Source organism: Kogia breviceps, chromosome 11 (assembly GCF_026419965.1).
Source record: "Kogia breviceps isolate mKogBre1 chromosome 11, mKogBre1 haplotype 1, whole genome shotgun sequence".
Lineage (NCBI taxonomy): Eukaryota > Metazoa > Chordata > Mammalia > Artiodactyla > Physeteridae > Kogia > Kogia breviceps.
The window spans coordinates 3571051-3643139 of record NC_081320.1 but is presented as its reverse complement, the minus strand read 5'-3'; the positions used below and the strand labels follow the sequence as shown (position 1 = coordinate 3643139).

The following is a 72089-nucleotide window of genomic DNA, read 5'->3' as shown; positions in this document are numbered from 1 at the left end:
CTTTTGATGAGTCTGCCTAAAGGTTTATCCATTTTGTTTATCTTTTCAAAGAACCAGCTTTTAGTTTCATTGATCTTTTGTATTGTTTTCTTCATCTCTATTTAATTTATTTCTGCTCTGATCATTATGATTTTTTCCTTCTACTAACTTTGAGTTTTGTTTGTTCTTCTTTCTCTAGTTGCTTTAGTTGTAAGGTTAAGTTGTTTACATGAGATTTTTTCTTCATTCCTGAGGCAGGATTGTATTGCTATTAACTCCCCTCTTAGAACTGCTTTTGCTGCATCCCAGAGGTTTTGGGTGGTCGTGTTTTCGTTGTCATTTGTCTCTAGGTATTTTTTTGATTTCCTCTTCAGTTTCTTCAGTGATCCACTACTTATATAGTCTTGCTGCTTTATTTCTTCATGATTTCAGTGACATTTCCTTTAGGATAAAGTCCAAACTCCTTAGTGTGTCCTAAAACACCTTTGTTCCTCCTCAGTGTCTTCAATCCCACCTTGAGCTTTTTGCTGTGTTTACCCACCACCTCCCCAGCCTTTGAATAGCCCATGCTCTCTCTCCAGGCCTTTTCATGTGCCTGCCTATCACCCATTCAACCTTCAGGTCTAGACTTTGACGTTAGTTCTTCTGAAAGCAGCCTCCACTATCTGAGACTGGTTTAAGCTATGTGCTCACAAAAGCTCTAAATTATTCTGTCAGTCTTTATTTTCTCTGTGGTAGTTGATGGTTGAATTGCCTGTCTAGTCTTCTAGATTGGATGCTTTGAGGTGACAGAGCCTCTGTCACTCTTGATCACTATTGTATTTCCATCACCTAGTAGGTACTTGACAACATAGTAGGTTTATAAGGAGATGAATGGCCAGAAATTTGAGACTGGAAATAAATGTTGAGGATTAGCTGTGAAGAAATCTGTATGCCAGGCTGCTGGCTTGTCCACAAAGCTTTTAAAAAGGAAAGTAACATAATGAGAACTTACATTTTCAAAATGGCCACAATGTCAGATCTAAACAGCACTTATCCATTTTTTTCATCTCTCTTCAGCCGTTTTTGCTGGATTACATATTATAAAGTGCCTTTTACTTTTATTCCTTTAGTTACAGAGATTCCAGTTACAGTCCCTGCACATATGCTTTCCTTTGGCAGGATTTATGTAGGAATAGCTTATATTAGTCTTTGCATTAATAACTGGAGCTTTATCTTACATCAGAGTTTACAAAGCACTTTCACTTGAAAATTTCATTACATAATTGAGGCAGTTCTGTGAATACCCATTTTGTGGGTGAAGGAAGCAAGGATCAGAGAGTTTAGAGGCATGCTAGCCATAGCAAAAATGCTAATGGAAATGAATCTTGTTCACACTTTATTAAGTTGACCTGAATGAAAACGGTTGAATGTTGACAATTCCATATGGTTCAGCCTAATACATCTTGAAATAGTTAAGTGACAACACAAGACAGGATACACACAATCAATTGTCAAACTGAGTGACAAATATAATAAATGCTATGGACTGACAATAATTACATCAAGTCAGGATGAGTATAGAAAAGACTGAGTTATCAATCTGTCCTCCATGACTATCTCCTTTATCTACTTTCTCTCTCAGGGCAGTGCCAACATTTCCCTCATGTCAGGTGTATGTCTCCACTTGACAATGCTGTGGTAATCCCGAGACTTGACACAATATATGGAAGCCTGTATCTCTCCATCCATACCTTTACCATGGTCTTTCTCCCATTGTCCCCATATTAGCAGCTCTACATTTCTCTGGACCACATCTTTCTCTTTCTTTTCCTGGGCCAGCTGTGAGACCAAGACCGATGGAAGCTCCCTTGAAGTCACTAATGCATCAGTTACCCTTTTGAAAATGCCTACAACTTTTATAATTCAAGCATAACATAGCAATCAGCAGTAGAATCTTGGTGTATATATATATATATATATATATATATATATATATATATATATATATATATATATATATATATACCCCTTCGTTGTAGTACAATGCATTGAGAAATGCACGCAGTATAAATCTACAACTCAATAAATTTCACAAAGTTGGCATACGCCTGTAAACATACTCAGAGAAGGAAACAAAATATGGGCAATAATCCAGAAGTTCCTTCATGCCTCCTCCCAGCCATCCTACCTGAGAGAGACCTGTCACCTCATGGAATTGTGCCTTTTTTGGACCTTATATAGATGGGATCATACGGTATGTACTCTATTGTGCAGGATTTTTTTTTCTTAACAATTTGTTTGTGAGATTTATTCTCCCTATTATGCATTACAGTGGTTCACTCGTTTTTGTTGTTTTAGGGTATTCCATTAAATAAAACAACTGGGTTGTTTTCAGTTTACGGCTGTTAGGAATCTTGATGTTGTTAATATCCTTGTACATGTATTCTGCTGCACAAAGTGTGTGCATTTCTGTTGGGTGTATAACCAGCAGTGGTGGGCATAATTTCTGCTTCAACAGTTAATGCCAACAATTCTTCCAAAGCATCTAAAATAATTTATATTCTTCTTCTCCAACAGTTAGTATTGCTGTCTTATTAATATATTAATAAGATTATTAATATATTATATATAAATTATATATAATTATATAATATATTATAATTATAATATATTATAATATATTAATTTCTCTATTAATATAGAGAAATTCCCATGAAAGTGTAATACTATCTCATTGTGGTTTTAGTTTGTAATCTGCTAACATGAGCAACTTCAAATGTTTATTAGCTATTTTGATATCATCTTTCACAAATTCCAACTCAAGCCTTTTCTTTTAACAAAAATATCTTTTTCCTGTCAATTTGTAGGAGTCACATATTCTGAACACAAGTCCTTTGTCAGATATATGTATTGTTAGTGTTTTCAGTCACTCTATATTTTTTCACTCTCTTATTGGTATATTTTGAAGAATTGAATTTATTATTTTTAATATAGCCTGACTTACCCAGCTTTTCCTTATGGTTAGTAGTAATTGTATCTTGCATAGGAAATTTTTGTCTATCCTCAAGACTTTCTCATGTTATTTTCTATAAGCTTTAAAAATTTTTAACTTTCATAATTAGATCCATGTCCATTTAGAGTTAATTTGTGTATGTGGTGTGAGACAAGGTCAGTATTCATTTTTCCTGCATGAATAGCAAATGGACTTACTAACATTTATTGAGAAGACTGTCAGAGCTTTACCCACTATTCTGGAAAGTCAAATTTTCATAAAATGTATGTCCATATACATTGCTAGATATGTTTCTGAATCTTTATTCTATTCTATTGGTCTATTTATATATATTTACACTAATATCATACTGTCTTAACTATCGCTTATTTATATATGGAAGTGAAATCTTTCAACTTTGTTCTTTCTCATGACTGCCTTAGTTATTCTTGGCCATGTGCATGTCCATATAAATTTTAAAACCATCTTTAGCAAAAAAACCCACTAAAACCCTTGCTAGGATTTCCATTGGGATTTTACTAAACCAAATGACTATGGAGAGAATTAACATTTTTATAATATTGACGCTTTCAATCCATGCACAATAATTTTCTCAATATTCTATAGGATTTTTGTGCCATACTTAAATTTTGATAGATTCATTTTTAGACATTTGGTGTTTCTTGGTATTAAGGTAAATAGCATCATTTAAAAAAATATTTCGACTGGCTGATTTCTGGTACAGAGAAATACAACTGATTTTTGTACACTGGCCATGTACCCAGTGACTTTACCAAATGCACATGATAAGACATATGGGTCGTAGATTTTAAAATTTTCTGTAAACATGATCATGCCATCTGCAAATATTCATTTTTATTTTATTTTTCAAATCTATGCCTTTCTCTTGCCAATTGCTCTGCATAGAACCTCCAACACAATGTTGAATAGAGGTGGTGATAATGATCATTTCTGTCTCTTCTCCAACTTAATTTGGGGAAATCAGCTAATATTGTAACATTAAGTGTAATATTTGTATTTTCACATACCCTGTATGGGATTAGGTTTTCCCTCTTTCAGTTTTGTTACATTGTCAGTTTTGTTAAATTGTAATTTTCTAAGAATATGTCTAGTTCATGTGCAAAATCAAACATACTGGCATATGGTTGTTGATGATATTTTATATTATCACTTTAATACCTGCAAGATCTTTAGTGATAGCCTTTTTTCATTCTGATATTGGTAGTTTGTACCCTCTATTTTTAAAATTTAATAATCTCAATACGATTTTGTCAACTTATTAATTTTCAAAACACTAAGTGTGGCTCTATTAAGTTTCCTGAATACTATTTTAGAATTTCTCCATTTGTACTCTTAACTTATTTTTCCTTCTAAATTCTTTGCATTCAATTTATCATTCTTTGGCTAATTTCTTAAGATGACTATTCATATAATTGATTTTTACCTTCTTTTCTAGCATACGAATTTAGGATAAACATTTTTCCTGTAGGTATGACTTTATTTGCATCTCACAAGTTTAATATGTTTCTCCTCCTCTTTCTTTTTCTACTCCCCCCTTCTTCTTCTTCCTCTTCTTCTTATTGTTGTTATTATTATCCAGTTAAAAGTGTCTACAAATTTTCATTTTGATTATTTCCTAGACCTATGTTCTATTTAAAAGTTGCCAAATATTTTTAGAATCCTTTACATAGTTTTATTTTTCTGTTGAGTTCTAGTTAATTCTACTATTGTCAGAGAATATACCACCATATAATTTTAATCCTTTTGTATTTATCGAGTCTTTGCTTATGGTCAATTATAGAAAAAATTCTATGTTCAATTGCAAACATGATGTCTCTAGAAGTTGTTATTCTCAGTGTTCTAAGTATGTTGATTAGGTGCATTTCATCAATCATATTATTTATGTCCTGTCCTCCATTTCCTTACCAAATTGCGTCAGTGGTTCTGCCAGTTAATGAGAATAGTGTGTAAAAACTTTCCACAATATTATAGATGATATATTTGTCCTTTTAGCTCTTTCATTTCTTCTTTCGTATATTTTAAGCCCTCATTATCAGTGCATACAAAGTTAGAATTACTATTTCCTGGTGAATTGAACCATGAGTCAGGAGTAATATTTCTAACGTCTAATGAATCTCATGTCAGTACATCTAATTAGTCTCATATCAGGCTTTTTATGGATAACGGTTTCAGAGTACGTATTTTTGTACATTTAAAGTGTAAATCTTGCAAGCAGCATTTAGTTGCTTTTAATCCAGTTTGGCAATATTTAATTTTAATTTTGAATTGTTTAGTTTAGTTATGCTTAATTTAATTATTTACATATTCCAGTGTAAGTCTATTATTCTCTGTTAGTTTTTTATTTGTCCCATCTGTTCTGTTCTGTTTTCTCTATTTCCTCCTTTTAAAAAAATTAGTCATGCATTTATTTATTTATTTCAATATACTTTATTTTTTTGAACAGTTTTAGGTTCAGAGCAAAATTGAGAGGAATGTACAGAGTCCCCCATATACCCTCTGCCCCCCACATGCATCACCTCCCCCTTTATCAACACCCCTCCAGAGTGGTGCATGTGTTACAATTAATAAACTACGTTGACAAAGCATTACCACCCAAAGACTACCGTTTACATTGGGGTTCACTCTTGGTGGTGTACATTCTATGGGTTCGGACACGTATCCACTATTATTGTTTTATGCAGAATAGTTCATGGCCCTAAAAATCCTCTGTTCCCTGCATACTCAACCCCCATTCCCCACTAACTGTCAGCAGCCACTGATCTTTTTATCGTCTCCATAGCTACCTCTTCCAGAATTTCATGTAGGTCGAATCATGCAGTACTTACCCCTTCCACATTGTCTTCTTTCACTTAGTGAAAATGTCCTTAAATTTCCTTTATGTCTTCTTATGACTTGATATTCATTTCTTTTTAGCACTGAATAATATTTCATTGTCTAGATGTACAAATGTTTATTTATTCGTTCACCTACTGAAGAACATCTTGGTTCCTTCCAAGTTTTAGCATTTATGAATAAAGTCACTATAAACATCAGTATGCAGGGCTTTTCAACTCATTTGGCTAACTATCAAGGAGGAGGACTGCTGGATCATATGGAGAGAGTGTGTTATTTTTGTTAGAAACTGCCAAACAATCTTCCAAAGTAGGTGTACCATTTTGTAGTCTCTCCATCAGTGAATGAGAATTCCTTTTGCTCTACATTCTCAGCAACATTTGTTGTTCTCAGTGTTTTTGATTACGGCCATTCTACTAGGTATATTGTGGTATCTAATTATTGTTTGAATTTGCAATCCCCTAATGACTTATGATGTTAAATGTCTTTTCATACATTACTTGCCATCTCTATATGTTCTTCAGTGAGGTGTCTGTTATGCCTTTGGCCCATTTTTTAAATTGAGTTCTTCATTTTCTTATTCTTGAATTTTACGAATTCTTTGAATATTTTCAATAACAATCCTTTATGAGATTTGTCGTTTGCAAATATTTTCCCCTAGTCTGCTGCTTTTCTTCTTTCTTTTGTCCTTCACAGAGCTGAAGTCTTTAATATTAATGAAGTCCAATTTGTAAATTATTTCTTTCATGAATTATACCTTTTGTATTGTATCTAAAAAATCATCACTATACCCAAAGTCCTCCAAGTTTTATTCTCTAGAAGTTTTATAGTTATATATTTTACATTAGGTCTGTTATTCATTTTGAGTTAACTTTGGTAAGGGTGTCAAGTCTGTGTCTAGATTCTTTTTTTCTTTTCTTTTCTTTTTTCTTTTTTTTGCATGTGGACCTTTAGTTATTCCACACCCTTTGCTGAAAAGAAATATTGCAGTCTACGTTGAATTAGAGTTTTTCCAACTTAAGATAGTGCAGGCTTTCCACATGTTAATGCAATTTATCCCTTCCTGCCATTTGTGTTTTCTAAATAATTTATTATAATTGTATCTGTATATTAAACCAGAGAAACTGTTATTGTTATTGTTCACAGAAAATATTTATTTAGACTTACCATAAGTTTTACCTTTAATTTCTTCTTGTATTTCCATGTCTCCATCTGAGATTGTTTTTGTTCTGCATAAAGACTTCTTTTTTAATTAATTTTTTTTGAGTGTAGTTGCTTTACAATATTGTGCTAGTTGTTACTGTACAGCAAAATGAATCAGCTATACATATACATATATTCCCCTCTATTTTTGGATTTCCTTCCCATTTAGGTCACCACAGTGCATTATGTAGAGTTCCCTGCGCTATAAAATATGTTCTCATTAGTTATCTATTTTATACATAGTATCAATAGTGTATATGTGTCAATCCCAATCTCCCAATTCCTCCCACCCCACCCCTTTCCCCCTTGGTATCCATACATTTGTTCTCTACATCTGTGTTTCTGTGCTTTGACAATAAGATCATCTATACCATTTTTCTAGTTTCCACATATATGCATTAATATATGATATTTGTTTTTCTCTTTCTGACTTATTTCACTCAGTATGACAGTCTCTAGATCCATCCATGTCTCTACAAATGACGCAATTTTGTTCCTTTTTATAACTGAGAAATATTCCATTGTATATATGTACCACATCTTCTTTATCCATTCCTCTTCTGATGGACATTTAGGTTGCTTCCATATCCTGGCTATTGTAAATAGTGCTGCAGTGAACTTTGGGGTGCATGTGTCTTTTTGAATTATGGTTTTCTCTGGATATATGCCCAGTAGTGGGATTGCTGGGTCATATGGTAGCTCTATTTTTAGTTGTTGTTGTTTTTTTTTTTTTCAGTACGTGGGTCTCTCACTATTGTGGCCTCTCCTCTTGTGGAGCACAGGCTCCGGACGCGCAGGCTCAGCGGCCATGGCTCACGGGCCCAGCCGCTCCACGGCATGTGGGATCCTCCCGGACCGGGTCACGAACCCGCGTCCCCCGCGTCAGCAGGCGGACTCTCAACCACTGCGCCACCAGGGAAGCCCTATTTTTAGTTTTTTAAGGAACTTCCATACTGTTTTCCATAGTGACTGCATCAGTTTACATTCCCATCAATAGTGCAAGAGGGTTCCCTTTTCTCCACACCCTCTCCAGCATTCATGGTTTGTAGATTTTTTGATGATGGCCATTCTGACTGGTGTGAGGTGATACTGTAGTTTTGACTTGCATTTCTCTAATTAGTGATGTTGAGCATCTTTTCATGTGCTTGTTGGCCATCTGTATGTCTTCTTTGAAGAAATGTCTACCTAAGTCTTCCACCGTTTTTTTTTGTGTGTGTGTGTGGTACGCGGGCCTCTCACTGTTGTGGCCTCTCCCGTTGCGGAGCACAGGCTCCGGACGCGCCGGCTCAGTGGCCATGGCTCACGGGCCCAGCCGCTCCGCGGTATGTGGGATCTTCCCGGACCGGGGCTCAAACCCGTGTCCCCTGCATCGGCAGGCGGACTCTCAACCACTGCGCCACCAGGGAAGCCCTTTCCACCCATTTTTTCATTAGGTTGTTTGTTTTTTTGATATTGAGCTGCATGAGCTGTTCGTATATTTTGGAGATTAATCCTTTGTCAGTTGCTTTGTTTGCAAATATTTTCTCCCATTCTGCGGGTTGTCTTTTCATCTTATCTATGGTTTCCTTTGCTATGCAAAAGTTTTAAGTTTAATTAGGTCCCATTTGTTTATTTTTGTTTTTATTTTCATTACTCTAGAAGGTGGGTCATAAAAGATCATAAAGATTTTTTTAAACATTTTTTGTCGTTATGTCCAGATCTACTGGTTTAAAAAAATCTGTTTTTCTTTTTCTGAAAATGGTTTAATTTCAGCTTTATTATTGAAGTAGATTTTGTCCTGTTATAGAATTTTAGATTAAATTGTATTTTTAAAATTTTTGAAAAGTATCATTTAATTGTCTTCTAGATTTAGCCTTTAAGTTGAGAAGCTAGCTTTTAGTTTTATTGTTTCTCTTTTGAAGCTTACCTTTCTTTTCCTTCATTTGGATGCTTTTAAAGTTTATTTGGCTCTCAACAGCTTTACTATGATTTGTATTTTTTTTAAATAATCTGGTTTAGGATTTGTACTGCTTTTATATTCTATTCTTAAATCATTTAATTGATTTTTAAAATTTCCCCCAAATCATCCCTTAAATGTTACTCTGTCAAATTTTGTCTCTCCTTTTTTCTGGGACTCCAATTACATAAGTATTTTCATGTTCCTTAAATTTCTTATCCTCATTTTAATATTTCCATAGGCTTTCTTCTCACTTGTCTTATAGTCCAATATTCTCTACTAACCTATTTCAGTTAATTAATCTTCATTTCAGGAGTGTTTTGTCTGTTATTAAAATCAGTTCTTAAGTTTTAATTTCATTCTTTCTTTTTTCTAGAGTTTACTTTTGATTCTTTGTATAGGTCCCATTTTCCTTTTGAAATTTTCCATCTAGCCATGCATTTTTATTATATTAAGTATAGTATTTTATCATCTGTGTCTAATAACACCAATATCTAGATTATCTGTGCATTTTTTCTTTATTTTGGCCTCATCTCTTCTTAGTCCAATAATTTCTGAAGAAATTTGTTGGAGAACTTGATATTAAATATGGCATAGTCTTGGAATGAATGTTCTTTCCCCAGAGAACATTTGTTTTTTCTTTGGGAGTCTGTTAGCATAGAAACATTCTACTTTAGTCCAGTTTGGGTTTGATTGGATTTGACCCTGAAGTTAGTCTTTGTGAGTCCTGGTTCATTTTCAAGCCAGTCCTACATCTAAGTGTAGTCCTTCAATGGTTCCAATAAAAGTCTGGTTTGCTTTTTAGTACCCTCCCCTTGGCAGCCCCTGAACTCCAATTTTTGTCTCCCCAGCACTGTGAGACTACCAAAACCTGTGATCACTTTCTTGTCATGTGGCCATCACTTGTAAACAGGTAAATGTTTTGAAAAAAAAAAAAGCAGTATGGAATGTTGCATCCATGCCTCCTTGGAATCCTGACTTCTCAATCTTGACTACAATGATTCATTTGAAATATGCTATTTTCTCAGCTCCATGGGACTACTTGAAACTTTGCTCAGTGCCTGAGCTTCTTAGCTGCTACTTTATCCTGAATGCTCCATCTGTCACCTCATTTTGTCTAAGAAGCAGATGCCTCCAGAGAAAAGGCAGAGCCAAGGTTGACTCACTTGACTGGACTTCCCTTTCCAAGATTTCAGCCCCTCAAGTCTTGGCTGCCTGGTAGCTCTCTGAGTCCACATTTTATCCAGATTTTCTAGTTATTCTTGGCAGTAGGGTTAATCCGATCTTAGCCAGGATCTAGCACATCTTTGCCAGAAGTGGTTTCTAAATCTTAGAGGCACAAGAGAGCTTAGATATCATCACCTTCTGTACCCTTCATGAACTTCTAACCTATATCTTTTCAATACCTACCAGCCTTGGAATGAATATTTTATGATAGCAAGCATACCTAGCTTCAAACACTGGCTCATCATTTCTTAACTATGTGACCTGTTACATGTTACCTAAATTAAATCTTTAAGTTAGAGATGATAATACAAAGGGAGTACCACAGAGTTCTGTTTTAAAATTAAATCTGATAATGTACATGAATTGATTTTAAACTTCTCTCAATAAGCTTTCTGATATGAACTTCTATTCTCAGCTTTTCGAATTTTGTTTGGGTATTACAGAGTTGGAAATGTCATAAAAGTCATCAGTATATTTTAATATATAATAATCAGGTAATATTTGAGATATACTCACCAAAATTATTTTTATATAAAATTCGAGTTTAAATGAGCATCTTATATTTTATCTGGCCAACTTATACTAATTTAGACTGGAATTGACTTTTTCATTTCCATATTTGTGTCTAACCCCAACCCCTGCCCATCTTCCCAAGTTTCTACTGAAATCTTTCTTTTCTTGTGATTCCTTCCCAACTTTCTAAATTTTATGTAATGGCGTATTAATTGTTACTATCTAATTAACATTTTGTCCCTGATCTTAACTACTGTCCAAACTGCCTATCTAACTGTATTGTGAACTTTTGTATATAGACACCAAAACATATTTCTCTTTCACTTCCCATGATCTTTCTGGGACAGTGTAGATGCTTAATTTATGTTTGATTTTTAGCCAAATTTAGCTTTTTAAACTTTTCATGTCAGTCTTTTACCCGTACTAAACACACACACACACACACACACACACACACACACACACACACACACACACACACAGGCTCCTTGGTGGTCCAAAAGGTGAAATTAAAAATCCTTGGTAAGAAAGAGTAGCCTTTCAAAATCAATACTTCCTGTTGAGCCTCAAATTAAGCTTCGCTCTCACCTGCTCTCTTGCCTCTGTCTAGAAATATGTTGTCTAATACAGTAGCCGCTGGTCACCTGTGGCTATTGAGCACTTGAGACACAGCTAGTCTGAACTGAGATGTATGTAAGTGTAGAATACACATGGGATTTCAAAGACTTTGTATCATCCTCCCCCCAAAAAGATGTAAAAAGTTCATTAATATTGTTTTATATGGATTACATCCCAAAATAATGAAATTAGTTTCAGCTCTGGTTTTTATATGACTACATAAAAATACACCATTACACACATGGCTTACATTGTCTTTCTATCAGTGGTGTTGGGATGATCTTTGGCTCTTTCTCATAGACCGTAGAGCATAAATTCACTGCCAGCTCATCTCCTGCCCATTTATGGATACAAAGATGAAAGTGGTGTGTCTCTGAAGCAGTCCCTGAAACCCCGTGGAGGATTATTGTCTCCCACTCTGTGTTCCTGGAGAATGTTATAAAGAAGTCTAACAAACAGAGTGTTATAGGCGAGGAAGTCGTGGGTACATATTTGTTTACACAGCTAGGCTGAGGTTTTCGGTAGATGAATAAATGGTTTAATAATTCTGATTGATTAATTAATTGTTACTTAGTTGTTTGTTACTGCTTTTTAAAAAAATTTATATTGGAGTAGAGTTGATTCACAATGTTGTGTTAGTTTCAGGTGTACAACAAAGTGATTCAGTTTTATATATATATATATATATATATATATATATATATATATATATATATATATATATATATTCTTTTTTCAGATTCTTTTCTCACACAGGTTATTACAGAATATTGAGTGGAGTTCTATGTGCTATACAGTGCATCCTTTTTGATTATCTATTTACATATATATAGTAGTGTGTATATGTTAATCCCAAACTCTTAATTTATCCGCCCAACCTTTCCCCTTTGGTAACCACAAATTTGTTTTCTATGTCTGTGAGTCTAATTCTATTTTGTAAATCAGTTCATTTGTATCTTTTTTATTAGATTCCACATATAAGTGGTATATGATACTTGTCTTTGTCTGGCTTACTTCACTTAGTATGATCATCTCTAGGTCCATCCATGTTGCTGCAAATGGCATTATTTCATTCTTTTATATGGCTGAGTAATAATATTCCATTGTGTGTGTGTGTGTGTGTGTGTGTGTGTGTGTGTGTGTGTGTACATATATATCACATCTTCTTTATCCATTCCTCTGTTGATGGGTATTTAGGTTGCTTCCATGTCTTGGCTATTGTAAATAGTATTGAAACAGTTCCCTGCTGTGTTCCCCTTCCCTAGAATTAGTGTACTTTGCTTTCAGTGTTAGCTTCTTCACTTTATGTTGGCTTCCAGCCTGAACTATGAAGGATGTTTTTCTGCGCCTGTGCCTAAAACCCTGTGACACACCCCATAGCCTCTGCTCAATCAAGTTCCTCAGTATAAAATACTCCATTGCATGTAGCCCCCTCCTAACACTTAGATGGTCTAAATTACAAGGACAGCACTTGTTGCCCTTCTATATTAGTATCTCCTGCGCTGCAGCTCCTGGGCCAGATTCTTTCATTCTCCATGCTTCTAACTTCTCCATCAATGCATTTATCCCCTCCTCCCTCACACACAGACATACACATATTACGTTCCAATCTATGAGACACAGCCATATTAATGATCGACTACAGGGTCATTCAACTTTCAATTATTTCATAGAAAATTTTAACTTGGTTCTTTGGAAATTTAACCTATTTATTTAGTTAGTTAGTTGTTTGTTTGTTTATTTATTTTCTCTTACTCTGGACACTTGTCTAATAGAGGTGCTTTAAAAATCAAATGAAATAATAAATAATGCATTTTTATTAGTGAAGCAAATGAATAAGTATTGTGAGAAATCAACTTGTAAATAAAGCATTCAAAATTTCAACTATTTGTTTATATGTACATTAACGATTTGTTTTGTTTTTCATATTGAAATGAGCTTATTTCATGTCCTCACTATATAGGTCCAGGGAAGGAATAAGGATGCAAATACATGTAAAATGAGACTTAGCCCTTGATTTCTGTCAGGTAAAGATTAATTGTAAAGATTATGATTTAGCTGGGGAGAGAGGGCAGTGACACATGAAAAAATAAATGTCAGTAGCTGGAATGGACTGGGTGTTCCAGAAAAAAGTGCTCAGAGCACAAACAGGGTAGAAGAGGAAACCTCTTCCAGCCGGAATTTTTCCTAAAGGCTTGGTGAAGGATTGGGGTTTGAGTGGGGTGTTAATGTACAATTGAAGAAGGCATCCTAGGGAGGGGAGAGGTAAGCAAAAGAGGCGTGGAAGCGGAAGATGACCAAAGACATCCAGTTAAGAGCACAGTATGACTGGGACGGGATGCATGTGCAGAGATGCAAAAGGACTTAGGGATGGAGGGATCCGATTATGAACTTCCTTGGAATGTAAGATTTAGGAGTTGAATCACTCTGTGGGCAGGCAATGGAGAACGACTGAACAATGTTGATCAAGAATGTGATATAAAGGAGAGAATGGGTAGGATGGATTGACAGGAGCAAGGCAGGGGTTGTAGGAAGCTGTTAGACCTGGAGGTCAGCTGGTTCTGTCCAGTGTGGCAGGAGAAACAGGGAATGTAGACAGTGAGCCCAGGATTGCATCTGCTTCCTTTCAAGATTCATTGTGTCAATATTTGTGGAACAGACACAAATTGAATTAATAGTCAGTAAAAAATCTTTGAAAAATCAACAGTTGAATGAAGAATATTCAAGCAGGATATTCTGTGGGTAGCAGAAACTCCCAAACTGCTTTAAGAACAAATGAATGAAAGAATGCCTGAGTGGCTCTCCAGGAATCTTCAGTGTCTGAAACCTCAAGAATGATTTTGTACGAAGACAATTTCAGTATACAGAGTCGTTCTGATTTGAGGGCATTTTTCTTCCCCCGCCCCGGGTGCAAATTGAAGGTGGCCAGATCTGTAGGCATAAACGGGGTGTTTTATCCAGGGAGACTGCATACATACGTATAACCTTTCTATTGCAAATGAAAGTATGTAGAGAATCGAATCTTTAAAGAATTCCTGATTTGTAAATACAGTCTGCTGATTTCACAAGTTTCAAAAAATCAATGGGACCAAAGGGCTCCTGTCCGGATCAAAACTCAAGTCAGTTCCAGCTTCCCTGGAAACCACAGACAGGGATGTTCTCCTGCCTGTTTGGTATTCCACACGTGCTAATCAACCAAGAAGCAGTTAGAGGTGCTGTCCACCAGCTTACAGTGAGTATGGATATTTTATCACCCTTTTGGACCTTTCTTCCCACTGTGAAAAAGGCATATGGAATTTCATTATGGTAATGGAGCCACAAATAAAGCACTTGGATTATACTGGATACCTGTGAGAAGAGAATATTTTTAAATATCGGTAGGTGGTTCCCTAACATAGGTAATTGAGTATCAACATATTTCTCCTTTGAGCCTTTCCATGGAGTGCTCTGTCATACAGTTAAGGAAGGTGGGGCGTAAGTGAAACCTTTTAAGGAAGTATTGTCTGCCTGAGCTTGATCCTTTAAAAAGGTACTTTCTTAACTTGATTAATGCTCCCTTTTATAGCAATCTTTTTTTAAACTCAAAAAGAAGCAAACCCCATTTTTAGAGAAAGAGCGAAGTTGTTAATGCTCCCACTTAAAGTAAGTGACATAGATATTTCACAAAAGAGCATAGGACTTGTTCAAGGTGGTGTTCACAGGGATGACATGGGCGTCCGTCCGTCCGTGTGCACTAGGAGGACAAATCGCTCTCTTGGTAATTCTAAACAGGTGTCAGTTATAACCTCTCTCCTGAAAAAGGGTCTGCCTCCCTCTCTTTATTGTAATCATATGCCTTTCAGTGCAGGCTTACTTTACCTTTCATCTACATTAAGAATAGTTGGTGCTAAGGGATGCATTTGAAATGGGGGATATTTTTTTTCCTCTTGCTTTCCCTGAGTTAGTAAATCTGTAGATGAAGTTCTAAAAAAGAGTAGAATATGGGACGATGGGCCCCAGGCACTACCACAGCCTCTTGTTTTGATTTTCTAGCACTTGTTTTCTCTCAGACCTCCCAGTGATCAGGGGAGCTGCCAAAGGTGAGCCCCAAATGGTACTAATGCACCAGCAGACATTGTTTATTTTACCATAGCATGGGATTACACGTGAGGCCAGGTGCATTCTTTTTTCTAAGCTTGATGGAGATATGATTGCCATATAACCCTGTGCAAGTTTAAGGCGTACAACGTGGTGATCTGATGTACTCATATATTGCAAGATGGTTCCTAGGATCCGTTCTTGACCTATCTCGTTCAGGGAGCTAAAGAAATACCGAGAGTTTGTAACAGTAGTTGTAGAGCTAGAAAGGACATCAGTTCAGTTCCTGCCAATGACGACATCCAAGCCCTGAGGGCTCGCCTGAGTCTCCAAAGGCCGGACAGCTTGTTCAGAACAGGCAGAGATGAGAATGTGGCTCTAGGCTCGGCCACGCGGTCTGTAGCACCCGGGTCTCTGTGCCCCTTTGCTGGGTCTCACGGTGGACATCCATTTCACCGACTCAGAAGACAGCAGTCAGCCTCCTACACCAGGCTGTCCAAGTTCAACAAGGGAAGCATTTTCCCAAGTGGGCAAAGGGCTCATTTCCATTCAAGGTTTAACAACAGTAGTGCCCTAGGAAACATGCTTAAAAATACGCACTGTACTCTGTACATTTGGAAGCAAATAATTCTATTTGGCCCAAAGTGTTTGGAAGGACATCTTTTCAATAAATTCATGGCAAGATGTTCCATGTACTTCCATGGGGTGGCAAGGAGGTATTTTAAATAATCCAGTCCTTCATTCATTTATTAATGTATTTATTCATTTATCCATTCAATCAATAAATGTTTACAGAGTCCTTGTAATGTGGAGAGAATAATAAAAGTCAGAAATCCCTGCATTCGTGAACTCATATTGCAGTGAAGACAGACAATAAATTAAAAAAAAAAAAACGGGAATTATAGAGCATATTGAAGGGTGAAAAATATTCTAAAGAAAGAAAAGCAGGGAAGGGGAAGAGAACCTGTCTTAAGAGTGAGGGTGGGGCTTAGGCAATGAAGATGTCGTAATTTCACCAAAGACGTAAATGGGATAATACTGCCAGTCATTGTAAGAAGCACTGTATATATTTTATCTCAATTACACTTCCCCAAACCTAGGAAGTAGGTTCTATTTTACCTCATTTTAGGGCTATGAGGTTCAGAGAGGTTTGGTGATTTGCTCAAGGTCACACAGCTAAAATATAAAGGCACCAGAAATTTGCACCCAGGTTGGATCACTAGGCAGCCTTCTTGTTAACACAGAACCATGATTTTCTATTCAGCAAGACATTGTTTATTACCAGACAATATGTTGTGTGTATGTGTGTGTGTCTAAGAGTTTGAGGTAGAATTAGAAATTCACTCTACTATGTTAAGAAAAGAAAGGTATAAGAGATCATTCAAAGATATTTTAATAAGAAAAAGAAAATAAGCTAAATTTGCTTTATCTGATTCCTATGAGAAATAGTATCAAAGGTAAGGCTGCCGTTGTCTCTTGCCACTGAGACATTAAGTAATCAAGCAAGGAGCACGCACACTCCTGTTCAGCATCTCGGCATGTGGAAAATCACCATGTTTCATCCGTCTAAAACAGAAGGTAGCAGCCAGGATGTCTGTGCAAGGGATGCAAGGAACAAAAAGACATCTGCTGGAGAGCAACACAATGAGGAAATAGTTCAAGAGCTACTCTACTATCTTTTGCGTCGTGAGGAACGTTCACATAAAATCGCTTGCCAGGTAGTTCGCAAAAAAAAAAAAAAAAAAAAAAAAAAAAAATTCTTAAGTCCCGATGGGTGAATATCAATTCTGTGTGACTGAGTTTGGGGAATCCTATCCTTCTACATTCCATATGCTGAAAAATCACACTTGCATGAAGACTACATCAGAGAAAATAGTGCACTTTGGGATCTTTGAGGCGGCAACATCCAATTTCTACACGAACCATCTTTCCTCACTTAAACTTGCCTCTCTCACTGTGATTATTTCATATGTACATACTCTCAATTAGATCATGAAAGGCATTCATCTATTCTTTAATCTGTGTATGTTTGACTGCTTGGCTTTTTTTTTTTTTTTTTTTCCAAAAAAACCAACCAAGCTCAAAGCTAGGGTCTGCATCCCAAATGCAAATTAAGTGTCCTGGAGGAGACATTGCAGTCAGATGTCGATGAAGGTAGAGGGTTTGATTGCATGTGTCTGGGTAGCAGGGTTTATGATGCACAGTGAGGGATGGTCTTCTGCAAGCTGATTGTGCTTCAGACCCTGGGTTGAGACGGCAGCTGTGCTGGGCCCTCTGTGGGGATGCCAGTGACCCCCCAGCACACACTGAGGGTGCTGCTGCATCTGCTGTCACTATTCAAGTCACTTCCTACAACATTTGGCAGGCAGCGCCCGGGCAGCGGGGAATGACGGAGGTGGGGGGAACGACCCCGTCGGCCATGGTGCAATTGACATCTGATTGATGAATGCAGCACATTGTGGAAACGACACATTAGTAGTGGAGCTCGGACAGTGAAAGAGTTGAGAAGCACTTGTCTGTGAATAAAAAGCTTGGAAACACTTCTGCTTTTTAAGAGGAGGAGAAAACTATTTTCTATGGATTTCTCTGTTAAAAATAAAAATGCAAAGACAATATTTTCATATCGAGAAAACTAAACAAAAGGAAAACAGCTTTAAATTATTCAGAGGGGAAATGAATTGAGAGTTCCCAATTAGACTGAAATATTTAAAGCATTAGCATTATTGGTCCTTACTTCTTCATGCACAGTAAAATAAAATTAAATAAAAATTGCTATGAGATCAAGGCTGACTTAGAAAAAGAACAAATTCTTTTAGTTGGAATGTTAAATAAACGTAATTATTTTTCACCTGGAGAAAGGTTGTTTTTTTAAAATCCGAGGTTAAAAAATCATCACAGTAATTTTGACTTGTGTTTATTTTTATTCCTTATTTAAATATAGTAATGAATATCCCCTTACCACATGGTCTTACACCCTCACTTATTCCTTTTTTTTTTTTTTTTTTGGCTGATATTGAATCAAACAATTGAAATCTTCCAAATTTGCTTTACCCATAGAATGTGTGTTATCATTCACTGCTGGAAAGGAGAATCCATTCTGATACTGATTATGTTGTGTTAGATTTTAGATTTTTCTATAAATGTGTAAAGGCTGTAAACACCAGGAATTCCCAATGGTTTAACAGAATCATTCCTCCTCTGACCACATAATTGCTAAATTGTGCATGTCAAATGGCTTCAGGATATTCTGTCCCCTTTCCAGCAGGTTATCAAGGAAAAGTTGCTGGAGAATGGTGTTGTTTGTGTGTCCTTTAAGTCAGGAACTCAAAGGTCAATAGTTGCCAAAAGCATTTTCACTGAGTAACTGCTTCTTTTCCCAAGCTCGGTAACATACTGTCTCACCAGTGATCCTTATCAGTTATTTCTAAATGTGTGCATTTGGTTTCTAAGCCAAAGCCAACTTTTACACCCAAGCTTTATTACACTTCATCATACGATTGTTTATATCATACATGTGGATTACATGCCGATATGCCAAACTGACGTGAAACTATTGGGTTGTTTTTCTCGTGATTATCTTTGAAGACATTTAAAAAATCAATGTGTTTTTTCCCAATGATTTGAATTCCAGTACAAGCAATAATTAACTATGTGGTGGACAATAGTGTTCAGTAGGGTCTCAGCGCCCTTGTTTGCAGTGGGATAGAAAGTTCTCTTCTGAATGAGCGTGTTTTTGTCTGATTTCAGTGCTAACTTAGGAGTAAAATGATTCTATTAATACTTTGTGAGTAATGCTAGAACCGAGCCATTAGATCCATGCAGCGCTCAGTTCAGGATCTCTGCTCTTCCTGAGTGTTTTCTATGAGTCATATGCCTGAGCAGTTGTCATTGGTTGTTATACCGGTTGAACTGCTATTGCAGGATTAATCTTTAGTTTTGACAGTTAAAACAGTTGCAGCAATTAATTACTAGGGAATAATTTCCCATCCCCAAAGTACAGACGATAAAAACATGTTCATAAATATGCTACAGTTCTTCGCTGTTTTCCTCAAAGTATAGCCGAAGACATCTTTGCAACGACAATTCCTAAAACTCACAAATTGCACATTCCTATAAGTAAAATAATTGGGGGTGGGGAGGGCAATTTGATTTTTTTTTTCTTCCAGCGGGATGTGAAAACATATTTGACATTCACTTTTGATCAGACGTCCGTGATCCCATTGTATAGGTAAACCTCACTACAATCTCAATAAAGTCTTTTTTTTCCTTCTTCTTTGCTTAATTGTGGTGATATCATTTCAAGAAATATAGTTTATGAATGTAAAAGCTGAAAGAACAAAAGAAAACAGTGATGAACATGACAGGCCACTATATTCAAAATACAGACAAAGAATTTAAGCATCAGATGAAATCTCACACAGCATCTGAAACAAATGAAAGGAAAACAGCTTGTCATCAAATCTTCATTTTTTTTTTCAAAAGTTTGATACATATTTCTTTGGGGAATAGTTTGCAAATGATACATAGAATATGTGAAATACAATTGTAAACAGACATGCAATTTACCTAGGTTACAATCTGTTCCATGATCTTTGTTCATTCTTAAGAAAAAAGACAGGGTACACTGCTGGGAACAGGACTGTACCAAAAGAAAGCTGAGATTGAATTATTAGAACTGACATTATTAATATTTTTTTAATATTCCATGGCTTTCTCATGATTCTTTGCATGCCACATCTTTAGCAAACTGCAGTGCCTTAATCATTTTAAGATTTGCTGTGCTCTCAAGAGCTGTTTGCTGGTATGCAAGCATCGCCTCTTTGAATGGCAATAAATGTGCACTGCTCAAAAGAAAACCGGAGTCGGAAAAACGTCTGTCTAAAGTATTAACTGCTAGATTCAGTGTTTCTTACACTCTTGTGCGCTGAACACATGTTGCCCTCGGGTCTGAAACTGAGCTGGCCTTGGCCTTTTGTGGCACTTTGGTCTCTTTCTTGCACCAAAGGCAGGGCGCGGTGGGAGAGAGGGGAGGGGGAGGGGCAGGGGCCGAAAGGGCAGGAGGGGATGGTGGATGCGCAGGACCCAGGAGAAGCTGGACGCGGGCCGCTGGTCCTCGGAGCCTGGGAAAACCCAAGGCAGCGCCCCAGCCTGCGTCCTTCCACCCCATTTCATCCACACACCTCCCAGAACGGCCGCTGACCAGGGCCTGGGCGCGTTTTCTTTCACCCTTTGAGGCTGCACAAGTGCCAGAGCGCTGACTGACACCGCATTTTGAAACTGATTGCACGACATTGTCCTGCACAAGCCATGCAGAAACCGCAGCCCGCTGGCTGTGCACGGGGCCAGGGTCCCAGCAGAGAACATTTCTTTCTAGGTGGTCAGCCGTGGAGCACAGATTCTGACCATTGTTATTGTGTGTGTATCTTGCTACAGAATCGCTGCAGTAGAAATGCAGGATGCGAGGTATGCAGAGGAATGAAAAGGCAAAAGATCAGCTAGATAGATATTTTTGTCATGGATCTTGGGCCGGCATGGTTTTTTTAGCACGTAGGGAGACCTCAATTTAAGGAGCACAATTTAGCAGCCCTTCTCTATACCTGCGCTGTGTGAGGGTCCAACAAGTCAGTCCTTTTTTAATGGAGTTATTACAAGGTATAGTTTGGAGAAGCCATATGCTGATCTTACTTAAATGGAGAAGATTTTTCAAGAAAAAGAAGAGATTGCAGCTGGTAGCTACCGTAGTTTACTATTTTTGAACGGCTCTTTAGTATATGGTATTTTAATTCATCCCACAGCTTCAAATTGGACTTTGACTGTGTACACTGGGATATACTGTATGGTGTTCTGAGTAATGCTGTTTTGCTAAAATTGCAATGTAGATTGATGCTAAAGAGGCAGCTTTGCCATTTCTAAAATCTCAGGCATTTTGTGCAGAAAGAAAATGCTGACTGGCCAGCTACCTCTGCAAACATGGGTGCTGTAAATGCATAGAGCCCCCAAACTTCGACTTTTTAAGTACAGAATGAGTAATTAGTCCCGTTCAGGATGTGATAAAGATACACAGTATTCCCATTATACCAAGAATGCTGATTTTCAGGGGTTTAAAATCAGGCTGGAAAAAGACAGTAGAAAAAAACCGGTTACCCGATTTTCAGGGATGGACAATCTTATTTTTCTATAAGAAAATTTGAAGTAAAATAATCAAGGCTATTTCCAGGCTAAAGAAATCTGGTGAGTGGACAGGCATCTACATTTTCTGGATTTCTGGCTGATAAACGGCATGCGTTTTCTTTTCCATTTGACACTCGAAGCACAACTTTTTGCGTACTGTTTGTCTGAATCTCACACTCTTCAGGAAGAAGTCTTTGTTGCTCCACGCTAGTAGACCAAGTCAGGCTACAATTCTTCTGTGCTCTGCATATCAGATGGAAACCCAGTGTTGGAGCTTTCCCACTGGCTCTTTGCTGCGTTAGCTGGTCCGAGTGCCGTTCCGATATTGGTGGTCACGTTGTGTTGGGTTTCCTTATTCATACTCTGCTAAGCCAAGGAAAACCCGATTCAGCCTCGTCCACCACTGAAAGCAATTAACCTGTAACATGAGCTCTAACATCGCCCCACACTGCAGAGAACCAGCAAAGATTTGTTATTTGGCATAATGACAAGTTTTAATCCTCTCCCAGTAGAGCTCTCTGGGGGATTTTTAGCACATGGACATTACTGAACAGACATGTTCCAACTGCCCTGGTACAATGCACTGGATTTGTTCCAAACATGGAAATTCTACCAAAAATCTAGAGCACGATACAAACAATTGACCATAAAAGATCTATTATAAATTGCATTTTACTCAAAGTCTCTATTAAGTAAAGCCTGAGCAGGTCCTTATAATCATGTATACAACCTTTGGATGAAAACGTACCATGACTGAGTTTGTTGAACTACAAAAACTATCCATGTTTAGAGCATTCTCTGAAAACACTTTCTTATCTTTTTTTTTTAAGTTTTTTTTTTTTTTTTTTTTTTTTTTTAAACCATGGGTCCAGTCCATAACCAGGCCATGGACCATGGCTATATCTCTACCTGCTTTTTAAGTACTCCCTGGCTTTAGCGTCTTTCATTCATTCATTCACTCAGCCATGCCTCAAATACCGATTGTGTACCTGCTCTGTTTAGAGTTTTGCATTGCGTTGCACTTAAAAAATATATTTAAGTGTATTGACATTTATTTCCTTCTCCTTTCCTCCCACGCCTGCATTTCATGTGCATTTTCTTTCTCCGCTCCCTACTCAACATGATCAAGCCAATCTTGCCCCCCAAAGCCATGATTTATTTCTGATAGCTTTCTTTCTTCTGCCAGGTATCAATTGTTCCAAGTGCTTCCGAATTTAACGTTTATATACGTTAGTCAACTCAGTCAAATTAACGTAGCAAAAACCAACCACAATATCATCTAAGTTTCTCACCTATCAGCCCGTTTGCCCCATCACTACCTAGAAAGAGAAGTATTCTTCCTTCTTCCTTTACCTCTTCCTAATTTCTCCAACCTTACATCTCTCCAAAAAGACAAACAAAACTATTTTGACAGTGACGTAACTCCTCTAACAGAAGAGGAGCTATGGGTTTAATTTGACTCCTGTTTAACTTCTCAGCCAATGAAATATCTGATCAAGTTATTCTGAAGGCTGTTTTCTTAAATGATATATTTTGTTTCTAGCTGAATTGTTTTACTTAGCAATTAGTGTTGCAACTGAAGCACTAGCTTGATGTTTCGGCTTCTAAGGGCTAAGACCAAGCTCCCCACATCACAGCATTTTATCAAGAATGAGGGCTTGTCAGTCACGTATCTGTAGCGCGACAGTGTAAACTTCATGGAATATTAAAATTAGGAAGAAACCCAGCAAATCTTGATTCACTGACTTTTAAATGAGGGCTGCAGGAACTGATCACCAGCCTAAGCCCTATATCCACTGACCAGCGAAAGAAGCATTAGCACTCAAAGCTTCTAGCATAATCGCTGACTCTCCCGTCACAGTGTGCAATAAAAAAGAAAACACAGAAAGGCAAAAATCCACAGTCACTATCCAGTAAAGGAGCAGTACTTTGAAGAAAGGAAGCACAGAGAGATGACAAGGAAACCAACAGGTAAAATCCTAATGGCACTGAGTGAGACGAAGCCAGAAAGAGCCATGGGATCAGACAAAACGGAGCAAAGCAGGGTTTGATGCACGTGAATTCTGTACCTTACTCACTGCTTAAACAAACACATGAGACACACGTCATTACTAACAAGTGCTTCCCCAAGAGGGTTTTTTGAGATGGCCAACACCTATTTGTACTTAGTTAATGTAAGTGGCATTCAAATGTCAGGCTGAGGTCTTTAACTTTATCCATCTTGGATTGAAGTATGATCACGTAGTTGATTCGCACTATTTTCCATTCATTCAAAAATATGTACAATGAAGAAGTTTGCTTACACTGTCAATAAGTGGGCTGTCGAACTCCAAACACTGGAGATTTTAAAAAGGTAGCAAAGAAAGAACAAGGTTTGTCTTCCTCTGCCCAGGAAGGCGATACTGTCTTTTCCCCTCACCCCAAAGAGAGCATGATGTTTTATTTTCTCTGTGATCGCAAGGATACCGTCCTGGACTCGAGCTGGAATATTTATCCACTTCTCCAAAGGCAACCAGACAGAAAAGTTTCACATCTCCCATGCTTTGAGCCACAGTTGCCGAGGCTACTGTAACAAGCATGAAGTGAGAAGAACAGGCATGCCTGAGTCCTGAAACCCCAGTTTCCTGATCCGTCTGGCATATTTTGCCAGGCTACAGGCAGAGTCAGGTCTTGTACCAACAGTAGCTTCAGAAAGAGAAATGGTTCAACCATTTATAACTTTGACAGAAGCGTTGTCTACAGTATGATTTATTTTAGGCATTAGAAAAAATATTTTACAAGTTTAAGCTATTTTCAAAATGGAGAAGAAGCAAAAGCATACGGAAATATTTACTCCATATTGAATATTCTAAAAGAAAATTAACCAGATGGAGAATTTTCTGGGGTGAAAGTGGGAGGAGTTTAATGATGTTGTAAACAATAGAACATATTTAATTTAACTCTTTTACTTGGGGAAACTATTTTGCCACAATCCATCACATCTGGCCGTTTAGTCAGCAGAAAGTAGCCCTGACACACAAAGCCACTGTAGATCATGGTGACCGATCATGATTAATTTCTGTTCTCTTCTTCCATGAACCCACAAAAACTGCATGAACATTCAAGAGCCTGTCGGTGGCCACGCCTCTTCCTGCTTGGCTGTTGGTGGAAGGAACTGCTCTATCATCCATTCCAGGGACTAAATGCACCTTTTCTGTGCATGCCTATATGTGCATGAATATCTAAATTTCTACCCTGTTTTAGATGATCTTTTATAATAAGAAGAAGAAGGAGAGGAAGAGATATTCCAACCCCATTGAAATTACCGAAAATACCACTCTAAAGTGAAAATTTAAAGACATATTTCCAAAGGGTCTAAGAGACAATTAAATCGTACGCTTGTGGGCCAAGGTACATCTGAGTTACAAATTGAGCCGTCCTATTATTCAGTGTTCGACCTGAAGTTGTGTTTGTTTTCTTTACAAGGAAATGTTTGAAGTAGTGCTTCCACTGAAGCGTAATCATGGGATGCTTTGAATTTAAAAAAAAAATTTTTATATTGGCGTACAGCTGATTAACAATGTTGGGTTAATTTCAGGGGTATAACAAAATGATTCAGTTAAATATGTACATATATTTATTCTTTTTCAAATTCTCCTTCCATGTAGGTTGAATTTTGATGTGAAAACTAAGACTATCCTTTCCAACTTGCTTTTTAAAACTAAGGGCTTCTCCTAATGAACCAGACCTTCGTGCCTTTTAAAACTCTTTAAAGCTCAATGCCTAATGCTTTAGTAATCTGAAGAGTTCAGTTGGGAAAAAAAAAAAAAAAAAAAAAAAAAAGAGTTCAGTTGGGGTTTTAATTTTCTCATTGTTGGTCTTAAAGGAGGAGACTACAGCAAAATATTTTTTTCACTTTCCTTAACTTATTTTATAATCTCAATGCTTTGGGGTCTTGCTTTTCCTTATTCTTACATTTTGATAGCCACTTTCAAAAGAACCTTAGACACTGATTAGCCAATTACAGATCACATTTCCAAAGGTGAGATTTTAAAAAGTCTTTTACTGTTCCTTTCTCATGTGGGCTAGAAACTGAATCATCCTGCACAAATTTAATTCCAACGTTCTAAATAAAATAAAATGATCTCTCTTTTATGTTTGCTTATACATTTTGTATATGTGTATTTAATTTTTAACGCTGTAATCTCCTTGAATTATGAGCAACACATATTCTGCAACATATTTGTAAATAAGATCTTTATTCATTTGGCAAGGCAACATATCTTCTTTTAGTCTGAGAAGGAATGTAAATTGTCTACAGATGATTTCTGTTATAGGTTATAAGCAAAAATACCATAGAGCAACATTTACTTTAAAGAGCAAAAGGCGACCAACTTTTACTCATTTCAATACAATAAACAGTTACATTTCTTGGTTTAAATATTTGGAAAGGAGATCTATAACATATGTGTTATGCCTTCTTTTGTTCAAAATTCCAAAAAATGGTAGTTTTGCTTAAATTTTTGTTTGCTATTATTCTATGTAATCTGTGTTCCAGAAAGCAGCAGATGTATAACATGCTCTATTAAAATATAATAAAATAGCACCCAGGGCACTTTATTAAAAGTAGCATTAAAATAATAATCTTGATGCCAAAGAACTGTATTCTTGGAAGTTAGTTTAGTAAAAGTAATTGGAATCAATGGGTTAATTGTTTCCAAAGCACTTATAAGTAAATATTATTAACAAATATTTTAATTACTGTACTTTATGTGGACTAAATGTAAGCATTTATTAATACAAACCAAGCACTCATTACAAATTTGCACAGAAAATGATAAAATATTATGTATGAAATGAAGCATTAGCATGGACCATTAAGTCCTCTATTTTCATTTAATTGAATTTGTCAGTAGTACCCTCTTTAACTGAAAACCAGTCATAACCACAAAATTAAGTAATAATTAAAGAAACAACTATTGAAAGAGTTGCTGGGAAGCTAAGGTGCCATTTAACCCAAACATAGCAATTTAATGTAAATTGCCGACCATGTAGACACTGTTCTGAAAATCATGCATCTTGTGGTTCCATATGTGTTGGATTTAGCAAGCACTTTCAGCATTTCAGACCAGATATTCTAGCTGAAGGACCAGTCTATAATTCAGAAAGGCAGGGAACGGTCAAAAGTTCCTATAGACCTACTTATGCCTATAAGACAATAAAGGTTCTACATAACAATTCAATTTCTTGCTGCATAATCAATGGTTTTGGCCTACTAAAATATGAATCAACACACAGAACCATGAGTATCTGTCTTCTTAGTATTTCTGGTAAGCCGTGTGCAAATCGTGTATGTGACAATATAACTGAATCTATGGCTAGATTAAAGTACACTTCACTATTCTAGTATATATGAATGAAGGATGTATCTTGGGTGTCTTTCATGTTAAAACTATGATATTACCCTTTCAAACAGAATTTATTTTTTCATTGCCTAAAAACTTCTAAGATTTGGTTTAGTTTACCAAAAGGTTTAGTTTCCTGGTGTGTATGTGTACACGTGTGTGCATGTAGATGTATACGCATGTATGAAGGTATTTATTTTTACTAGTGGCCATTCTGAAAGGTCTCCAACCTTTGCAATCTATTTTTTAGTCTACCTAGACACGTTCCATGATGCACAGCCAGCAGGGGGAGGTAAGATTTAAGGAAATAGCAAAATGAAGTTGATGGAAGCAACTACTTTGCAGGCAAACAAACAAACAAGCAAACAAAGACTTGTCAATGAGCAGAATGGAGGGGTCTCTAATGCATATGGGTTAGATTTAGCATCTTAGTTACAATGCTGGCTGTCAATTAGAATTTTGATAAACATCCGCCAATGTACTTTAAGGATCTAGATTTTAAATATGGTACACAGACGAATTCTAGTTATTGAAAACCCTTTGTGATATTTTCCAGTGTGCAAACTGTAGCTGAATTGATGTGTGTGGATCACAGAGTCAATTTAAAAATACAAAAAGTACAGGTTCATATAAATATTCTCGTGAGCCTGGAGAAAATGTTGATTTTGTTTCAAAATTTTACAGCATCATGTCTGCTCACATAATTGACTCTTTGTACGCAGCAATTAATAAAATATAATCACAGAGAAACTGAAGAATTCTAATTTTTAAAAAAATGTAATTACAAATACATTTTCGTATTTGTATCCAAGTGGTCAATGAAATGTGTGATAAATTAGATGTGGTGTGTGTTCTTGAAAAAGCCGATAATCACGTTTGGGTTTGGGAATAAAGTAGTTCGATTTTCACATCTACAAACCTCATTTTCTAAACTCGGGTTAGCCAGGATAAGGGTTAACTCAGCTTGCCTGGTACAACTTGACAAGTCCAAACCCTGAATGTGTCTGTAGTTAATATGAAGAAGTACATTCCTTACATAAAAGAGGCAGATTGATGAGGGAAACATATTGAATTACATTAAAATTGTCAGCAAGGAAAATAGAAAATTAAAACCATATCTTATATTCAGTCGTAAATTGATTTCTCATTGCCAAATAGTCTACAAATTTTATTTCATCTGAATTTCAGCCACCTTTAAGAGGAACTTATTATACCCACTTTACAGATTGAAAAGTATATCTGTATACAATGAAACTTTCAAATAATCCTTGGTTTCACAGATTGTACAGATTTTGTTTCCTATTTTAAAAAAAAATGATAATTAACTGATTTAAAAAATATGTTGTATGACTGAAAAATTTATCTTTTCCATTGATTCAGCTCCTTTCCTATAACTGAAAACAGTCATATGTATAAATATATTGTTTCACCTTTTAGTTTTCTCATTGCACATATTAATATTAAGACTTTCAAGGTTATTTTTTCAAAAATTTCATTTCAGATCGCCATGTAAGGGAAAAACTGAATTTCAACAAATCTGAGTTCACGTTGAAACAATTTTAAAATCTTTGCTAATCACACACACACACACACACACACACACACACACACACACACACAATCCCAGGCACGCATATACCACTGAAGTTCTAATGCATTTTTATTGCATTTTCCAATATTCCAATTTTTGGATTTTAGATATGCTGATTTTGTTCTATAATATCAATATACTTTCTTCTAAATCATGTACAAGAGTTGGCTTTTCTCACATGATACTTCACTTCTCATGCTTTTCCAGAATCTCTATTTTGAACAAGTCACTACAATGCTTAATTGCTACAACCAGTTAACAAATTGGAGGAAAAAAATATGCCATTAACCCTCAATATTTGTGGATCTGTGAGTACATCATCGTTATGTAAATATGGCTACATCCCAATAGTCTTGAAAGATGTTTACTTTGGGGCTGTAGTTTACCAGAGCATCTGACGGTATTGTATCAGTATTTTATATATTCACCTCAAAGACCAAAATCATCTCTTACATCTCTTAGGTGTTGGCATTTAGAATATGAATTTAAAAGACTGAGAAAGTCCAGAGTCAGAGTGATGGATGAATAAACAGTCATTTGGTAGAGAAATTATTTTTCCAGTCAGATGTCCTGGATTATGCTGAGATAACCCCACCGTCTGAAAAATCTACACAGCTTAAAGCCACAAGCTAATTTTCAGTCTGGCTAAAGGTCAGTGCCAGAATGGTCTGAGAGAGGGAAGAAGAAAACTGCTGTGTTCCACCAAGTCACTCGGGGATCCAGGCTGGGAGAGGCTCCAGCCTCTGATGTTGCTGACATCTAAATACAGGAACCTGCTGAGACAGTGTGAGTGAGAGCAGGGGTTATCCTTTGCCTTTGAAATGCTTTGCCCAGAAAAGACACCTGACTTTTCCCCTATGTATCAGTGCCCAAAACTGGTTATATAACCACGCCTCACTCAAGAGAGTGGAGAAGTGTAACTTCCAGGGACCTGCAGAGAGAGGAGTATAGGACAGGCTGGTGAATTTGTAATGTCTTCCACAAAAACCAGTACCAATTGGGCTTCCCTGGTGGCGCAGTGGTTGAGAATCCGCCTGCCGATGTAGGGGACACGGGTTCGTGCCCCGGTCCGGGAAGATCCCACGTGCCGCGGAGCAGCTGGGCCCGTGAGCCATGGCCGCTGAGCCTGCGCATCCGGAGCCTGTGCTCCGCAACGGGAGAGGCCACAACAGTGAGAGGCCCGCGTACCACAAAAAATAAAAAAATAAACCCAATTAATTGAGTGTTAAGTGTATTGGAACTTTTAGAAAAAGTGGAAAAGGAATATTAAAAAAAATTATAGGCTCTTTTTTTAATGTTTATTTTATTTATTTATTTTTGGCTGTGTTGGGTCTCTGTTGCTGCGTGCGGGCTTTCTCTAGTTGTGGTGAGCAGGGGCTACTCTTCATTGTGGTGCGCGGGCTTCTCGTTGTGGTGGCTTCTCTTGTTGCGGAGCACGGGCTCTAGGCACGCGAGCTTCAGTACTTGTGACACAAGGGCTCAGTAGCTGTGGCTCATGGTCTCTAGAGCACAGGTTCAGTAGATGTGGCCCACAGGCTTAGTTGCTCCATGGCATGTGGGATCTTTCCGGACCAGGACTCAAACCCATGTCCCCTGAGTTGACAGGAGGATTCTTAACCACTGCACCACCAAGGAAGTCCCAAATAGGCTCTTTATTAAAATCAAATATTAAACTAGAATTTTAATATCTCACAAAAATTTGGAATAATTAACTGAGAACTTTAAAAATCGATAGCAGAGACATAGGGAGTGCTCTTCCCCTCGTAGGTCCTCCATTGCATTGTAATGTGACCCCAAATGCCCGTATGTGCACCATAGTGGCACAGTGGTGAAGGTTAGTCCAAACTGCTCTTATTTTTTATAATTAAATTAAACTTCCATTACATATGGCAGATTTGGTCTTCCTATACTTGTGTGACTCCTGAGTCATGTAAAATCATTGCATCATTTAATCACTGAGTGCTTTGCACAGATTTTGACCCTGATGCTGATCCTTCATCTAAGCTGCCCCAGCATCTGAAGACCAACCCTTGTTAGTGTTAAAAGTGCATTTGGGGGCTTCCCTGGTGGCGCAGTGGTTGAGAGTCCGCCTGCCGATGCAGGAGACACGGGTTCGTGCCCTGGTCCGGGAAGATCCCACGTGCCGCGGAGCAACTAAGCCCGTGAGCCGTGGCCGCTGAGCCTGCGCGTCCGGAGCCTGTGCTCCGCAACGGGAGAGGCCACAACAGTGAGAGGCCCGCATACCGCAAAAAAAAAAAAAAAAAAAAGTGCATTTGGATCCTTCAGTATAGGGTACCCACTTTATGTGTGAAGTCCGGTATCTAGGGCATCTCTAAACATCGACTCACCTATTTTCTCATTAGAACCATGTTGCATATACATTAAGTTGAACAGAAAAGCAACTAAGCACCATTTGTAGTCATTGCTGTAGAGTATGAGGGGAAAAGAGCTACTAAAAAAGAGAAAAGACGAAACGAGATTTTTCTTAAAGATACTCGATATGGAACTAGAATTCAGAACAGTGTGAAAAACAGAGAAAACTGTGGTCAGGGATTAAAAGACATTTCTGAGTAAGAAATGGATACGGTCCCGAATCCCCTGTCTCGAGTTCCAAAATCCCAGGGAAAGTGTTTCGTTTCTGTCAGTTTGGCAATAAACTCATTAGAAACAGAACCCAACCTGAACTGATAAGAGGTTTTTAATTTTCAATGTAGCCCACTCAGTGTAAATACCTATGCGTTTCATTGCAGAAATGTTAACATTTATTTATGGAGTATTAGATCAGATCCTAGTAGGGATGCTATGAAGTCTAGAATATGCACAGCTTATACTCAACTCTGAGACATTAAGAATCCAAAGCATTAGGCCCCAAGGGTTTCCAATAAGAAATTGCATACCTCTAGACAAAAGCCCATTTGGGTGAAAATTAAGAGGTCTGGGTTTAAGCCCGGGGTGTAGTGATTAAACAGTGCCCCCTGTTTAATTGTGATTTTGCCTCTCTGTGCTCCATCTCCTGGATTTGCAATGTCAAAAGTGTGTGGCGGTCACAGATCTCCAAGGTGTTTTCCTCTGCTAGTGATCTCTGACTTTACTAATTTTCACAGTAGATCCTCTAAATTCTCCACATTTACTAACTTCTAATACCACATATTATGTCCTTTGAAGCAAAATTGTTTTCTAGGGGGTAGGCACAGTCCTGAGGTCCCCAGGACCGCACAGCTTCCTTCGTGTCAAATAAGGTGTGATGAGTTTATTTAGGGGATTTATTTTCTTAATCCCAGAGTGTCCACAAAGAAAAAATATTGAAATGTTAAAGCGATTGAAAATTGATTTAGACATAAAATGAAGAGAAGAACTTTAACTTTGTATTTGCAAATTAGCTCATGCTTCTCCCAAATCATTTGGTTTTTATTTTGGCTTTTTAATATACAGCATAAAACCTTTTAGACCTCTACAAGAATTGTGGTTTAGACTAAAAGAAATACTTTATGATGTTGTCTGTGTAAAGATGGAAAATAATACTTTATTACAGATGTTGTGGTTGTGTCCCAAATTCCCAAATCAATGTCATTTTTGTTAGAAGTGGTCGATCTTATTCACACAATAAAATAACTCATTTGATTATTCCCGGTAATGTTCTTATATACATATTATGGGCCAGACTCTGCTCTTTTACAGGCAGGAATTCCTCCTGACTTCAATACTTTAAATTGAATCTGACTGATTTCTAATTGACTTTAAGGGAGGGTGTGTGTGTGTGTGTGTGTGTGTGTACACACCTGTGTATGTGATATGTTTCCATGTGTTCAAAGCCTGGCTTTAGACATTTATATCAATTTATTTTAGAATTTTTTTAAAAAATAATAAGATCTTTTTACAGAGCTTTTCATTGTTAAGACATATTTTTTAACCAAAATTCCGGAACAGCTTTTATTTCACTTGTGAAAATAAAACAACTTCATTTATTTCACTGGGACGGACTATCACTTTAGATAAAAATATACCTAAAATTTTAGAGGATGTCTTACAAGTTGACAGTGTATCAGTTAGTTATTGCGGCTTTGCAAGGCATCACAAATCTTAGTGACCTAATACAACAATGACTTATAAGTCTTCATGATTTGGCGGATGGGCAATTGTGACGTTTCCCTGCCTTCAGTTGGACGTCAGCTTGGCTTAAAGGTTCAGGATGGCCTCACTCAATGCCTGACAGCTGGTGCAGGCTGTTCTGCTCTCCATGTGCCTGCTAGTCGCCCATAAGCTCACTAACCCTGTATGGCATATGCTGAACTAACCTTCCCAAGAGTGTCCAAGCAGAAGCTGCAAGGCCTCTCAAAGTCTCGACCCCAGAACTCACACAACGTTAGTTTAATGACTTTCTATTGTTAGAACAAGGGAAAAGGACAGCCAGGATTCAATGGGAGAGCAAGTAGCAACATCCGGGGGTGTGTACACAGGGAGAGGTGCCTCGATGGAGACCTTATTTTATGGATATATCACCAGGAGTCTCAGAATTTGCAAGAGACGATAAAGGCCTTCTTCAGATTATTTTCTTTTCTAATTTCCTCCATTCTTTTCCTTAAGATGACGTGCTTTCATCACAACCAATCTTCCCTCACCTCACAAGATCAAGCATACTTCTTGCCCAGCCATCATTGCACTGTAGCTCATTATTCTGAGATGCTAAACAAAGGAAGCATATAAAATATTGTTGTCGGTGAAGTGGACTCCTTGGTAGTTTTGAATTTGGTCATATTACAGAGTGGAGAAAAAGGCATAGTAATTTTTTAAAGGATTTTTCTTGCATTTTTACCTGTGCTACTGTCAAAAAGTACATCGCTTTAAGGGGAGAGTCCTACAAGAGCTATGTAAATAGGCCTCTGAAGGAAATACTCCAGGGTGAACCGCCCACTTTAACTCATTGCAAAGCTGTATGCTTTGGCTGTCGGTCTTGTAATATGTTTATATCATTTTCATCAACTGTGTACTAAATAGATTTATAATGATAACTCCATCCAGAGAGACAATTATAAAATATAAATTGTTGTGGTCACCGAATTCTACTTTTAGAATTTCAATTACATACATTCTTTTATTGCAAGATTCCATGATCAATAAAAGATATCTAAGCCCCAAAATATATTACAGTAGGATAAACTTCTCTAACGAGAATGGAATGGAAATCAAATTCAAGAAGAGAAAGAAACATTATAAAATTCCTGACTATTCAATAACATCCTGTGCATATTGTTTTTGAATTTTGTTTCATTTATTTTTTTATACGGCAGGTTCTTATCAGTTATCCATTTTGTACATATTAGTGTATATATGTCAATCCCAATCTCTCAATTCATCATACCACCATCCCCGCATATATTTTTTTAAATGGATGATGGTCCAAAGGAAATCCCTATGGTATTTACATTTCATTGGATACATTTTAAAGAGCGGCGCAGCACTCTCATTTTTAAATGTCAGTATTTACAATAGACCAGAAATTACGTGCTTTGAAAATATTTAGATTGATGAGAAAATATTTTGCATATCTACTTGTGATATGCTAGAGCGTACACAGATTGTCCAAAATTGTAGGTGCTATGTGAATATCAAAAAAAAAAAAAAATCACACAGGGAGATCAGCTAGATGGTTTGTGACCACCTAGAGGGGTGGGATAGGGAGGGTAGGAGGGAGGGAGACGCAAGAGGGAAGAGATATGGGGACACATGTATATGTATAACTGATTCACTTTGTTGTAAAGGAGAAACTAACACACCATTGTAAAACAGTTATACTCCAATAAAGATGTTAAAAAAACAATGGAAAATCACTAATTTATAGTGCAGTCCTAACTCACTGTCCTAGACTTCAAGGCAAAACAAACATCCTCTTGGTTGTCTGGAGGAAGCTGAACAGGTAGTGAGATGCAGCTCAGGTTATCACTAATGTCACAGGGCTTAAGCCATGCTTAATATGAGTACTCTCTAAGGGTGCCGGGCTGCATAAGAACCCCCATATCTAAGACTATTCAGCATAGTAACATCATAATGAAAAGCAGGTTCACATTCATACTTGGGCTTTTCGTAGCTACCATTTAGATGGGATCCAAGGAGATTAATGGCTAACTTTTTTATAGTCATGGAATACTTTGAGGATCTACCAAAAAATGTGGATATTCTCATAATTTACACCACTCTCGCCCCACACCCACATAAAAGCGCATATGCACTCACCCACCTAAGTCTGCATAATAATTTCAGGGGTTTCTGGAGGTGATGCCCAGGTTTTCATGGATCAAATTTAAGCGCACCAGCTTTAAGGGGAAAGAATCACATCTTCCCCCTGCTTTGAAAGCCCCCCACGCTGTACATTATGGATGTTCAGTATTCAGCAAATATTTGTTAATGATGATATCAGATATTTGTCTTCCTTCACATTGCTTTTTGATGGTCATTTTCAAACAACCTAAACTCAGCATGAAAATATCATTTTGGAAGGGGATGAAAATTCCCGCTTTCAGCACACTTCTGAAAGCATTCTGTAATAGACCAGACTGCCTGAGCAAACACCTATCAGGCTGAGCCCTGTTCCATTCTGAGCACACCACGAACAGATTTTTGCTTTCATACTCCACATTTTCTTATCTCAACTCAGGATCAAACTTTCCATGAAGAATTTATTGTATGCAATTTAGTATTTCACATATTCTACTTTGAAACAATTTAACATCGTAACAATCAAAAATAGGACAATAAAGAAAATCACCTGTGTGGTTCTATTAACTTTCCTTCTCCCTTGCTTAGTTTCAGAGGTTGCCTCTGTCTCGAGTTTTATTCATTAAAATGCAAATCTTAATTGTGACTATGGGAGGTGCCTGCTAGTTAAGCTTTTCCCTATTCCTTGAGGAAAGAAAAGTATCATATGAGTTATAGATTTGCTAATGTTAGTACTTAAGTGTCCAAAAGTATCAAGATATAAATTACTTTAAACACTATATTTTTCTTAATTTTAATATCCTGAGGACCACTAGGTATACAGCTAATATAAAAGCAGTGTATTTTCTGGAATAAGTACAAAATGATTTTTTAAAATATTTTACGGTTTTGTTTCCACGTACAGACCTCCAGATAGTCCAATTCACACAAAATAGTATTTTTTGAAGCAGATTGAACAAATCTTTTAAACATACATTGCTATTTCCACCTGACAGGCTGTGGGTCTGTCATTTACACCCCTTTAACAGAGAAAGTTCAAGGATTCCTCACGTACTTATGTGATAAGTAAAGGCTGAATCCCAACCCATTGGTTGGTTTAGCTACAATTATATTCCATTTATTTTAGGTGACGACCTAAGAAAATAAGAGCTAAGCTGGGCTGACTGCTGTGAAATGCAAAATACAAACCTATATGAGATTAATAGCGAACATTTATCGAGTGCCTAACACGTGCTGCGCCCTGTTTTAAGGACTGGCATCTTACTTAGTCCGCATAAGGAACCTATGTGGTAGGTATTATTATCCCATTTCACAGATATATGGACTGGGGCTCAGGGAAAGCAACTTCTTCCAATCACACAGCAACAGATGGAATCGGGTTTCAGATGCACGGGGTCTGGCTCTAGACCAGTTGGTATTTAAATATAAATAGAGAGTAATTAAAATTAAAGAAAATTTAAAATTTGGTTTCTCAGTTTCACAAGCCAAATCTGCTCTAGATTACTCTGCTTTATCAACCACTAGAAAAAATTAAATTGCAGTTTTATTTTAACCACAGATGACTTTATAAACGATAACCACATTATTAAATTTGCTGATTATTCTCTCTTGTTGACAACAATTAATATTTCTCACTACATCACCATTACCCAGGCAAAATGTTTTCATTGACAAAACCTAAGTGGCGACCACCACATCCTACACACAGACACTGAATAACGCCTGAAGTCTCATGGAAATGTGCCGAAACAATTAACCAGATTAAAAGCGCTGTCAACTCCTGTCTCACCGAGGAAAGATGGCTCGTAAGAGAGTGTGAAGGGATTACAAAATTACAATTAAGAAATTGTAAAAAAACTAAAATTTCTGCTTACATTTTAATGCTTAAATAGCAGTTGGAACATTGGGGCTTCAGCTTATAAATACAATAATATCATGACAGTTTTTTGAAAACACACTTGACATTACATATATTTAAGTGAAAACTGAAAATTAGAGGATACATTTCAAAGCTTGGGAGACGGAAATAAAAATTTTTATAGCAAATTAGGAATTACCAATCATTTCAATATTTCAACTATTTCAATGAATATTTCAAATATTTCAATAAATATTTCAAATGATTTCAATTATTTCAATATTCTTTATTTTATTAAAGATTGAACAGTGAAATTCACTTAAATTACAAAATCTCCAGAGGAGTTAGAAGGCTGTTTAGTTGAAATGCAACGTTGAGGGAAAAAATGGCAATTTTATTTACCCATAATTGTGCTAAAATACATTTCAAAATAGAGTGAGCTAAAATTTTAAATGGCGATATAATCCCTGTGTGAGGTTGTCATGCAGTAATTTACACTGTTAGGGAAACTTACTATCTGTGCAAGTTTCCTAAGGTCAATCTGCCCTCCCAGTTCTAGCTTTAAATCTAAATTAAGCGCTTCACCGGTTGTATTTGAATCTCCATTATGACATGCAACGTACAACGTTTTTCCTAACGAAGTTGGTCCACTATACCTGGTAGGTCTACCTATATTTGGGTCAGAGGATTTCCGAATGGGTATTAATGTCAGAGCTCTCCGGACAGGGCTTTCCTTCCTTCCTTCCTATCTTGTTAGCAATAATGAAAGCTCTGTGGGCCTCTGGCTAGTTGGAGTGTTTAGGAGAGAAAAATGTGTCCTATCGTCTCTGAGACATTTAATAGTTTCTTGACTAATACAGAAGGAAAGGTTAAGCAGTAAGCTCAGGATGCCAGTTGTGAAGATCTCGTCTCTGCAGTCCTATCTGACTTTTCCCCCGTCTTCCCTCTCCCAAGTGTCTGGACCTGCAGGTGTAGCCCTAGCTCCTCCTGGAGCCTCTGGCCAGCATCTGGGAGCTCACGTAGCCACCCCTGCTTGACGTGGTCCAGGTGAGACAAGGGCTCGTGCTGAATGAGAACCTGAAAGATGCTGCTCCTACTGTGAGTCTTCGGGGTTTCATAAACAAGTGCCCTTTGTTGTTGCCGCTGTTTTATAAATGTCAAGAAAGCACATTTTAACGTGTTGAGTTTTATTATAACCTGAAATACATGATCAAGAGGAAAAATTCTGGCTGATCGTTCTGTCTCTGTTAACTTCCAAAGATAAATGCTTAAGGGAAAGAAAAAACAATACGAGAATTATTGTATTCTGAAATTTAAATCACAAAGTAAGGTGAGAATTGACACAGACTACGTGATTTTTCACATTATCTGAAAGCTTATACTTCAGGTCAGTTTTAGACAGGGCGATAGTGGTCTCCATTCCTCAAAACCTTAGCCTAAAACTCTTCTGTTTATCTGGAATTTTTGCCAAGTTTCTCCATAAAGTATAAATACATCAGTGCATGGTCTCAAGGACTGATGGTATCCAGGTCTCCAATTAAAAACTCCACCTACCAGGAACAGACACTGAATCTGTTTAGGGCAAATTAATGATGAGTTAATTTTGGCTTTTGCATTTTTATATATTTATACAGAAATAACCTTAAAATTGGACTATTACTACAGCTCTATAGTAAAAGACTACATTAGTCTGTCGAATATACAAAAAGTAAAGTAATATATATATATATTATAGTAATATATAGATATATATTTTATATATATAGATATATATTTTTTTTTTTTAAATTTTTGTGGTACACGGGCATCTCCCCGGACCGGGGCACGAACCCACATCCCCCGCATCGGCAGGCGGACTCCCAACCACTGCGCCACCAGGGAAGCCCTAAAGTAATATATTTTATTCTTCACGTTTCCATTTCCTGTTGTTAGAAATAAGAACTTTTTCTTTACTATTGAGGTATTATTGTTCCATTGATGGAACAATAATAGTTATTTAGTTTTTACCTCTGAACGTCCTGTCCTATGTTACTTTTTTAAATCATGTACTTATATACACCAAAATAGTATGAAAACTAAAAAAAAAAAAATCTTAAATTATTTAATAATTTATGACATTAATTTTAGCTTCATTATTGTTGGTATAGTGAAATTAAAATGATTACATAAACTGATAATTTCATCTCATTTATACCAAAGAATTAGTTCATTTGTAATTTTAAATTGTGTTTGAGGGAAATTAGGAAATATTTTAAAATTCACATAGACTCCAAAATTTTCAAGCTTATAAATTCAGACAGTCTCACTTGAATCCTCAAATATCTTAATTTGCTTTGAAGAGAAAGTATTTTTTCTTTCATTCATATAATTCAAAACAGCTAAACAGATTCTACTTCAACAATTTAAATGATTCACATGTGTGAACAAATATGGAAAATCTAAGCCCCAAACAAAATTGCAGACTTAAATTATAACGATAATTTAAAATGTGTGTAATATAATTATAGTATAGGGTCTGCTATAATGAGCTCGGCGATACTATATCTATATCAAATGTGTTAGGACGGTGATATTAGATATGGCTTTCTCTGAGCATTTTTTTACACATTTCTGAATTATGATACCTGTGCCAGAATCAGCCTACTGTATCAAGGATTTTTTGGAAGGAGAAACGAATTTTTTAAATTGTCAAAACATGATAGAGCAAACTTCCATTTTCCACATAGGATGTACTAAAATATGAATATCAACTATATGTGAATTTTAAGTGTATAAAGATAGTCGTGTATTCATTTTGAAGTATCTCTAAAAGAAAGTTAAAGATATGTAAATTGATAATTCAGATTCAATAACTTTGCATAATCAAAGAAAATTGGAGACATATTAACTGAACTTTTTATACAAAAATATTTTCTTAAACATATAAGAAATATATCAAATCACAATTCAGACCCTCTTTTGACAATCACAGCTTTGTTAATGATTAAATTAATACTGTATTGTTAGCTTGACAAATATGCACCATCACATCACAAAAAAGTTTAGTGTGGTAACAGAAAGCTACTATGTAGGCAGTAATGTTTATAGTGAGCAGTTCTATGACAAAACACAAGAGGAATTATTCTTTTTGTTGTCTGATAGGTAAGTACAGCTTAAATTTAAAAGTCATTAATTCCAGATTGAAGCAGAAAAGTAATGCAGTTATTGTCTTGAACAGTGATGGACAGTGCACCGTGAACTCAAGGAACAAATATAGCGTAATATAAATTGTTTATATCCAAATAGTCACCCATCCATCCATCCATCCAACCCGCTGTCCATCTAGCCATCAACCAACCACTGAACAAAGAGCTGTCGGAAATGAATAACTACAGCGCACAAAACCCTGGTGCCAGTAAGATATGGTGGGTATAGCTTATCCCCTAGTGGTGAGATATGCAGGAAATTAAAATACAGACTCTGGTGAAATAGTGCTAAATACGTAGAATTTTTCCCGTGGTGGCCCTTTGAAAGAGGTGACAAATTCAAACTGAGTCAGCAGAGGAGGTTTCCCAAAGGAGAGCAGAAATGAGTCTTGGTGGGTCAAGTTCGGTACCATGAGTAACAGGCTAGCTCCAGAGGTCACCTTATTGTTCTATCAGTTCCTAGCACAGATGAAACAGGCGGTTGGGTGTCTGTAAATATTGACGCCATAACTAAGGAGAGGAGAGCTGTCCAGGCTGAGAGGAGGCACATGAGGCTGAGTCCGGGAAGGAGCTACAGGTGTGTCTGTGACGTGCAGAGCTGAGCGTTATAGTGGGAGGCACGCGGCACACACTAAGAGCCAGATGGTGAGTCATATGGAAATTATGAAAACTGATGAGATAACATCTCCTCTGCTTTGAACTCTGCTGAAAAAGACAAGATTATGTTTAGACACTGAGACCTGAGTCAATAAAAGAGCAGAAAGATCCGTCCAAAGACGGGAGCACGAGGTCTTTAAATCAAGCATATTTCACGATCGCTTTTCTCCACAGTGCAAAGGAATCTTGGCTTTTCAGAAGTAACTGTTGTACGGAAATAAACTGCCCTCTTCGGAGCAAGGAGCATTTTCCTCGTACTTGTAGCAGCCTTTTCATAAGGACTCGATTCTGGATAAACAAACAGCAGCCTAAGTTGCTCTATATTATTTACTGCTCCGTTCTCTGTAGGAGGTTCCCCTCTGCTTCGCTCGAAGGCTGCCGGGGGTCCAGGGCCTGGCTGCCAGGTGTGGAACTTGACGGATGAGGGCACCGTAACCTGCTGACCCCACCCCCAGCCCTGGTTTCCGGGCTGCCTTTTTATCTCTGCTTTTGCCTTCTCTTTCACTCCTTCTCTCTAAAAAGCCGGAGGAGCCCTGGGCCCTTGGCTTGCGGTCTACTGTCCCCATGCCCTGCCCTGGGTGGGCTTCTTGGCTTGCCCCTTCATGTGCTTGTTGACCCTGACTTTGGATTCTGATTCAAGTTGAGGTGATGCCTCCTCTCTAGTTGCTGATTGTGGCTGGATTTTGGAACGACATGTCACCCTTCATTTACCTTTATCAAACATTCTGATGTGGGCTTTCTGACATTGCCTCCCCACCTGGGATGCTGACTCTGAAGTGCAGACTCAAAAGGCTTCCAGGTTTTCTTTCTTTATTTATTTATTTACTTAGATGTTGCACAATGGCTTTCATGCCTAAGAAAGGTAATCCCTGCTCTCTAGCAATTCACTGACAAAGATGCACATGCTACACCTCTCCGCCTCACGGGACTTCAGTGTACCTGCTGGGCTGGGTAGAAATGAGTACATTCAGCTTCTAAGCATGGCCCCATCTGTAGTGGGCAGGCAGGCCCTCCTCTACGTCCAAAAGAAGCTTGAGCTGGTCCTTTAAAAACTGCGTTTTACATCAAAGCAAGTGTGCTTAAAATCAGATTACCTTTTCTTGTAAAAAAAAAAAAAAAAAAAACAATGATATTTCTTAAAATCCTTACAAAGAATCAAGAGCAAATAGTTCTTTTCCTAGTCTGTCTCCCTGCAATTTTGGATTGTACAGATTAGAGTGAAGTTATGTATAAACACAAGCTTAGACTACTTCCCAGCAGAAAATTCTTTCTAAAAGCTGCCGCTGCTTGTGGTGAGAAATATGTGAAATAACTCTTTTACAAAGTAATAGAAGTTTTAAGTCAAATTATGCTAATTTTTATAAAAATAGATACAAATGAAGGGGGGTAATAAGATGCAATATGAATCATGCTCAATCTTCTTAGACTGCCCTTATGGATGAAAAAAAAATTTTTTTCTAGTTCGGAGATGGAAAAAAATTATATGTTAAGTGATTTCCCAATTGCCAGTTGACTCATTAATACACATTCAAGAAATTCATACACTAACAAAATTACTTCTCTTCCATTTTTCCAAGACTTTCAAACAAAAATTAATTTACCCTTCTATCAATAGTATATGATCTTTTGCTGTAGTCACTATATTCTGTGGGCACAAAAGCCCCTCACGTAGAATAAACCGTATAGACCACAGTTATTGCATAAATAATCCAGAGTTTTGCAGGGATTTTGAGGTGTTTTGGAAGCATGAATACATTTTTTTTCTTTCATATCAGTTCTCCATAGTCAACTAGTTAACTCCTGCTGTATCTTTAAATGGGTCTTAAAATGTCAAATGACCCTCATGTCTCTTCCGAAACATTTAAAGGAAGTTTTTCCACATCCAACTGTCCCTTCCATCTTAGAGACAGTTTTAAAGTTTCTAAATGCTGATCTATCTTTTCACTACTGTTACTACCAGCTCTATCACCATCATATTATGTGGGACTATAATTGACTTGCTTGAAGAATGGTAATTAAATGCCAAAATAAATCAGAGGCAAATAAATTCTGTGGGACAAAATGCATAGCAAGTGTTTATCAAATTGACTTTCGTCTCCTTTTCCTTAATACTATATGTGTGCTGGGTATCTCTCTTCCTTCCTTCCTTTCTTCTTTACTTTCTTTTGCTTTTTTTTTTTCTGTTCTGTCTTGCATCCTTTCATTGTCCCCCTGCCTTTCTTTTTCTTTTATTTATTCTTTGCCTCTGCTGTCCTTCGTTTCAAATCCGGGCTCCTGATGCTTCCAATATCAGAGCTGCCCATAAGCAGCACTGACTCTGCCTTCTTCCAACGTGATTTGAGAGAACAGATAATAAATCTCAGAAAAGACAGAGGAAAAGATGGTTGAGATTGTTTATTTCCTCCTTAGGCTATTTTGTTGTAGTTGTTTTGTGCACTGAGAGTCTCATGGTGCTGCTAAAACTTACAGAGGGTCAAAGATGCAGGACTAGCCACTGAGTCGATTCTTGAAGCTGTTGACAACTAAAAATAAACGTTAAGAATTCTTTGGGGATCAATAGTTTCCTAATAGCTTCTTAGGCAGATTTCAAAGCCCTCAAGTGACAACACTGAATGAGGTGACCTAGGAGGTCATCTTTCTGCATATTTTTATATTAAACCCTCCACTGGTACCAACCATCTGTCTTGTGCCTATTTGGTTGAAGTTGGTGCCATAGTCCATTGCATAAGTGCTTCCAAGTTCTCTCCAGCCGGAGTCCTCCCACCTCTGCGAGCCCTTGACCTCCTTAACAGACACTGGGCCTCCTGCCATGGGTGCAACTGTGTGCCTGTACATGTGGCCAAACAAGCCTGGCTCTCGAATTTATGTAGACAAATTCACAGTGTTGTTTGGTTGTGATTTATGATTTGTTTCTGAAATTGCAAAACCACTTTGATGTGAACTGCTGTTCTCTGAACCCCCTCCAGACGTGTTTAAAACGCCAGATTTGTCAAGCAAAAAAAAATTTTTTAAATAATAGTAAAGGTTAATATTAAGGAAAGAGAGTTCATCAGGACTTTGGGTTTGGCAAACTATCTTGGACTGTCTTGCAAATTTTTTTGGTTTGGCAAAGGTTTGTTTGGCCAAGAATTTCTCTCTTAATTTTTAAACCCTTGAGTATTGCAGGGGAAACTTAATCCATATGTTTCTGGTTCATTGCCTCTTAAATCCTCAAAATGTTGTTTTCCAAAGGCTTTCTAGTGCTTACAGAGGTTTATCAGACGCTATACCAGTTCTCAAAAGTGTTTTTTACCTCAACTTGTGGATCCCACTGGACATGAACTCAAACTCCTAGAGTTTGGTTCTAAATTTAACATCAAGAAAGACTGACTGAGACCCGAAGCAGCCCAGCTGCAGTGAGTCCTTCGAAAAGCACTACATTATTGGAAGAACACATGTGTTGAATGGAACGTACAAATAAAAGCGCACCAAAAAAGCGAAGTTTGAGGGATTGATGGCAAGCCTTGCAAGGAATGACTGTTGTATACATTTCTATTTGACTAGCTTTCCTTTTCTTGTTAATTTCCCCAGCCACTCCTCCTTGGTGCCCCAGCCCCATTGTGTCCTAAGTACTCCATTTCATATATACAAAAAGGAAAAAATATTAAGAAGCGTTCTAATAATCACGAGAGCGAAAAGGATAAGGAAAAAGGCATAAGAACTTATTGTCTAGAATGCATCTTGTAATTTCCATAATTAACTACAAAAATTCACTCCCTGCCAGTATATTTGATTTAACATCCTCCAGAGTGTAAGGTTACATGGAATAAATAGCTAATTGGGTTAATTTAATAGCAGGTTAAATCTTTCTTTTATTTTGTCTAAAAGGCACATTAAAATAGTGCGATTTTCAAGTGGTCTTGGAAGTCTAAAGTAGAGTTTCTTGATAAAAAAAATATATAGCTTTCCCACTGCTGGGTTTATAGTGGGAGCTGCTGGCAGGCTTCCAGTTCACCGCATGAAAATCTAAGCTCCCTGTATAAGTGCAGAATTTAGTGTTGGGTCTTAAGGTTTTGTTTGGCATCTTGCCAAAGATGTTATGCGTTTAGCTGGGAAAATTGCCTGGAAGTTAATTGAGAGGAAAACACTAATATACAACCTCCCCCCTCAAGAAAAAAAAAAAGCCATGGATAGGCATACAGTGCTGTTCATTGATAAGATTTGTATGTATATAATAGAGACTTATAGTAAAGTTGATCCCAAGATTGCTTAAGATGGATTTTCACCGATTATCCACCCAACATCTATCTGTTCCTTGGTGAACGTCCAGAGTCTCCCTAGGATCAGAATTTCCCCACAACGCCTCACCACTAGAGGTATGGGGGTCGTTGAAGTCCCTTTAAAAATGTTACTAACGGATGGGTGATTATTCCAGCATTCAGGAGAGGATGTATATTCATTCCACCTCTTAATGAAATGTTTTTAAAGGGACATTTTAATGCAGGACCTCAGTCTCTTCCTTCCAGATGAGACAAGTGGAATTGGCTTTGGATCCCCTTCACCCCCCGGACGACCACCAGTGCCTGTTTCACCCATCGGGTCTGGTCTCTTCAGAGCTAACGGAGCCCTTCTTAATCAAGACTTTATGACATTTATTTTGTCAACAGTCTCAGGACCTGAGTTTTGCTACCCCCGGCAGCTAGCTTGTGCTTTCTCCCTCGTGCTTTTTAATTCACTGTTCCCTTTTAATCAGTGATCTTTTCCCATTCGTGGCACGCCCCGCAACTTTAATATTTTTTTTTTCCTGACTAATAATTACGACAGAGAACTGCAGGAGTTTCCAGGGAGTTAACAGCCATATTTCCTTCTTTAAAATGAAAGTACAGAGTGTTAGTTGTAGATGTCTATTGATTGTTATTAGCAGATTAAATTTATCTGGGAGACCCCACTCATACCATCATGCCGCGTGAGTGATTAAGTCACGGCTCCCAGCCCCTTCCCACCATCCCTACCTTCCTCCCTTCCAGGCTCCCTCTAAGCCTTGGATAGAAAAATGACACTTCTCAAAACCGGAGTCCAGCCTGAAGCTAGGAAACCTTGCTCTTCAATGACAGAGCTCACAGTAAGTGGACTTCTTGCTCACTTTCAGAGCATTTCTTGACGGTTCTCACCGTGGTCTTGGAGACAGAGCTTGAAGGGGAAGGGCAGGAAAGACAGAGGAACAAAGCTGAGAGGGGGGTGCGCTTCAGGCTGGAGAGAGAGGGAAAAGTGATCCTTTAATTGAGTGTTCTTTTGTACCTGGACTGTATCTTTTTGATGTGTTAGGGCAGGAGCAAAGCAGAAACAATGAAAGTTTGCTACTGTATGAATTCCCTCTCCTTCCCCTTAATCCTGTCCTTATTGGGGCCTTGGGTGGAAAGCTGATAATTTTGGTGAGACCTAAAAGAAAGGCCATGGCTTGAATTCCTGCCACCATCCCCTTGATAATGAACAGCCCTAATGAATGCGGGTAAGTGGTAGGAATCTGTGACCAGCTGCATCGGGGCAGGTAATACAGCTCAGATTTAATTGGGAGCAGGTATTGGAAGGCTGTATTACTTTAATTGGTGAGGGGTTTTCTAAACGGAAAGGACAAAGTATAATGGACAAATTGTGCAGTACAATAGCACTTAAGCTGGGATTGTATGCATTCGTTAATCTGCTGAGGAATGAGGCAATTCTAAACAATTTTCTCAGTGAAACCAACTTCAGAAAGCTTGTCCCTTTTGTTCTCCCTTGGGAAAATGTAAGATTGAAACAGAAAATACCTTTACCGAGGCAATCATTTGCCACGTGTGGAAAGCGGATACAGCTGTAAACTATGAAAAAGGGATCTTTGTAGTACAATAAAGGATGGAAAAAGAGATAAAGCTTGGGATAAGAGAGGGCCTGTCACTGCATCTAAAGGAGGAATAAAGTGATGGCATTTACAGTGACAGACGAGAATCTAAAGAGAACGCAGGACAGTCGAGAGAGGGAAATTTGATATTTAAAAGAAAGGGCTGTGATAATTAAAAGTAGCATTACATTAAACTGTTACGCATGTCATTAATGACAGAAGGAAACTGGTGCCTTTAAAAAAGTTAACGATTCCTATAAAACCATCCTTGAAACCATACACTTTTACAAGTCTATATGAACATAAACCTGGCCTCACAGGTTGTATTTCTGATCTCTAACTTTCCTGAAAATTATAAAAAGCGATTCGTTTGGAATTATACTCCAGTAATTGTGTGGCATTGTCCACGGACCAGTGCCCCAGTCCTGGGCAGCTAGGGGAAAGGATGGATGGAGACTAGCCAGGGAAACATTGCTATAAAAGGCTCTCGTATTGATACGTGGGTATAAAATGAGCCCAAGGGACGATCATTGCCAAGCACATGCTACTGCCTTGTTTTCCTTTGATAATTTACATTTGACAACATCCAAGAGCATATCTATGGGATGGCATTTATGAGGGAAAAACAATTTCTTCCTGATTTGTGGTTCGGAGACCAGCTCTGATGAGACTGTTTAACTGGGTTTTCAACTGGATTCAACGTAATGGTTGAAGAGCCATTGTACTTGAGCTCTTTTAATGGGGCTCTTACACTTGTCTGTTTCATTACAGGTGGGGAACCTGGAAAGATTGTATGTCCTCTGGAGTTCACGGGGGTTTGGCAGCGGTAAAAGCAAAACAAAACGGAGCATAGAGGGAGTGTGGAACAGACTTTCCCAAGATCCCCAGGTGGGTTTCATGTACTGCTTACCTGAAGAGTGAGACTGGTTCAGCTTCCCACACTGGCTGTAAAGGCCGAATTATCTTACCTCGGCTATTGTTCCCTGCTATAGCCAAATCTACAAAGCTACGGTTTATAGAAAGAATTCTTTGGAAGGGAAACTGTTTTGCTATCCGCACATCTAGATCCACACACTGGACAGCCATACTTGGCCTCAATCTCTTAAAGTACAGACGATGAAGAAAAAAGCCCCTCAGTGGGAAATCATATTTCTTCTAAAAGTAGAGTAAAACCAGTAATGGGTGTTGGCGCATAATGGAAAAATCTGCCTGAAACTCAGTCAGAGATGCCATAAGCTCCAAGAGAAAACCGAAAATCAGTCACACCAAAACACGTTCACAAAGCACAGCCAAGAGTCTCACTACCTTAGCACATTTTAAAAGACGTTTGTAATAATGGAGACTCAAATTATTACTGCATTTCCACGTTAAAAAAAATTAGAGTCTGTCAAACCCCTTGAGGGAAGAGAGGAAGGAAAAGTGGAGAGTAAAGAGTTAGGGTCCCAAGTTATCATTGTAAGAATTGTGACAACTGGAGCACCCCAGTACTTATTTACACTGAAGGAGCACCACCTATGCTTTTAACTGTGTGCGTGCATGTGCGTGTGTGTGCATGTGTGTGTGTCTGAGCATGATTGAAGTTGGTGAAGTGTGACTATGTTATATACAAGTGTGACAAAAAACTAAGTCAGCAAAAAATGCAATTAGGACAAGTCAAGTTTGTGTGAAATCCCCTGCCCCTGCCCCCAGCCCCCCAGAATTAAAATGAAACATTCTTTCTGTCCTTTCTTTACCCCCAGGCCCATTTCTTCTTACTGGAAGGATAGGGAAAGAATGTCTCCCTTGGTAAAAGTCCTACACAAATTGTAGCTAAAAACCATTCGGCACGGGTAATATCAACTTATACACAATTCCACTATCCTAGAGCTATTTACACGGGGCAAGTGAATAATAAAGAAGAATCTTGTTACACACATACACACACAACCACAAACAGAGAGACAGACAGACAGACACACGTTTATTAAATACCTTTTATGAGTTAGTTAATTCAACTAGTTGACCTTGTGTTCTTCTTACCGACGACAAATGCGGCAATTGTAGAATTGTTTCCCAAACATTCAGTTAGAGGCTTAGCAGCCATACCTATCAACAAAAAAGAGATTTCAATTAAATTTGGTGAGGGAAAATCTTACAGATGGAATTATATCCTTTTCTACCACTGAGCTATCCAAAGGTTTAGTCATCAAGTAGAGGGTCAAAATAGAGGGCTGTTAGGACTTGGGAGTTTCATGAGATGAAATCCTTCCGATGCAGATGACATCTCCTGGGACTTCTGCATCTGAACTTCTCCATCATCCTTCAATCTGCTTCTTATGACAATTCTAATGACCCCAAAATACTCATCCCCTACTCTCTCATGTAAGGAGAAATACTCAATGTAGGACATTTAGGTCTAAATTTGATGTTCAATATTTATCACTAATGGTACCCATCTATACAGAAAGAGAGATAAGGACAGACACACACACATACACAGGTAAAATAAATATTAAATGTTATATAATACCACAAGACGCCAAAATAGAAAAATATTACAGTGAAATTTCCAAGTTGTTTCAGTAAATGGAATACAGGAAAAAGAGGTCCTAATTTTCGGAGCCATATTACCACTTTCAATGAGAATAAGGGATAAAAGACTTTAGGAATCTCATTGAAGAAGCTTATGCTCTTAACTATTTCTGAGCATCCCTGTGTATAGGTATGAATTGGCCAGTAAAGGAAATTATCAAATAGTGATATTAAATATTACCCTTGTTTGTGTATTAAGCTAAGATGTATCTAGGTATAGAAAAATATAATACTTTGAATAATGCATATGTGTCTTCTGAAGCATTTTAAAAATGAATTGTATTCATTCATCAGCATTGGATAAGATCTAAAATCTCACAAAGTGAGTATTTACTGACTGTTCTATTTTGACATTATTCAACTATGTCTGGAGCATATACAAATTTTGTGATTTTTAGGAGATGTAATTAATCAATGAAATGAAAAGAACTTCCCATGGGAAATACCCTTCAACCGTTTGGAATAGAAATTGAAACTTGAGAAATGAAGAGAAAATGAGAAAAAATATTAGAGCTTCTTTTAGGTTGAAAAATGTTGTAGGGATTTGCAACTGAGACCTCCTGCATAAAATTAGGAATCTAGAAGTTCTGCTCACTTCATTAAAAAGGCAAATAAAATATCCACTCCACCATCCCACAGTACAAGAAAATATGCTTTCACTTTTCAAAGCTCCATGTGGAAATACATTCTATGAGAAATAAAAACACTTAATCTATGCCACACTCAGCTTGGGGGGCTGGAATTCATTTTAACTTGGGGTGTTTTGTATGTGTATATCTCAAGTTGGATACCCCAGGAGAAACAAAGACAAAACTGTCTATAAGATGATTCTACAACACAGGGCATCCAGTTCACTTAGGGAAAAAATGAAGGTAAGGTGAGCTCATGATTCAAAGATACAAACCAGGTAAGAAAATGTACCAGCATCAAGAGAACCAGCAGACACAATAAATAGGAAAATTGCCATTCTAAAATACCTAAGTTAATATTCTAAAATTAATACTCTAGAAGTGAGAATAAAATACTGATATTTAAAATCATTAGAGAAACAGAAGTTGGTATGGAAATAACAATGAAAGAATAGCATATTATGGGGGGAAAATCAGAATTTTGAAAGAGTCGCATAAAAATCTCACCATTTTAGCACCTGAATTCAAGTGATGTACAGAGAAAGAATGCTTATATCCTTAATTCCAAAAAATGTCCATTATATATGTGTTGATAGGAAGACAAACTAATGGACTTATTAAAGTTTTGTGTTTTATGTTCACAGTTGTTGAAATTGTTAAAGTGGCAACCTATATACAATATTAGGTAATCACTGAAAACATCTAGAACAATGAAAAGAAAAAGAAGTTGGTCATGAAATGTTGAACTTGATAATAAAGATTTTGGCCCTTTCCTAGAGGTCTTAGAAGATAATAAGAGAATAAACAAAAGGTTTCTAGACATAGCTAAATGAGAGAGTGATGTCTGCAAAATGGCTTACTAGGAAGCCTCACGCCTTCTTTTCCAAACAGAAACAACAACTACAAATAAAGAGAAATTAAGTGAATCAACTTCATAGGTACTCTGGAACACAATCAAAGGTTTACAACTATCAAGCAAATGATCAATCAAGAAAAAGCCATCTTCAAAATGTTAAGCAGTTTCGTAGTGTTTTTACCCAGCATTCCCTCATCCCCTCCCCAGCACACAGCATATTGATCATGAGCAAGGGAAGCCTAGTTACCAATCACCCTGCCTCAACTGGAGGGAGCAGAACAGAGGTTATTTGCAAATTGCTGTGTATGTTTATTCTAACCTGACTGGGGGATACATGAATAGTGACTTGCTCATCTCTGTCTCACATAATTTGGAACATAGATAGGAGATGCCACCAGTAAAAGCTACAAGGGACAACAGATCCACAGACACCTATGACAAGAGATTCTGGGCAGAGATATACAACAGACCATTTAAAGCCCATAGTTAAAACTAGGCTGGGACCCTTTGGGAAATTAGGACATTCAAAAGCAACTGCATACACTGGAGAATTTGGAAAGTCATGTTCACGCCCAGGCAAGATGTACACTCAGAAGTTCTGAGAAGACTTTAAGCTGTCACCTCAGCTGATCTCTAGACTCACAGCAAACCTAGCTAATTGCTGAAGGAATACATCCACACAGAGCAGTCTTTAAAGACTGAGAGAGGTGGTTGTCCTATTATTATTATTATTATTATTGGAGATCTTTGTTTGCTTTTCTCTTTCAGCTCCTGGCTTTCAAGAAAATCTTTGTCAAAACATTTGCTGAGCACAAGCTTAAACCAACAACAACAACAAAACAGTGAGTAAATACACCAGGGAATAGTCTTTGAAAAAGTAGTTTGGAAAAGTCTCAAAATAAATGGAATACAACAGCCTTCAATGATCAAAACAGCTATAACAAAAAGCAAAATACAGAAAACCCTAGGGAATGGATAGAATCTGAGTTACAACATTATAAAAATCAAATACCAATTTTCAACAACAACAACAAATCACAAGTGATACAGAGAAATAGGTTTTGGTTTATTCAAAGGAACAAAATAATTAATTGGCAGAAACCATCACTGGGGTAGCCCAGATAGTGGACTTACTAAACAAAGACTTTGAAACAACTGTTTTAAATAGGCTTAAGGAACTAAGAAAAATTCAGAACATAATATATGAATAAAAGGAGGATATCAACAAATATAAAAATTATAAAAAGAGAACCAAACAGAAATTCTGGAGCTGAAAATTTCAATCACTAAAATGAAAACTTCACTAGAGGGGATCAATAGCAGATTTGCAGAACAACAGGTGAACTTGAAGATAGAACAATGGAAATGATTCAATCTGAGGTGCAGAAAAGTAATGAATATGTGAACAGGGCATAGAGGACTTGTGGAACACCATCCAACTAACTAACATACACAAAAGAGGAGTACCAGAAGAAGAAAGAAAGGGAAAGAAACATTATTTCTTAAAATATGACCAAAATTCTGACCAAAGTCTTCTCATATAGGAAGAAATCCATTAATTTACAAATCAAAGAAATTCAGTAAATTCCAAGTAGAATAAACTGAAAAAGACCCTAAGACACATTATAATCAAAGTGTTGAAAGCCAAAGGTAATACAGAATCTTAAATGCAGCATTAGAAAATTTATAAGACATGTATAAGTGACTCTCGATATGATTTTTAGCCAATTTCTCATAAGAAACCTGGAGTTTCTGGCAGTGGGATGATATTTATATATATAAAGGGCTAAAAGAAAAAAAGAACTGTCAACTGAGAATTCTATATCTGGCAAAACTGTCCTTCAAAACTGAATGAGAAATTAAGACATTCCCAGATTTAAAAAAAAAAAAAAAAAAAAAAAAAAGGTGATAAAGTTAATTACCACTAGACCTGCCCTATAAGAAATTGTAAAAGGAATCCTTTAGGTCACAGGGAAAAGACACCAGACAGTCACTTGAAAAAGTATGAAGATGTAAAGTAATCTGGTAAAGGTAAACACATGGGCAAATAAAAAAGCCACTACTATTATAACTTTGATTTATAACCCACTCTTTAAAAGACATAAATATGAAAAACAATTATAAAACTATGTTATTAGGCACACTATATATATATGTAATCTCTGACATCAAACGTATAAGGGAAGGTTGGAACTTTATAGGAGTCATGCATGCAGTTGAGGTTAAGTTGGTATTAATTACAATTAAATCATTACAATTTTAGAATGTTATATGTAACCCCCATGGTAACCACAAATTAAAAATCTGTAGAATATACAAAAAAGAAAATAAAAAGAGAAGCAAACATATCACTAAAAATCCACTAAATGTAAAAGAAGACAATAATGGGGGAAACAAAAAACCAAAAAGTTTAAAACATACAGAAAACATAGCAAATAGCAGAAACCCTTCCATATAAGTACTTACTTTAAATGTAAATGGACTGAACTCTCTGATCAAAAATCACAGCTTAACAGAATGGAGGGAAAACATGATCTAAGTATATGCTGTATTCAAGAAACTCACTTGATATCTGAGAAACAAATAATTTGAAAGTGAAAGAATGTTAAAAGAAATTCAATGCTAATACAAGAATAGCTACACTAATATCAGACAAAATAGTCTTTAAATCAAAAAGTGTTACAACAGATAAAGAAGGACATTATATAATGACAAGAATGTCAATTCACCAGGAAGATATAACAATTATAAACATATATACACCAAATAGCATAGCCAAAATATATACACTGGAACATTGACAGGTTTGAAGAGAGAAATAGGCAATTCTATAATAGTAGAGCATCAGTACTTCCAATTATAACAAAAAATAGAACAATGATACAAAAGATCAATAAGAAATTAGAGGACTGGAAAACATCTTCAACCAATTGGACCTAACAGATGCATACAATCATTCTACCCCAAAACAGCAGTTTACACATTTTTCTCAAGTGCATATGAGACACCCTCCAGTATAGAACATAAGTTAGGCAACAGAAAGTGCTTTATAAATTTTAAAAGATTGAAGTCGTACAAAGTATCACTTCTGATCACAGTGGAATGAAGCTAGAAATCAATTTGAAAAGCAGCAAAATTCACAAATTTGTGGAAATTAGACATAACACAAGGGAAATTAGAAACTACTTTGAGACAAGCAAACACACAACATACCAAACCGTATGGAATGCAGAAAAAGCAGTGTTAAGAGGAAAATTCATGACAGTAAATATGTGCATTAAAAAAGAAAAAATATCTCAAATCAATAACATAACTATGCTTTAAGGAACTAGAAAAATAATTAAAAGAATGAATAAAAATACTTGATAATCTCTGTTAATGAAAAAAATTTGATGAAATTCAATATCCTTTCTTGATAAAAGTACTCACTAAACTAGGAATAGAAGAAAAATTTTCTCAACACAATAAAAGCTATATATAAAATCCCCACAGCTAACATCATATTTAATGGTGAAAGATAAAATTTTTATCCTCTGAGATCAGAAATAAGACAAGAGTGCCTGACTTTGTCACTTCTATTCAACTTAGTATTGAAAGTTCTAGTCAGAGAAGTAGGCAAGAGAAAGAAATATAAGGCACCCAAATTGGAAATTAAAAATAAAAATTATCTCTGTTCACAGATGGCATGATCTTATATGTAGAAAACCATGAAGATTTCACAAAAAAACTGGTCAAACTTAATAAATAAAATGAAATCAGCAAAGTTGCTGGATACAAAATCAACACACACACACATCAGTGGTGATTCTATACACTAACAATGAACAATCAGAAAAGGAAATTAATAAAATTCCATTTACAATAGCATCAAAAAGAGTAAAATACTTAGAAATAAATTTAAACATGGAATCAAAGGACTTGTACACTGAAAACTACAAAACATTCTAAAAGATTAGACACCAATAAATAAAAAGACATCTTACATTCATGGATTGGAAGACTTAATATTGTTAAGATGACAGCACTACCCAAAGCAATCTACAGATTTAATGAAATTTCTGACAAAATTTCAATGGCATTGTTTTGCAGAAATAGAAAAACACATCCTAAAATTCCTATGCAATTTCAAGGGACATCAAATAGCAAATACAATCTTGAAAAAGAACAAAGTGTTAGGAATCACACTTCCAAATTTCAAAATGTACCTCAAGGGTACAGTTACTAACAATGTGGTACTGGCATAAGGACAGACATATAAACCTATGGAATAAAATAAAGAGTCCAGAAATACTGATTTTGTCAAGGGTGCTAAGATCTTTCAATAGAGGTAAGACATTCTTTTCAATAAATGGCTCTAGCAAACTTGGATAACCACATGGAAATGAATGAAGTTGGACCTATACCTTACACCATATGCAAAAAATTAACTCAAAATAGATCACTTAAACACAAGACCTAAAAAAATCCTAGAGACAAGAAAACCTAGAGGCAAAAATGTATGACATTGGATTTGCCAATGAGTTTTTAGATATGATAACAAAAGCACAGGCAGCAAATTAGTAAATAATGATCCAAAACTAAAATTAAGAATACTGTTTGCTCACAAAATCATCAAGAATAATAAAATGCTTAGGAAGAAATTTAACAAGAGAAGAGCAAGACATATACACTGAAAACTACAAAGCATTGCTATGAGGCACTAAAGAGGATTTACCTAAATGGAGAGAATTTCCATATTTTTGAATGAAAAAAATCAACATTTTCATTATGTCAACTTTTTATAAATTGATTTATACATTTAAACACACTCTGTGTCAAAATCTCAGAATGATAGTTTTCTATAAAAACTGAGAAGCTGATCCTAAAATTTATATAGAATTGCAAAGATCTAGAAGCCAAAATAATTCTGAAAGAGAAGAATAAAGTTGGAGGACTTATGCTTCCCAATTTCAAAATTACTGTAAAGCTACAGTAAGCAAAACAGTGCTATTGGTGTAAGGATAGACATATGGATCAATGCTACAGAACTGAGAGTCCTGGAACAACTATGGCAAATTGATTTTCAACAAATGCATCAAGATAATTCATGAGGAAAGGATAGTCTTATATAAGTAGTACAATTGTATGTCCACATGTCAAAAGATTAATGTAGACTTTCATGTCCCATCATACAATACACAACAACTAACCCCAAAATGAATCAGAGCTAATATAAGAACCAATCCCATAATACTTTAGAAGAAATCTTAGGGGACAATTTCTGTGACCTTGGCTTAGGGAAAGACACTTGGACACCAAAAGCACAATCCATAACAACAACAAAGAGATAAATTGGAGTTCATCAAAGTTTTTAAAAAAAAATTAAGCTTTGAAAGATGCCATCAAAAAAATAAATAAAAGACAAGATACAACTGGAAGAAAATATTTGCTAATCACGTATTTCTAAGGACTTGTTTCCAGAATATATAGAGAACATTTACAACTTAATAATAGTAATAACAATAATAATTAATGTTTAAAAATGGGCAAAATATTTGGATAAGTATTCTCCCAAAGAAGATATATGGATGGCTAGTAATCACATGAAAAGGTGCACACATACTACACATTAGGGAAATGCAAATTAAAGAAACAATACAAATTCACTCCTACCAGAAAGGTTTCTTTTTTTTAAAAAAGAAACAACACCAAATGCAAACAAGAATGTGAAGAAACTAGAATTTGTTACCGGTGAAAAATGTGCAACGGTTTAGCCATTTTGAAAAAGTTCGGCATGTAATTTTTAAGATTAACATAAACCTATCAAATAACCCACCAATTTCACTCCTAGGTGTTTTCCCCTTTCCTCCTCCCACTAGACAAAATATTGTTTTCATATCTCTTTACGGAGTTTGCTATTACTGTGTTTGCTTTCTCTCTGTTAATAGTGAAGATGTTTTCCAATATTACAGGATTCTGTGACTGTACTCAAGGCACATAGCTTTACTGCAAGGTATGCAAAGTAAGATGGGCACAATAAAAATGTCCTAGGGATTTCAGTATGGGGGATCATGTCTCTTAAGAGTACTCAGGAGTGCATTAAGCTAGTGGAACTGAAAGGGACTAAGAAAAGTAGGTGGACATGATCTTGAAGTTTGAGATGAATAGCACTTATTCCTGATATTCATAAGAAAGGCACAGAAGAGAAAAGCCCCAGTTGACTGTTCAGAAAGCAGCAATTATTACTTGTAATGAGCGGGTCTCCGAAAGAGCAGTTGTGAAAGTTGAACAGGTAAACTGAGACCTGAACTTCAACTGGTGACAGAACATCATACCCTTCATGGGAATTTTTGAAAGGATGGAAGGATCTCATTCCTTTAGAAATCAAAGATAATATAGTTCTGAAGAGGGAATTCACATCACACTGCTATTATTATTTCCAAGGTTCCTGATGATCTCTTTTCCAATAGTCATATGTGAGATTCTGTTGTGAATTCTTATTTTACTTTCATCGGAGTTGTTAGTTTTTTGTTGTGACATGTATTTGAAAATAGGCACAAAGCAATATTTTCATATATATTCATCTTAACTTGTGATAAAAAATTAATATATAATTAATTTCACCTTGGTCCTTGGTGAATGTAGTCACAGAACTCCTTAAATTAAATGATTGAATAAAGAGAACAATGCACATTTTTAGAGAAAAAGAGATTCTCAGGAATCCTGTATTCCTATCTTTCTATGACAATTTGAAAGTCTGTGTCCTGAAATTGATTTTTAAAAAGAGACAAAAATAACATAATCTCTCGTTCATTTAAGCATAAATGATCCTCAAATGCATACTTCCATTGACAAGTATGCTCTCCTTTCCAAGAAAGGATCTGCGTTATTTTGTAAATTTTAACCAAATAAGAAAATTCTATTATTTCCTTCACTATGTCTTTGTGAGAACCGTAAAATAGCACTAAAAAAGGAATTTTTTCTTTAAGCACATGACTGATTTGAGTGTGTAAAATCTTTAATTATCCTCTAAATGCCAGTAGGAATGGTACTTTCCCACAATCTACTCAAGATGTTTTATTTTTTAAATTCTACATGTGGAATAATTGGAATTCTCTTTAACTTTTTATCATATCATTCAGTAGAAACTTCAATGTATCAAAGACAAAAAATAAGGAAAGTTGCTATTGTATTTAATGATGGTCATCATCTTTATTTTTATGAGTACAGATCAGTATTGATTAGAGAGAATAATTTCAAATGTGTTCTTAAATATATATAATTATTTCTAATGTTGACTCAATTAGTATATTTGCAGATCTCCTCTGAAACAAAATTCTATGCCTTGACACAAATTTTTTCTCTCTTAAAGGGGACCCAAATTAAAAGTATTTTATCACATTTCCTTATTTTAATTCTCCCACTTTAGATAAAATAATGAGAATAGCAACTACTAGATTATTTAGTAAAATTAGTCTATTTTTAGCATGTAGGTATGAGCTTAATAAAATAAGTATTCTTAGTGGTGCTTCAATAATTTTGAAAACTTCTAACTTGTAATTCTTGAGAGGATAATCCTTTTTATCACAGAATTTAATCAGTGTCAGGCTTAATGCAAAAAAATAGCACAAAAAGACAAAAAAATTATGATTTAAAAATTAGGAATAATTGTGGGCATAACCCATTTCTGAGTTCTCTATCTTGAGCTAATTTAGCCAAACCTATTAATGTGATCTTCCTCAGTGCTTTAAAGGACTTTTTCCTAATCCCATTCGTACAGTCAACATATATTGATAAAGCAGGTCTACTGTTAGGTCTTCTAATAATTTTAATGAATTTAAAGGAAAAATACTGAGCATGTTGCCTTATGGAGTTCCGATTAATGGTTTAAGTATACATTTTTAACAATACATGTGGTCTATTTAAATTGAATTCTACCTAAAAAGTTAGTTAAAACAAGTTTGCTTTATTATATGGAGAAGTGATATTAGCTGAATGCATCAGTATATCTATGGTGGGGTACTAAACAGATTGAAACAAAATATAAAATAAAGAGGAAACACAAAGATTTTATTTAACTAAGGAAGCATGCATAATAAAGCAACAAATTTCATAACAGAGAATAATATGAATTTATTCAGTGCTCTTGGAAGATTTTCATATATGTTTTTTCAACAGGATCTGTTCCCACAAGATAAAAATTCAATTCAGTTTATTACCAGTTAGCATATCACTTCTAAATGAAGCTCGTTGCAATCTAAAACAGGTCCTGCAAGGAGCTAATGAGCAAACTCCTGCCCGATATTGACAATTAATCAGGCATAAACGCATTTAGGATCAGGACCCATTGACAAGCACGAAGGCTCACACAAACTTCAATGAAACATGATATGCGAACATATTTGTCTAATTGTATATCGGGTTTTTGCACAAATTCCCACCAAAACACTTCATTATCTACAGAGGTGATGCATCCGTTTCAGAATCCATAGGAAGCTTTTTGGTTTTCTGTAACCATATATAATGGATTGAATGAAGAGTTATTAGGCTTTCTTCCCAGTTTTCCTACTTTAATTGCTATAGCAACCTGAAGCCAAAGTTGGGTCATTGGATAAAGTAACTGAGCAATTAAAAGCAACGATCATTGTGCCCTGATAGAATTATCCTTGTCCCTTAAGGAAAAATAATCAAGTATTTAAAATAATTGGAAATTTGGAATGTGAAAAGAAAGAAAAGATTTTTTTCACATTTAAATTAGGGAATTAGAAATGAATTAGTATTTATATTTCTCCTTTTAAAGTTTATAATTGAAAACATTCAAAATGTATATTGTATATCAACGTTGAACATATGAAATGAATGCTTTGTCTCATAACTCATAAATTACTTACAGCTGATTTCACTCTGATAGCTAGAGAAAGGGACATAAAAACAAAAACCTATTATATGGTTCTTTTAATTTTTTGATTAATTTTTGATGTTATATATAATATTCCAGGTACCTATATGTTTTATTTTGCTGATAGATCAAATTGTGGAATAATCTCCTCTTCACTCCCTTTCTCACATGGGATGTTTAGGTCTTCTCTCCATTTATTTAATATTTTTAATCTCAGCAACAATAAAAGGAAAAAAACAAACTTTATTATTGTAATGTTATAGTAAATTATAGCCTTTGCATGATATTGAAAATGAAATAGTTCCAGGTGCTTTTTGACTGTGTTCCTTAACTATAGTTAAGTTTATTGCTTTAGAATATAATATTATACTAATAGTTTATTCTGATTTGATCTTTCTTAGTTTGGAAGCTTGCTTTTCTCTTTCGAAGAGAATATTGCCTCCTTGCAAATTGGCAGGAAGGTCTCAGCATAGTAAAGAAATGAAGAAAGAGCAAGTTAACCCAAGCAAAAAGCAGAGTAAGTGTAATAAAGAACTATACCAGAAAGGAAGATGGAGGTAGAGAGTCAGTAAATTAAGAACAAAAATTAAAAGAATGAATATTTTCCAGACTATAGAGACAAATTACAGTGAATAATTTCATTAATACTATACTGTATGGAAACCTGGATTTTCTCAAAAGATAAATTAATAGATACTTCTTTACTTTATAAAAGCTCTGATAACATTATTTCTTTATAAATTTAGCTCCTGGGACTTCCCTGGTGACACAGTGTTTAAGAATCTGCCTGCCACTGCAGGGGACATGGGTTCAAGCCCTGGCCCGGGAAGATCCCACATGTCCCAGAGCAACTAAGCCTGCGTGCCTCAAATACGGAGCCCGCATGTCACAGCTGCTGAGGCCCACGCTCCTAGAGCCCCTGCTCCACAAGAGAAGCCGCCGCAATGGGAAGCCCACACACCACAACAAAGAGTAGCCCCTGCTCTACACAACTAGAGAAAGCCCACGCGCAGCAACGAAGACCCAATACAGCCAATAAATAAATAAATAAATAAATTTGGCTCCTATATTTCACTTGAAATAAGGGTACAATTGTTAAGAATAGCTTATACACTAGGTCTTTGAGACAGAAATGTATGGTTTATAAGAGAATGAGCCATATCTTAAATTCTAAGATAACCAGGAACTCGAACTTAAAGCATACTTTGGTCATCTGTCCTGATGTAGCCTCTTTAGACATCCCAATAAAATATCAACTTTAACATAGACATAAAGAAAAACAGAAATGAAACTAAGATTTCATGGCCAACCTATTATCAAAATTTGAGAGATACAGAGCCTATAGAGTTGAGATGAGAATCGTGTATGCAATTTTGCTTAAGATAATATAAATATGATAGTTTAAAGAAGGTGCAGAGATATTGTATTTATTACCTGCAGCCTGGATGGCAACACATAATAGGCACCAATGAGAAAATTATGCAGCTATAATAAAATAGCTAGTGTGATGCCTCTCTTCCAACTTTGTTCTCCCATCATCACCTTCTCTTTTACATTCATCCACAAATAAGAACTGCAGATAAAACCACAGGATAGAAGCAGAAAGGACATGTTTGGATGAATTAACAGTATGGGAAGCGGAAGTATTCCTCGGCTTGAATCTTTGGAACAGATTATAGAGAATCAGTGAAGTGTCTTCCTTGAATGTTTGTTAGAATTCACAAGTGAACCCAGCTGGGCCTGGTACTTTCTGTTTGGGAAGTTGATTTAATTTGTTTAATCGATACAGACATATCAGATTGTCTATTTCCTCTTGTGTGAGTTTCTGAAACTTGTGTCTTTGAAGGAATTGTTCCATTTCATCTAGGTTATCAAACTTGTGGGTATAGAATTCTTTATAGTATCCCTTTATTATCTTTTTCACGCCCATGGGGTCTGCAGAGATGCCCCACCTTTCATTTCTGATATTAGTTATTGGTGTCCTCTCTCTTTTTTTTTCTTAGCCTGGGTAGATGCTTACCAATTTTTTCTGATCTTTTCAAAGAACCAGCTTTTAGATTTGTTGAGTTTCTCTGTTGATTTCCTGTTTTCAATTTCATTAATGTCTGCTCTAGTTATTATTATTTCTTTTCTCCTCTTCCACTTTCCCTTCCCCTTCTCCTTTTCTCTCTCCTCCCCCTCCCCTTTCTTTCTAGTCCCCTCTCCCTTCTCTTTCCCCTCCTCCTTCTGCTGTTTCTTCTAGTTTCCTAAAGTGGAAGCATATATTATTGATTTTAGATCTTTCTTCTTTTTCACTATATACATTCAATGCTATACATTTTTCTCCAATCACTGCTTTTGCTGCATCTCATGAATTTTGATAATTTGTGTTTCATTTTCATTTACTTCAAAATATTTTTAAATTTCTCTTGAGGTATCATTCTTGATCCATGTGTTATTTATACGTATGTTGATTAATCTTCAAGTATTTGGGGCTATCCCAGGTATCTTTCAGTTATTGATTTCCAGTTTAATTCCATTATAGTCTATTGTATTATTTATGTTCTTTTATATTTATTAACGTCTGTTTTATGACACAAAAATGTGATCTGTTTTGTTCAGTGTACCAGGTTAGCTTGCAAAGAATGTGTAATCTGTTGTTTTTGGATGAAGTAGTCTATAGATGTCAATTAAATCCAGTTGATCTATGTTGCTATTGAGTTCAATTATATCCTTATCAATTTTCTGCCTGGTGGATTGGTCTATTTCTAATAAAGGGGTGTTAAAAAGTTCCCAACTATAATAGTGGATTCATCTATTTCTCCTTGTAATTCTATAAGCATTTTCCTCACTTATTTTGATGGCCTGTTGTTAGACAAGTACACATTAAGGATTATTATGTCTTCTTGGAGTATTGACCGCTTCAACATCATGTAATGCTGCTCATTTTCATTGCTCTGAAGTTGCTCTATCAATTTAACTTTGCTCTCTTGATTACTATTTGCTGTGTACGTTTTTCTCCATCCCTTTATTTTTAATCTATATATGCACTTATAATTAATGTGCATTTTGAATAGATAACATATAGTTGGGACTTGTTTTTTGATCTACTCTGACAATCTCTGTTTTTAATTGTTGTTTTTAGGCCATTGATGTTCAAAGTGATTGTTGATATTGTTGGTTAATATCTACCATATTTGTTACTGTTTTCTATTTGTTTCCCTTATTCTTTGTTTCTATTTTTTTCTTCCTCACTTTTTCTGCCCTTTGTGGCTTTAGTTAAACATTTTTTATGATTCTGTTTTTCTCCTTTCTTAGCATATCAATTATATTTATTTTTCTTATTTCTTATTTTTCTTTTTTCTTTTTTTACTTTTTCTTGTGGTTGCCCTAGAGTTTGCAATTTATATTGGCAATATTCCAAGTCCACTTTCAAGTAATGCCATACTAATTCATGAAGAGTGCAAATATCCTCTAATAACAAAATATTTCTAGTTCACGCCTCCTGTCACTTGTATCATTAGTGTCATTTCACTTATGCACAAGCATATACATAATTAAATACATTGTTGCTATTATTATTTTTGAACAAACTCTTATCTGTTTGGTCAATTAAGAATAAGAAAAGTAAAAGTTTTTGTTTTACTTTCATTTGTTCTCTCTCTGATGCTCTTCCTTTATTTATGTAGAGCTGAGTTTCTGACTGATATCATGTTCCCTCTCTATAATGAACTTCTTTTAACATTTCTTCCAAAGCAAGTCCATTGGCAGCACATCCACTGAATTTTTATTTGTCTGAGAAAGTCTATTTCTCCTTCACTTTTGAAGGATAATATCAGGATACAGAATTCTAGGTTGGTGATATTATTTCTTTCAACACGCCAAATATTTCACTCTAATCCCTTCTTGCTTTCATGGTTTTTGAGGAAAAATTGGATGTAATTTTCATATTTGTTTCTTTATAAGTAAGTTGTTTTTTCCCCTCTGACTTCTTTCAAGATTTTATCTTTATCTTTCACATTCTTAAGTTTGAGTATGATGTGTGTTTTGGCATTTCTCCTGCTGTCTGACGTTAATTTGGGGGAAATTGTCAGTTATTATTGAGTCAAATATTTCTTCTGTTCCTTCCTTTCTTTCTTTCTTTCTTTCTTTCTTTCTTTCTCTCTTTCTCTCTTTCTTCTTTCTCTCTTTCTTCTTCTAGTCTTCCCATTACAGATATGTTACACCTTTTGTAGTTGTTCCACAGTTCTTGGATACTCTGTTCTATTTTTTTTTTTTTTTTAGTCTTTTCTTTTTACTTTTCGGTTTTGGAAGTTTCTGTTGTCATATCTTTAAACTTATGCATTCTTTCCTTGGCTGCCTCTGTCTACTAATGAGTTCATCACAGGCATTCTTCATTTCTATTGCATTGTTTTTGTTTTTGTTTTCTGTAGAATTTCTTTATTATTTCTTAGAACTTTTCTCTCTCTGCTTACATTGTCCACCTGCTATTGTATGTTGTCTTTTTTTTTTTTTTTTTTTTCCACTAGAGCTCTTACTATATCAGTCATAGCAGTTTTAAATTCCTGGTCTCATAATTCCAATACTTTTGCCATCTCTGACTGTTGTCCTGGTACATCATATCACAAGTATCCTTATTAGTAAGAGGCAGAGGGAGACTGGATATAGCCAGCAGGGAATAGTAAACCCACACAGAGGAGAAGGCATTGTGAAGGCAGAGGTAGCAATTGCAGTGGTAGGTCCACAAGCCAACAATGCCAGCAGGCACCGGAAGCTGGAAGACGCAAGAGAGAGACCTTCTTCTAGTAGCCACTAGAGGAAGGGCAGCCTTACCGACACCTTGATTTTCTCCCAGTGAGACTGATTTCAGTCTTCTAGACTCCTGAAATCTAAAAAATATATATTTTATTTCAAGCCACTGTGTTTGTGGTAATTTGTTACAGCAGCCATATGGAATTAATACAACATGTGTGGGGCGTGATCTGTCTCAACATGTGAGGGTGGTAAATCTCGCCATCGGAGGGACAACCACAAAACACATGTTAAAGACATGAGGAAGAGAGGGTATCTTTGTCTTGTTTCTGATCTTTCATCTGTATTCACAAGGGATATTGGTTTTCTTTTCTCATGATGGATTTGTCTAATTTGGTGCCATGATAACACTGACCTCATAGAATGAATTATAAGTTTTTTCCTCCTTTATTTTTTGAAAGTACTTGTGGATTATTGATATTAATTCTTCTTTAAATGTTTACTAAAATTCATCAGTGAAACCATCAGTGCATGAACTTTTCTTTGTGAGAAGATCTTGACTTACTAATTCAATTTATTTACTTGTTATAAAATATATTTCTTCAAATGGTTTTTCTCTCCCTTTCCCTCTCTCCCTGGGACTGATATTATACATATGTTGTTATTCTCCATGGTGATCCACATATTTCTGCAGCTCTGTTTATTTCTTTACATTCTCTTTTCTTTTAGTATCTCAGATTGGAAGAGGAATAACTATAGATCTATTTCTTACTTTGAAAATTCTTTTCTCAGCAGCTCAAATCTGATATTGACCCCCTCTAGTGAATATTTAAATTTAAGTTATTTTTCTTCTCATCTCCAAACTCTCTATTTGGTTCTGTTTTAAAACATTTTTTAAATCTTTTTATTGATATTCTCAATTTGGTGAGTCATCACTGTTGTACTTTCCTTTAATTTTTTAAAATATGATTTCCTTTAGTTCTTTTACATGTTTATAATAAGGGACTTAAGGTCTTTGTCTAATACATCAAACATCTGGACCTCCTCAAGAGAAGTATGTATTGACTTCTTTCGGGGGGGGTCCTTTTTTTCCCATTTCTTTTCCTGCCTCATAATTTTTTTTGTTAAACTTGAGTATTTTAGGTAATATGATATGGGACTTTGGAAATCCTATTTTCTCGATTTTCTACTAGTTTTGTTGGAAGTGATTAGTTTGCTTAGTAAATTTTCTGGACTAATTCTATTATGCCATAGGCGCTGTAGTATGCAGCCACTGAAGTCTTGGTTTGGTTAGCTCAGGAGTCAGATAAAGATTGGTGATGAGACTTCCCTGGCGGTCCAGTGTTTAAGACTCCATGTTCCCAATGCAGGGGGCCCAGGTTCGATCCCTGGTTAGGAAACTAAGATCCTGTGTGCCCTATAGCCTAAAAAAAAAAAAAAAAAGGAGAGGCTTCCTTAATTAGCTCGAACCTGTAAGTTTCCCACCCTTTGCCAAGAGGCTGTGTATGTGCTGGGGCAATCATTTCCACTACATCAGTTTAGAAGTCTGCTTGAGCCTTCACTTCCTCCTTGTGCAGGGACACAGGTTGGGCCTGGGGAGTGAATGGTGCTCCCTAAGGTCTTTTCTGGGCTTACGTACAGCCCTCCGTGCATGTGTACATGGCCTTCTCTGGCCTTCTACCTCCACAGGAGTATGTTAGGGCTTTATAAAGCACCCTATAAACACTTTGTTTTCAGATTTTCTTTCTAAATGTTTGTCTTGTTTCTTGTTTGCCTTCACTGGTGTCACAGCTTTAGGCAATTTTTGGACTTTTAAAATAAGTGAAATAATAAATTACACAGTCTTTTTTAACTTCCTTCTCTCATTCAGTATAGCTTATCTAAGGTTTATTCAAGTTTTAACATGTATCAATATTTCATTCCTTTTTAGTGTTGAATAATATTCCATTGTGTGGATATAGCACATCTGTTTATTTATTAGTATTGAACATTTGAGCTTAATCTCATTTTTTCACTGTAATGAATAATGTAAAGAACATCTTTGTATGTTCTTTATGTGGACATATGTTTTCAGTTCTAAAAGTGGAATTGCTGGATCATAGGGTAATTCCATGTTTAATATTTTGAGGAAATGCCAAATTGTTTTAGGAACAGTTACATTCTCAGGGCTCTAATTTCTCTGCTTCCTTATGAGCACTTGTTACAGTCTACTATTTTGATTACAGCAATTCTAGTAGGTGTGACATGGTATCTCTTTGTGGTTTCATTTGCATTTACCTAAGGACTAATGATGTTAATTATCATATCATGTGCTTGTTGCCTTTTGTGTATCTTCTTTGGAGAAATTTCTCTACAATTATTTTACCCATTTTCAGATTGGGTCATTCATCTTTTTTATTAATGAGTTCTAAGAGTTCTTTATATATTTAGGTACAAGATGTAGCAAGATAAAACTAGATACAAATCACTGATAGGGGACTATATATGATTTGTTCAGGCTGCTGCAATATTAAGTAATTGTTGTTGATTTGATTTTTGAGAAACACCCTGGAACTAGGGGTTTTCCTGTAGAGCAAGCTCTGAATCAGGTCAGATAATGAAAATCCCCTGTAAATGGGGATTTTCCAGAATGAAGCCCCAAGCCAGCACAAAAGTGACCCTGCTCTGGGAGCTGGCACCTTTTGAGGAACTTTTGTGGTGGTCTGCCCCCTCCAGTGGCTGCTGGCTTTTACAGCTACTGCAGTGGTGTAGCTGATGGTCTTCAAGGCTCAGTGTTTGTGAGAGGAGAATGGAAAGGGCCAAGCCACTGACCCTGCTGGTCTCAACAAGGTTCAGCACCTTTTCTTCAATTAATATTCCTCAGAATGTTGCAAGCCTTCGATTAATTTCTAGAGATGGGAAAATTTTGATTTTGACTCTTTTTTGCCAACACTGCAGTATTTTATGGCGGTGTGGATTTACAGAGGTCCTCATTACCCAATTCCAGAATTTCTCCCAGATTGGACTTTGCTATTACAAACTGGTGTTAGGTAAGGTAATACAATTTAATCAGGAGAAAATAGCAAACTAGGCTATTTTCTATGTTGTAACTAATTTTGGCAAATCAAACACTCTTCTATGGTCAGAATTGTTGGTTTTCCTCAAATTTGCCAATCATAATCTAAAATGGTGTGAATTACAAAATGAATTGTCAGTGCAGAGCTAGCTATGTCACATGTGGACAAATTTATGGACATTATTATAAATTTTAAAAAAAACATTCATTTATATACTCACTTTTGTTTGAATGGCTCAACTACTGGCACATATTTTTCTAATTATGAAATATTCCAGCCTCCCCCAAAATACAGGGTACAATATGATAGATCATATACCATCACCTAGCTTAAGAAGTTAAATATTGTTAGTCCTTTTATTTCTATGATTTAAAAATCCTTTTAAAACCAGATCCCTAGCTCAACAATCTTTTTCTGAAATTCTCTAGAAATTAAGAGATATTAGTTCCTATTCTAAGAAATAAACCCAAGCAGGAAAGAGAGCTGTGGTTAGTGATATTTTTTCTTAAAACTTGGAACAATTGATGACCAGAAACATTTTAGTTAATATTTCCAATCATTTATGAATTTCCAACATAAAATATTACACCAACAGTGATGATGGGTTTTCAGAAATTCTGCACAATTGAAAAGTAACAGTGCTTATATCCACATTTGCACATACTGAAAATATCATTTGGGTGAGTTTTTGATTTATGAGGGTAGAACAGAACTTCAAATGCATAACAAGAGTAAAATTCCTGCTACATCAGTCCATATCTGTTTTTAATATTATAGGAATTCATTTGAATATGTTGCTTTTGTTCCGTAATCCCCCAAACTAACATTTGTATCAAAGTTACCTGATGATATAACTATAGGACACTGTGTAATGAAAATGACTTTTTATAGTTCCATCCCTTCTCCGGGAAATTTCAAGAACTGCTGAATCAAGTAATGGTTTTAACTAGAAACACAAGTACTCACTCATTCCAAACAAATGAAAACCAAAGACATAATTACAGTTTTCACCATGGTGTTCTTTATACATAAGCTATAAGAAAATTTTCTATCATTTTAACAAAAAGTATTTCTGCTAGTCACTTTTACATCATGGAGATTGCTGGCAATAATGAAAATAACATGTTGATTTCAGTCTTGTAATGTCATCATATTCATTCTTTTGCTTCATGAGAAACCTAAGATTTGATGAGTATCACATTTTTTTTTATAGACAGCTCATTACTGATGGAGCTGGAGCCTGTTATTTGGTTCTGCCCATTCAGACATTGGCAATGAGTTTCTCTCAGTGGTTTCTTTGGCTTTTGAGTAGCCAATGGAAAAGGAACACATTTTTATTTTTTTCACCTTATTCAAAATTATAGTCCCAGTGTGACTCTCCTTTATGAAACAAAGTAGGTCTGCTTGTAAATTCAAATAGCTGAGTTAGAACTAGTCTCTGAAGAGGATGAACCACAGAATTGGTAAACTTAGTGGTAGGGAAAGAAGGGAAAACTCTTCAGAGCAGAGACTCTTTAGAGGACAGAATCACCACCAAGCAGAATCTGTGGGTACTTACCTGAGTAGCATATTGATTCTCCTCTCTGTATTTGCGGAGGGGTGTGGGTTTCTGGGTCAACACTCAAACTAGATGGAGATACAGGGAACCTTCATTAAAGCCATCAATGACTTCCAAATTACCATCTTGCTCCTAGACCCCTTTCCTTGACCTCCAGATGCTCATATCCATTTTTCAACTTGATAATGGAGAATTAATCAAAGACATTTCAAACCTAACAATTTTAAAACTGAACCCCTGATTCCTGGTCATAAAATAAGGAGTGGTTCATTATTCCTCTATTCCTCTTGCATTCCATATCCAATCCATCAGCTAATGCCACCAGCTCTGCTTTTGAAATATAGTCAGTATCCGACCATCTCTATTCACCTTCACTGCTACTACCCGAGTTCAGACCTACTAACAGGCCGCCATGCTGTCTCCTCTTCCCCTATTACAATCTGCTTTAAAAATAGTAACCAGGATGATGTTTGTGAGAGCATGTCGTTCTTATCCTAAAAACACTCTGATGGCTTCCCCTCTCGCTCAGCAAATGAGCTGAAGTGTTAACCATGACCCACAAGAACTTTCCAGACCTAGCCACTTGCTAATTCTTTGACCTCTTTCTCCCTCTCCTGGAGCAACTCTGGCCCCAGGCTCTCCCTCAGGCACATGAAACCAACCCCTACCTCAGGGTCTTTGCAAGTATTGTGAACTTTGCCTAGAATCTTCTTCTCCCGAATATCCACGTGGCCTTTGCTTTACTTCTCACAGGTCTCTGTTCAAATAGACCTCACCACGGGAGCCTCCTCTGATGACTTTTGTGAAATGGGCTCATCTCCCCTGCTTCATTATGTGTCTTAGCCCACTTCATTTTTCTCCATAGCGATTATTATTCCCTTACATAAACTATTTAGCTGAATATAAGTTGTAATGATTGTAAGATACATGGTTATTTTACACATCACAGCCAAATAAAAAGTAAAATAATTCTTTCTTAATTTAGAATTCTTATTTTGACTATACTAAAAGAACTATTTTAGACTTAATTAAGCATAGATATTTATCACCTAACCACCCTTCTACATACAAAAAAAGGAAAAGTACAATAAAAGAAACTGAGTTATTTAAAACTTCTTCACATTAAGAAACAATGAGTTGTCTATATCCATGTTTTTCTATACTATCATCCTATAAACATTCAAGAGTTTTTGTCGTTTAGCATTTCTCAAAATAATGCTCCACTATTGGTTGTTTAATTTTTTTAATTTTCTTCTTAGCTAATGATATCTATTATAGTTTTGATATATTTTTTTCCTTTTTTGACTGAAGTCAAATGCCTGAATCTGTCCCTGTAGACTCATTATTCTGAATAATTTTTTATCTACTCCAAGGAATTTGGCAATATTTTCTGCTCGTGGGAAGACCGCTTCACCAAGGTACCATGGTGATTTTGCTCATGTCCATAGGCATGTATGCAAAGGCTTTCACTACGCTTTATCTGAGTGTGGGCAGAGTCCCTGTGACATATCAGGAGTGAGAGAGATGTGAGATTTCTGATGAGCTGCCCCAAAGTCACCCCCACTGCCTCCCTCGTTCCTCTGGGTGCCACCATGGGCAGTTCTCACTGCCTCACTGGTTTCTGCTCCACCTCTTCAAGGTATAGCAGTAGACTATAACCGCTCAACTGAATTATACAATGTCCTCTGGGAGTCAGGATGTCCCACAGATCACGTGAGATTATCTTCTGGCCTCTTCAGTTTTGCTGTTGCATTTTTTGGCTCATAGGACAAGGACCTCAGGGAGCTGGCACTTTTGCCTGCCCTTCCTTTTACTGTCTTCATAAGCAGTGAAGTGTCTGAACCTAAAAGTGGCTCAAACCTTTACTGGCCGAATCTGACCTGGGCTTCGGCCTTGCCTCGTATTGTGAGTCTGACAATGCCTCCAATTGGATTGCCTGATCTGAATGAATCCAACGTCTGTTGCTCACATCTCAGCTGGAAGAAAATCGCAAGACAATCTTCATTTATATGTTGGTGTCTACCTTTTCTCAGTCATATAAAGCACGTGGTTATTGCATTGTAAGAAAATAAAGAACTCAGGAGAATATTAGTGTTCTGCAACTTTTAAAATATTTGTTTAATATATAATGTATGCCTGATGCTCTATACCTGTGTAAAAATAACTCTAATTTCAGTGTCATGTCATAATAGTTTTACATGGCAAATACAATCAACATGGACGTAATTTGCAGAATTCTATTGAAATGTTGAAAATATGAAAGTCTATAATTAAATGACATATCACAAATGCCACCTAGACAACAGTGAATGTAAGGTGCATGTTGATGCAAAGATTCTTAACACATGAAACATGATAATACATCTTAGAATTGTCAGAATGAGGTGTCAATTTGGTTTTTTTTTTAAATTTAATGGCCATCTCCCACCCCAGAAATGTAAATTTTGTGAGGGGAGGGACTTTATGAATTGATTCACTACTCATATCTCCAAAGCCTAGAGTGCTGATGACATATAGTATGCCATCAAAAATTAATTATGGAAGGAAGGCAGGGTGGGCTCTGTTTAGCAATCTTGTTGGACTACAAGTAACAGGAAGTTGCATTCCTTTTACCTTCAGTTGATCTCCGGATACTTCTTGGTAAATGATAGGTAACTAACAACTTAATAAAACTCAACTGCAAACAAGGTTGAATAGAAAATACAAACCAAAGTACCTTTGGGGGCTTCCCTGGTGGCACAGTGGTTAAGAATCCGCCTGCCAATGCAGAGGACATGGGTTCGAGTCCTGGTCCAGGAAGATCCCACATGCCGCGGAGCAACTAAGCCCATGTGCCACAGCTGCTGAGCCTGCACTCTAGAGCCTGCGAGCCACAACTACTGAGCCCACAAGCCACAACTACTGAAGCCCACACGCCTAGAGTCCATGCTCCACAACAAGAGAAGCCACCGCAATGTGAAGCCCATGCACCACAACAAAGAGTAGTCCCCACTCGCTGCAACTAGAGAAAGCCTGTGCACAGCAACAAAGACCCAACACAGCCAAAAGTAAATAAATTTATATTTTTTAAAAGGTACCTTTGAGGGCTTCCCTGGTGGCGCAGTGGTTGAGAATCCGCCTGCCGATGCAGGAGACGCGGGTTCGTGCCCTGGTCCGGGAAGATCCCACATGCCACGGAGCAACTAAGCCCGTGAGCCATGGCCGCTGAGCCTGCGCGTCCGGAGCCTGTGCCCCGCAACGGGAGAGGCCACAACAGTGAGAGGCCCGCATACCGCAAAAAAAAAAAAAAAAAAAAAAAAAAAAAAAAAAAAAAAAAAAAAAAAAAAGGTACCTTTGAAAGACCAATATAGGAAGGGAATACCATGTTTAAGATAACAGAAACAAAGATAAAAGAAGATTCACCTTATTTCTATTGCCATCTATCTTGCAGACCCAAATTTCTCTGCCTTTCATGACTACACTAAATGATCTTCAGGTTCTTTCAGGTCACTCT

The 72089-nt window shown here is 36.5% G+C and overlaps 1 protein-coding gene across 2 annotated transcripts; it reads left to right on the top strand.

The window, feature by feature from the left end:
* Positions 1-14499: 14499 nt before the first annotated feature.
* LOC136792062 (uncharacterized) lies at positions 14500-60307 on the top strand. 2 transcript variants are annotated; one of them, XM_067006885.1, is made up of 6 exons: positions 14500-14556; positions 45467-45561; positions 47089-47205; positions 51142-51215; positions 59653-59768; positions 59998-60307. In XM_067006885.1, exons 2-6 carry the CDS (start codon positions 45493-45495, stop codon positions 60225-60227), a joined length of 606 nt encoding a protein of 201 aa, XP_066862986.1. In that variant the 5' UTR covers positions 14500-14556; positions 45467-45492; the 3' UTR covers positions 60228-60307. The 2 variants fall into 2 exon arrangements, with proteins under 2 accessions (XP_066862986.1, XP_066862985.1); XM_067006884.1 differs by lacking the exon at positions 14500-14556 and having other exon boundaries at positions 44924-45561.
* The last annotated feature ends 11782 nt before the right edge of the window (positions 60308-72089 follow it).

Excerpts from the sequence above, each read along its gene's own strand:
- LOC136792062 (XM_067006885.1), top strand. The coding sequence starts at position 45,493 with ATGACACTTCTCAAAACCGGAGTCCAGCCTGAAGCTAGGAAACCTTGC. Across the intron at positions 45,562-47,088 it reads CTTCAATGACAGAGCTCACA|GTGGGGAACCTGGAAAGATT; the intron begins GTAAGTGGACTT and ends GTTTCATTACAG. Across the intron at positions 47,206-51,141 it reads GACTTTCCCAAGATCCCCAG|CTCCTGGCTTTCAAGAAAAT; the intron begins GTGGGTTTCATG and ends TTTCTCTTTCAG.